Source organism: Engystomops pustulosus, unplaced genomic scaffold, assembly GCF_040894005.1.
Source record: "Engystomops pustulosus unplaced genomic scaffold, aEngPut4.maternal MAT_SCAFFOLD_243, whole genome shotgun sequence".
In the NCBI taxonomy this organism is placed as follows: Eukaryota; Metazoa; Chordata; class Amphibia; order Anura; family Leptodactylidae; genus Engystomops; species Engystomops pustulosus.
The window spans coordinates 80,550-152,638 of NW_027285122.1; the positions used below are offsets into that span (position 1 = coordinate 80,550).

The 72,089-nt window shown below is 54.3% G+C and overlaps 2 protein-coding genes across 3 annotated transcripts; both read right to left on the minus strand.

The window, feature by feature from the left end:
* Positions 1-15,150: 15,150 nt before the first annotated feature.
* On the minus strand, positions 15,151-34,878 carry LOC140110300 (zinc finger protein 513-like). Of its 2 annotated transcripts, XM_072132153.1 has the most exons (4): positions 34,623-34,877; positions 27,153-27,275; positions 21,591-22,280; positions 15,151-17,097 (listed from the first exon to the last, which is right to left on the minus strand). In XM_072132153.1, exons 1-4 carry the CDS (start codon positions 34,660-34,662, stop codon positions 16,328-16,330), a joined length of 1,623 nt encoding a protein of 540 aa, XP_071988254.1. In that variant the 5' UTR covers positions 34,663-34,877; the 3' UTR covers positions 15,151-16,327. The 2 variants fall into 2 exon arrangements, with proteins under 2 accessions (XP_071988254.1, XP_071988255.1); XM_072132154.1 differs by lacking the exon at positions 27,153-27,275 and having other exon boundaries at positions 34,623-34,878.
* Positions 34,879-37,673: 2,795 nt separating this feature from the next.
* On the minus strand, positions 37,674-46,899 carry PPM1G (protein phosphatase, Mg2+/Mn2+ dependent 1G). Its single transcript, XM_072132155.1, has 10 exons — positions 46,721-46,899; positions 46,514-46,583; positions 46,158-46,243; positions 40,889-41,021; positions 40,420-40,799; positions 40,114-40,242; positions 39,632-39,866; positions 39,428-39,557; positions 39,255-39,357; positions 37,674-38,193 (listed from the first exon to the last, which is right to left on the minus strand). Exons 1-10 carry the CDS (start codon positions 46,829-46,831, stop codon positions 38,017-38,019), a joined length of 1,554 nt encoding a protein of 517 aa, XP_071988256.1. The 5' UTR covers positions 46,832-46,899; the 3' UTR covers positions 37,674-38,016.
* Between the last annotated feature and the right edge of the window lie 25,190 nt (positions 46,900-72,089).

The window sequence follows — 72,089 nt, forward strand, 5'->3', positions numbered from 1 at the left end:
GTCTGGGCACATGGCGGACCACCCACATGTGGATGTAACCCGCTGTCTGGGCACATGGCGGACCCCCCACATGTGGATGTAACCCGCTGTCTGGGCACATGGCGGACCACCCACATGTGGATGTAACCCGCTGTCTGGGCACATGGCGGACCCCCCACATGTGGATGTAACCCGCTGTCTGGGCACATGGCGGACCCCCCACATGTGGATGTAACCCGCTGTCTGGGCACATGGCGGACGCCCCACATGTGGATGTAACCCGCTGTCTGGGCACATGGTGAACCCCCCACATGTGGATGTAACCCGCTGTCTGGGCACATGGCGGACCCCCCACATGTGGATGTAACCCGCTGTCTGGGCACATGGCGGACGCCCCACATGTGGATGTAACCCGCTGTCTGGGCACATGGCGGACCCCCCACATGTGGATGTAACCCGCTGTCAGAGCACATGGCGGACCCCCCACATGTGGATGTAACCTGCTGTCTGGGCACATGGCGGACCCCCCACATGTGGATGTAACCCGCTGTCTGGGCACATGGCGGACCCCCCACATGTGGATGTAACCTGCTGTCTGGGCACATGGTGGACCCCCCACATGTGGATGTAACCCGCTGTCTGGGCACATGGCGGACCCCCCACATGTGGATGTAACCCGCTGTCTGGGCACATGGCGGACGCCCCACATGTGGATGTAACCCGCTGTCTGGGCACATGGCGGACCCCCCACATGTGGATGTAACCTGCTGTCTGGGCACATGGCGGACCCCCCACATGGGATGTAACCCGCTGTCTGGGCACATGGTGCACCCCCCACATGTGGATGTAACCCGCTGTCTGGGCACATGGCGGACCCCCCACATGTGGATGTAACCTGCCGTCTGGGCACATGGCAGACCCCTCCACATGTGGATGTAACCTGCTGTCAGAGCACATGGCGGACCCCCCACATGTGGATGTAACCTGCTGTCTGGGCACATGGCGGACCCCCCACATGTGGATGTAACCTGCTGTCTGGGCACATGGCGGACGCCCCACATGTGGATGTAACCCGCTGTCTGGGCACATGGCGGACCCCCCACATGTGGATGTAACCCGCTGTCTGGGCACATGGCGGACGCCCCACATGTGGATGTAACCCGCTGTCTGGGCACATGGCGGACCCCCCACATGTGGATGTAACCTGCCGTCTGGGCACATGGCGGACCCCCCACATGTGGATGTAACCCGCTGTCTGGGCACATGGCGGACCCCCCACATGTGGATGTAACCCGCTGTCTGGGCACATGGCGGACGCCCCACATGTGGATGTAACCCGCTGTCTGGGCACATGGCGGACCCCCCACATGTGGATGTAACCTGCTGTCTGGGCACATGGTGGAACCCCCACATGTGGATGTAACCCGCTGTCTGGGCACATGGCGGACCCCCCACATGGGATGTAACCCGCTGTCTGGGCACATGGTGGACTCCCCACATGTGGATGTAACCCGCTGTCTGGGCACATGGCGGACCCCCCACATGGGATGTAACCCGCTGTCTGGGCACATGGTGGACCCCCCACATGTGGATGTAACATGCTGTCTGGGCACATGGCGGACCCCCCACATGTGGATGTAACCTGCCGTCTGGGCACATGGCGGACCCCCCACATGTGGATGTAACCTGCCGTCTGGGCACATGGCGGACCCCCCACATGTGGATGTAACCTGCTGTCTGGGCACATGGTGGACCCCCCACATGTGGATGTAACCCGCTGTCTGGGCACATGGCGGACGCCCCACATATGGATGTAACCCGCTGTCTGGGCACATGGCGGACCCCCCACATGTGGATGTAACCCGCTGTCTGGGCACATGGCGGACCCCCCACATGTGGATGTAACCCGCTGTCTGGGCACATGGCGGACGCCCCACATGTGGATGTAACCCGCTGTCTGGGCACATGGCGGACCACCCACATGTGGATGTAACCCGCTGTCTGGGCACATGGCGGACCCCCCACATGTGGATGTAACCCGCTGTCTGGGCACATGGCGGACCACCCACATGTGGATGTAACCCGCTGTCTGGGCACATGGCGGACCCCCCACATGTGGATGTAACCCGCTGTCTGGGCACATGGCGGACCCCCCACATGTGGATGTAACCCGCTGTCTGGGCACATGGCGGACGCCCCACATGTGGATGTAACCTGCTGTCTGGGCACATGGTGAACCCCCCACATGTGGATGTAACCCGCTGTCTGGGCACATGGCGGACCCCCCACATGTGGATGTAACCCGCTGTCTGGGCACATGGCGGACGCCCCACATGTGGATGTAACCCGCTGTCTGGGCACATGGCGGACCCCCCACATGTGGATGTAACCCGCTGTCAGAGCACATGGCGGACCCCCCACATGTGGATGTAACCTGCTGTCTGGGCACATGGCGGACCCCCCACATGTGGATGTAACCCGCTGTCTGGGCACATGGCGGACCCCCCACATGTGGATGTAACCTGCTGTCTGGGCACATGGTGGACCCCCCACATGTGGATGTAACCCGCTGTCTGGGCACATGGCGGACCCCCCACATGTGGATGTAACCCGCTGTCTGGGCACATGGCGGACGCCCCACATGTGGATGTAACCCGCTGTCTGGGCACATGGCGGACCCCCCACATGTGGATGTAACCTGCTGTCTGGGCACATGGCGGACCCCCCACATGGGATGTAACCCGCTGTCTGGGCACATGGTGGACCCCCCACATGTGGATGTAACCCGCTGTCTGGGCACATGGCGGACCCCCCACATGTGGATGTAACCTGCCGTCTGGGCACATGGCAGACCCCTCCACATGTGGATGTAACCTGCTGTCAGAGCACATGGCGGACCCCCCACATGTGGATGTAACCTGCTGTCTGGGCACATGGCGGACCCCCCACATGTGGATGTAACCTGCTGTCTGGGCACATGGCGGACGCCCCACATGTGGATGTAACCCGCTGTCTGGGCACATGGCGGACCCCCCACATGTGGATGTAACCCGCTGTCTGGGCACATGGCGGACGCCCCACATGTGGATGTAACCCGCTGTCTGGGCACATGGCGGACCCCCCACATGTGGATGTAACCTGCCGTCTGGGCACATGGCGGACCCCCCACATGTGGATGTAACCCGCTGTCTGGGCACATGGCGGACCCCCCACATGTGGATGTAACCCGCTGTCTGGGCACATGGCGGACGCCCCACATGTGGATGTAACCCGCTGTCTGGGCACATGGCGGACCCCCCACATGTGGATGTAACCTGCTGTCTGGGCACATGGTGGAACCCCCACATGTGGATGTAACCCGCTGTCTGGGCACATGGCGGACCCCCCACATGGGATGTAACCCGCTGTCTGGGCACATGGTGGACTCCCCACATGTGGATGTAACCCGCTGTCTGGGCACATGGCGGACCCCCCACATGGGATGTAACCCGCTGTCTGGGCACATGGTGGACCCCCCACATGTGGATGTAACCCGCTGTCTGGGCACATGGCGGACCCCCCACATGTGGATGTAACCTGCCGTCTGGGCACATGGCAGACCCCCCCACATGTGGATGTAACCCGCTGTCTGGGCACATGGCGGACCCCCCCACATGTGGATTTAACCTGCTGTCTGGGCACATGGCGGACCCCCCACATGTGGATGTAACCTGCTGTCAGAGCACATGGCGGACCCCCCACATGTGGATGTAACCTGCTGTCTGGGCACATGGCGGACCCCCCACATGTGGATGTAACCTGCTGTCTGGGCACATGGCGGACCCCCCACATGTGGATGTAACCCGCTGTCTGGGCACATGGCGGACGCCCCACATGTGGATGTAACCCGCTGTCTGGGCACATGGCGGACCCCCCACATGTGGATGTAACCTGCCGTCTGGGCACATGGCAGACCCCCCCACATGTGGATGTAACCCGCTGTCTGGGCACATGGTGGACCCCCCACATGTGGATGTAACCTGCCGTCTGGGCACATGGCGGACCCCCCACATGTGGATGTAACCCGCTGTCTGGGCACATGGCGGACGCCCCACATGTGGATGTAACCCGCTGTCTGGGCACATGGCGGACCCCCCACATGTGGATGTAACCTGCCGTCTGGGCACATGGCGGACCCCCCACATGTGGATGTAACCTGCTGTCTGGGCACATGGCGGACCCCCCACATGTGGATGTAACCCGCTGTCTGGGCACATGGCGGACGCCCCACATGTGGATGTAACCCGCTGTCTGGGCACATGGTGGACCCCCCACATGTGGATGTAACCCGCTGTCTGGGCACATGGCGGACCCCCCACATGTGGATGTAACCTGCTGTCTGGGCACATGGCGGACCCCCCACATGTGGATGTAACCCGCTGTCTGGGCACATGGCGGACCCCCCACATGTGGATGTAACCTGCCGTCTGGGCACATGGCAGACCCCCCCACATGTGGATGTAACCTGCTGTCAGAGCACATGGCGGACCCCCCACATGTGGATGTAACCTGCTGTCTGGGCACATGGCGGACCCCCCACATGTGGATGTAACCCGCTGTCTGGGCACATGGCGGACGCCCCACATGTGGATGTAACCCGCTGTCTGGGCACATGGCGGACCCCCCACATGTGGATGTAACCTGCCGTCTGGGCACATGGCGGACCCCCCACATGTGGATGTAACCCGCTGTCTGGGCACATGGCGGACGCCCCACATGTGGATGTAACCCGCTGTCTGGGCACATGGCGGACCCCCCACATGTGGATGTAACCCGCCGTCTGGGCACATGGCGGACCCCCCACATGTGGATGTAACCCGCTGTCTGGGCACATGGCGGACCCCCCACATGTGGATGTAACCCGCTGTCTGGGCACATGGCGGACCCCCCACATGTGGATGTAACCCGCTGTCTGGGCACATGGCGGACCCCCCACATGTGGATGTAACCTGCTGTCTGGGCACATGGCGGACCCCCCACATGTGGATGTAACCTGCTGTCTGGGCACATGGCGGACGCCCCACATGTGGATGTAACCCGCTGTCTGGGCACATGGCGGACCCCCCACATGTGGATGTAACCTGCTGTCTGGGCACATGGTGGACCCCCCACATGTGGATGTAACCCGCTGTCTGGGCACATGGCGGACCCCCCACATGGGATGTAACCCGCTGTCTGGGCACATGGTGGACTCCCCACATGTGGATGTAACCCGCTGTCTGGGCACATGGTGGACCCCCCACATGTGGATGTAACCCGCTGTCTGGGCACATGGCGGACCCCCCACATGTGGATGTAACCTGCCGTCTGGGCACATGGCGGACCCCCCACATGTGGATGTAACCTGCCGTCTGGGCACATGGCAGACCCCCCCACATGTGGATGTAACCTGCTGTCAGAGCACATGGCGGACCCCCCACATGTGGATGTAACCTGCTGTCTGGGCACATGGCGGACCCCCCACATGTGGATGTAACCCGCTGTCTGGGCACATGGCGGACGCCCCACATGTGGATGTAACCTGCCGTCTGGGCACATGGCGGACCCCCCACATGTGGATGTAACCTGCCGTCTGGGCACATGGCGGACCCCCCACATGTGGATGTAACCTGCCGTCTGGGCACATTGCGGACCCCCCACATGTGAATGTAACCTGCTGTCTGGGCACATGGCGGACCCCCCACATGTGGATGTAACCGCTGTCTGGGCACATGGCGGACCCCCCACATGGGATGTAACCCGCTGTCTGGGCACATGGCGGACCCCCCACATGTGGATGTAACCCGCTGTCTGGGCACATGGCGGACCCCCCACATGGGATGTAACCCGCTGTCTGGGCACATGGCGGACCCCCCACATGTGGATGTAACCTGCTGTCTGGGCACATGGTGGACCCCCCACATGTGGATGTAACCCGCTGTCTGGGCACATGGCGGACGCCCCACATGTGGATGTAACCCGCTGTCTGGGCACATGGCGGACGCCCCACATGTGGATGTAACCCGCTGTCTGGGCACATGGCGGACCCCCCACATGTGGATGTAACCTGCCGTCTGGGCACATGGCGGACCCCCCACATGTGGATGTAACCGCTGTCTGGGCACATGGCGGACCCCCCACATGGGATGTAACCCGCTGTCTGGGCACATGGCGGACCCCCCACATGTGGATGTAACCCGCCGTCTGGGCACATGGCGGACCCCCCACATGTGGATGTAACCCGCTGTCTGGGCACATGGCGGACGCCCCACATGTGGATGTAACCCGCTGTCTGGGCACATGGCGGACCCCCCACATGTGGATGTAACCTGCCGTCTGGGCACATGGCGGACCCCCCACATGTGGATGTAACCCGCTGTCTGGGCACATGGCGGACCCCCCACATGTGGATGTAACCCGCTGTCTGGGCACATGGCGGACGCCCCACATGTGGATGTAACCCGCTGTCTGGGCACATGGTGGACCCCCCACATGTGGATGTAACCTGCTGTCTGGGCACATGGCGGACCCCCCACATGTGGATGTAACCCGCTGTCTGGGCACATGGCGGACCCCCCACATGTGGATGTAACCTGCCGTCTGGGCACATGGCAGACCCCCCCACATGTGGATGTAACCTGCTGTCAGAGCACATGGCGGACCCCCCACATGTGGATGTAACCTGCTGTCTGGGCACATGGCGGACCCCCCCACATGTGGATGTAACCTGCTGTCAGAGCACATGGCGGACCCCCCACATGTGGATGTAACCTGCTGTCTGGGCACATGGCGGACCCCCCACATGTGGATGTAACCCGCTGTCTGGGCACATGGCACACCCCCACATGTGGATGTAACCCGCTGTCTGGGCACATGGCGGACCCCCCACATGTGGATGTAACCTGCCGTCTGGGCACATGGCGGACCCCCCACATGTGGATGTAACCCGCTGTCTGGGCACATGGCGGACGCCCCACATGTGGATGTAACCCGCTGTCTGGGCACATGGCGGACCCCCCACATGTGGATGTAACCCGCTGTCTGGGCACATGGCGGACCCCCCACATGTGGATGTAACCCGCTGTCTGGGCACATGGCGGACGCCCCACATGTGGATGTAACCCGCTGTCTGGGCACATGGCGGACCCCCCACATGTGGATGTAACCCGCTGTCTGGGCACATGGCGGACCCCCCACATGTGGATGTAACCTGCTGTCTGGGCACATGGCGGACCCCCCACATGTGGATGTAACCTGCTGTCTGGGCACATGGCGGACGCCCCACATGTGGATGTAACCCGCTGTCTGGGCACATGGCGGACCCCCCACATGTGGATGTAACCTGCTGTCTGGGCACATGGTGGACCCCCCACATGTGGATGTAACCCGCTGTCTGGGCACATGGCGGACCCCCCACATGGGATGTAACCCGCTGTCTGGGCACATGGTGGACTCCCCACATGTGGATGTAACCCGCTGTCTGGGCACATGGTGGACCCCCCACATGTGGATGTAACCCGCTGTCTGGGCACATGGCGGACCCCCCACATGTGGATGTAACCTGCCGTCTGGGCACATGGCAGACCCCCCCACATGTGGATGTAACCTGCTGTCAGAGCACATGGCGGACCCCCCACATGTGGATGTAACCTGCTGTCTGGGCACATGGCACACCCCCACATGTGGATGTAACCCGCTGTCTGGGCACATGGCGGACGCCCCACATGTGGATGTAACCTGCCGTCTGGGCACATGGCGGACCCCCCACATGTGGATGTAACCTGCCGTCTGGGCACATGGCGGACCCCCCACATGTGGATGTAACCTGCCGTCTGGGCACATGGCGGACCCCCCACATGTGAATGTAACCTGCTGTCTGGGCACATGGCGGACCCCCCACATGTGGATGTAACCGCTGTCTGGGCACATGGCGGACCCCCCACATGGGATGTAACCCGCTGTCTGGGCACATGGCGGACCCCCCACATGTGGATGTAACCCGCTGTCTGGGCACATGGCGGACCCCCCACATGGGATGTAACCCGCTGTCTGGGCACATGGCGGACCCCCCACATGTGGATGTAACCTGCTGTCTGGGCACATGGTGGACCCCCCACATGTGGATGTAACCCGCTGTCTGGGCACATGGCGGACGCCCCACATGTGGATGTAACCCGCTGTCTGGGCACATGGCGGACGCCCCACATGTGGATGTAACCCGCTGTCTGGGCACATGGCGGACCCCCCAAATGTGGATGTAACCGCTGTCTGGGCACATGGCGGACCCCCCACATGGGATGTAACCCGCTGTCTGGGCACATGGCGGACCCCCCACATGTGGATGTAACCTGCTGTCTGGGCACATGGTGGACCCCCCACATGTGGATGTAACCCGCTGTCTGGGCACATGGCGGACGCCCCACATGTGGATGTAACCTGCTGTCTGGGCACATGGCGGAACCCCCACATGTGGATGTAACCCGCTGTCTGGGCACATGGCGGACCCCCCACATGTGGATGTAACCCGCTGTCTGGGCACATGGCGGACCCCCCACATGTGGATGTAACCCGCTGTCTGGGCACATGGCGGACGCCCCACATGTGGATGTAACCCGCTGTCTGGGCACATGGCGGACCCCCCACATGTGGATGTAACCTGCTGTCTGGGCACATGGCGGACCCCCCACATGTGGATGTAACCGCTGTCTGGGCACATGGCGGACCCCCCACATGGGATGTAACCCGCTGTCTGGGCACATGGCGGACCCCCCACATGTGGATGTAACCCGCTGTCTGGGCACATGGCGGACGCCCCACATGTGGATGTAACCCGCTGTCTGGGCACATGGCGGACCCCCCACATGTGGATGTAACCCGCTGTCTGGGCACATGGCGGACCCCCCACATGTGGATGTAACCTGCTGTCTGGGCACATGGCGGACCCCCCACATGTGGATGTAACCCGCTGTCTGGGCACATGGCGGACCCCCCACATGTGGATGTAACCTGCTGTCTGGGCACATGGCGGACCCCCCACATGGGATGTAACCCGCTGTCTGGGCACATGGCGGACCCCCCACATGTGGATGTAACCTGCTGTCTGGGCACATGGTGGACCCCCCACATGTGGATGTAACCCGCTGTCTGGGCACATGGCGGACGCCCCACATGTGGATGTAACCCGCTGTCTGGGCACATGGCGGACCCCCCACATGTGGATGTAACCTGCCGTCTGGGCACATGGCGGACGCCCCACATGTGGATGTAACCCGCTGTCTGGGCACATGGCGGACGCCCCACATGTGGATGTAACCCGCTGTCTGGGCACATGGCGGACGCCCCACATGTGGATGTAACCTGCCGTCTGGGCACATGGCGGACCCCCCACATGTGGATGTAACCTGCCGTCTGGGCACATGGCGGACGCCCCACATGTGGATGTAACCTGCTGTCTGGGCACATCGCGGACCCCCCACATGGGATGTAACCCGCTGTCTGGGCACATGGTGGACCCCCCACATGTGGATGTAACCCGCTGTCTGGGCACACGGCGGACCCCCCACATGTGGATGTAACCCGCTGTCTGGGCACATGGCGGACGCCCCACATGTGGATGTAACCTGCTGTCTGGGCACATGGCGGACGCCCCACATGTGGATGTAACCTGCTGTCAGAGCACATGGCGGACCCCCCACATGTGGATGTAACCTGCTGTCTGGGCACATGGCGGACCCCCCACATGTGGATGTAACCCGCTGTCTGGGCACATGGTGGACTCCCCACATGTGGATGTAACCCGCTGTCTGGGCACATCGCGGACCCCCCACATGGGATGTAACCCGCTGTCTGGGCACATGGTGGACCCCCCACATGTGGATGTAACCCGCTGTCTGGGCACATGGTGGACCCCCCACATGTGGATGTAACCTGCCGTCTGGGCACATGGCGGACGCCCCACATGTGGATGTAACCCGCTGTCTGGGCACATGGCGGACGCCCCACATGTGGATGTAACCCGCTGTCTGGGCACATGGCGGACCCCCCACATGTGGATGTAACCTGCTGTCTGGGCACATGGCAGACCCCCCCACATGTGGATGTAACCTGCTGTCAGAGCACATGGCGGACCCCCCACATGTGGATGTAACCTGCTGTCTGGGCACATGGCACACCCCCACATGTGGATGTAACCCGCTGTCTGGGCACATGGCGGACGCCCCACATGTGGATGTAACCCGCTGTCTGGGCACATGGCGGACCCCCCACATGTGGATGTAACCCGCCGTCTGGGCACATGGCGGACCCCCCACATGTGGATGTAACCTGCTGTCTGGGCACATGGCGGACCCCCCACATGTGGATGTAACCTGCTGTCTGGGCACATGGCGGACCCCCCACATGTGGATGTAACCCGCTGTCTGGGCACATGGCGGACCCCCCACATGTGGATGTAACCTGCCGTCTGGGCACATGGCGGACCCCCCACATGTGGATGTAACCTGCTGTCTGGGCACATGACGGACGCCCCACATGTGGATGTAACCCGCTGTCTGGGCACACGGCGGACCCCCCACATGTGGATGTAACCCGCTGTCTGGGCACATGGCGGACGCCCCACATGTGGATGTAACCTGCTGTCTGGGCACATGGCGGACGCCCCACATGTGGATGTAACCTGCTGTCAGAGCACATGGCGGACCCCCCACATGTGGATGTAACCTGCTGTCTGGGCACATGGCGGACGCCCCACATGTGGATGTAACCCGCTGTCTGGGCACATGGCGGACGCCCCACATGTGGATGTAACCTGCCGTCTGGGCACATGGCGGACCCCCCACATGTGGATGTAACCTGCCGTCTGGGCACATGGCGGACGCCCCACATGTGGATGTAACCTGCTGTCTGGGCACATCGCGGACCCCCCACATGGGATGTAACCCGCTGTCTGGGCACATGGTGGACCCCCCACATGTGGATGTAACCCGCTGTCTGGGCACACGGCGGACCCCCCACATGTGGATGTAACCCGCTGTCTGGGCACATGGCGGACGCCCCACATGTGGATGTAACCTGCTGTCTGGGCACATGGCGGATGCCCCACATGTGGATGTAACCTGCTGTCAGAGCACATGGCGGACCCCCCACATGTGGATGTAACCTGCTGTCTGGGCACATGGTGGACCCCCCACATGTGGATGTAACCCGCTGTCTGGGCACATGGCGGACGCCCCACATGTGGATGTAACCTGCTGTCTGGGCACATGGCGGACCCCCCACATGTGGATGTAACCCGCTGTCTGGGCACATGGTGGACTCCCCACATGTGGATGTAACCCGCTGTCTGGGCACATCGCGGACCCCCCACATGGGATGTAACCCGCTGTCTGGGCACATGGTGGACCCCCCACATGTGGATGTAACCCGCTGTCTGGGCACATGGTGGACCCCCCACATGTGGATGTAACCTGCCGTCTGGGCACATGGCGGACGCCCCACATGTGGATGTAACCCGCTGTCTGGGCACATGGCGGACGCCCCACATGTGGATGTAACCCGCTGTCTGGGCACATGGCGGACCCCCCACATGTGGATGTAACCTGCTGTCTGGGCACATGGCAGACCCCCCCACATGTGGATGTAACCTGCTGTCAGAGCACATGGCGGACCCCCCACATGTGGATGTAACCTGCTGTCTGGGCACATGGCACACCCCCACATGTGGATGTAACCCGCTGTCTGGGCACATGGCGGACGCCCCACATGTGGATGTAACCCGCTGTCTGGGCACATGGCGGACCCCCCACATGTGGATGTAACCCGCCGTCTGGGCACATGGCGGACCCCCCACATGTGGATGTAACCTGCTGTCTGGGCACATGGCGGACCCCCCACATGTGGATGTAACCTGCTGTCTGGGCACATGGCGGACCCCCCACATGTGGATGTAACCCGCTGTCTGGGCACATGGCGGACCCCCCACATGTGGATGTAACCTGCCGTCTGGGCACATGGCGGACCCCCCACATGTGGATGTAACCTGCTGTCTGGGCACATGACGGACGCCCCACATGTGGATGTAACCCGCTGTCTGGGCACATGGCGGACGCCCCACATGTGGATGTAACCTGCTGTCAGAGCACATGGCGGACCCCCCACATGTGGATGTAACCTGCTGTCTGGGCACATGGCGGACGCCCCACATGTGGATGTAACCCGCTGTCTGGGCACATGGCGGACGCCCCACATGTGGATGTAACCTGCCGTCTGGGCACATGGCGGACCCCCCACATGTGGATGTAACCTGCCGTCTGGGCACATGGCGAACCCCCCACATGTGGATGTAACCTGCTGTCAGAGCACATGGCGGACCCCCCACATGTGGATGTAACCCGCTGTCTGGGCACATGGCGGACCCCCCACATGGGATGTAACCCGCTGTCTGGGCACATGGCGGACGCCCCACATGTGGATGTAACCCGCTGTCTGGGCACATGGCGGACCCCCCACATGTGGATGTAACCCGCTGTCTGGGCACATGGCGGACCCCCCACATGTGGATGTAACCCGCTGTCTGGGCACATGGCGGACCCCCCACATGGGATGTAACCCGCTGTCTGGGCACATGGCGGACCCCCCACATGGGATGTAACCCGCTGTCTGGGCACATGGCGGACCCCCCACATGTGGATGTAACCCGCTGTCTGGGCACATGGCGGACCCCCCACATGTGGATTTAACCTGCTGTCTGGGCACATGGCGGACCCCCCACATGTGGATGTAACCTGCTGTCAGAGCACATGGCGGACCCCCCACATGTGGATGTACCTGCTGTCTGGGCACATGGCGGACCCCCCACATGTGGATGTAACCCGCTGTCTGGGCACATGGCGGACCCCCCACATGTGGATGTAACCCGCTGTCAGAGCACATGGCGGACCCCCAACATGTGGATGTAACCCGCTGTCTGGGCACATGGCGGACCCCCCACATGTGGATGTAACCCGCTGTCTGGGCACATGGCGGACCCCCCACATGTGGATGTAACCTGCTGTCTGGGCACATGGCGGACCCCCCACATGTGGATGTAACCCGCTGTCTGGGCACATGGCGGACGCCCCACATGTGGATGTAACCCGCTGTCTGGGCACATGGTGGACCCCCCACATGTGGATGTAACCCGCTGTCTGGGCACATGGCGGACCCCCCACATGTGGATGTAACCCGCTGTCTGGGCACATGGCGGACCCCCCACATGTGGATGTAACCTGCTGTCTGGGCACATGGCGGACCCCCCACATGTGGATGTAACCCGCTGTCTGGGCACATGGCGGACCCCCCACATGTGGATGTAACCCGCTGTCTGGGCACATGGGCAATTCAGAATATTAACCTCTTGTGTATCGGGGGCATATAAACCGCTCGCCATTCATGGGCTTTTTCCAGAGCTGCGTGCGGCTTATTTTCTACGGAACAAATTGCACGTCCTAGTGACGGTATTTTAGATTCCATTCCTTGTGCGGTAAAATTGACAAGAAACCGCATCTTGTGGCTGTTTTTACGTCTCTCACGGTGCGCGCCGCAATATATTCTTTGGTTTGGGGCGATCTCAGGTTTATAAAGGTTTTATTACATTTAAAAACCATTAAATCCTTCGCACCAAAAATAAACATATTCATATTTCCACATTCTGACTCCAATAACTTGCCGAGCGCTCGGGATAATAGGATAGAAATAAATCTCAAAGTGAGACGATGACAAGTAATGGATTATCTCCCGGAACCAGATTTTACATTTATACTTGTACTGCACACAGATCTAGCAGTGTATATGTATATAATGCTGGGGGGCGGGTCACTGAGCATGTCTGAAGGGGCCACGCCCAGAAACGTCACATGATGCGCCTGGCGCCGCCCTGCTGGATGGAGTAGCTGTACGCCCGTGTTTCCGCACCGGAGCGATGGACGGCGTTTACGCTGCACAGGGGGAGTATATAGAATTGTCTGGAAATTATTTTATATCAAGATCTTTTTTGCAATTTTCCTCCATGTGTGAACAACGCTTGATTTTTGTGTGAAGTAATTGGGTTGGAGAGTTGTGAGCGCTGTGGGACTGGCCGGGCTTGTAGACGCCGTTTTCATTGATACCATTTTGGGGACTGTGAGACCTTTAGGTCACTTTTTATTACATTACTTTATGTGTTGCAAAACGGCAAAAAAAAGTGTCGATTCGGAGATTTGAGCGCATTGTTACAGATCCGGGGTTCACCACCGGGAATGACTGTTTTTATAGTTTTATGCATTGGGAATTTTGGGACGCGGTGATTCCTAATATGTTTTTTTTTTTTTTTACTTTTTTTTTCACTTTATTTACATTTATTTTTGTTTTATATGTGTTAGTGGCTCTTGGGACATTTTTAAAGAATTTTATTTTTGAATTTGAATTTAGTTTTTTTTTACAATACTATCATACGAACTAGTTATCATGTGATTACTAATGCACTGAAATAACCATGTCTTGTAGTGCGTTAGGAGTGTCGGCCTATGTATCTGCCTCAGTCACACACGGGGAGCTTCATTAGGTGTGAAGAGGGACACCCCACAATTTCATTGTGGATCGGAACTGATTCTTCTGTAGAACTTGGGCTAGGCCAACGGAGAAACCTGTATGAGTGCATTTAAGAAAATTTCAAATCCAGGCCTGCAATGGTTAACAAATTTGATCACCACTGATGATTTTTTTTGTGATTTTGTTGTCAGCACAGAAAACTAGTATTCAATGAGAATATTTCATTCATCCAGATCTAGGACGTGTCATGTGACTGTTCCCTGTTCTAGATCCAGCAACAGAAGCCGATGATTTGCGGTATATGAGGAGACACGGTATCTTCAGTGTCAGGACCTGGACCCTGAGACTTCTGTCGATAAATTCAGACAAATCTCTTGGAAACTCTCTCCACGACTGCTGATTGTGGCTTCTTGGCTCCTCCTACATGACCAATTGGAAACGATTATAGAGCTAAGAAAGAAGGTGGCACCCACATAGCACCGACTGATTCCAAACCCTACAAAATATCCAAAGCCTTCGGAGAATTCAACAACCTCCCCAGTCCAGGGACACCGCTACACCGACATGAAAAACAATGGAGGATCAACCTTCTCAGATATTTGGAGAGACCAGGATGGTCAGTATGATGACCAAGACACGAAATCCTGTGCTCAATGATAGATGAGACTAAGAGGAAGGACATAACACTCAGGACAGGTCGAGCAGCTTAACGACCTTATATTCATTCCATGGGAAGACCTTTATCCAACAGATACAGGAGCCTCTGCTTGACCGGAGTGACCCTGCATTAACCCCCCGTCTACCATCAGAAGACTGTTATGGAGGAAGCTTCACAAAACCAAAATGATCACTAATAGACTAGAATAAAGGGGAGCACCATGTACCAGCACAGGAACCACCGGTGCGAGGTCCCTGGCTGTAACGTCCAGCATCTATCGAAGAAGTGCTCCTACCACTGTAACAGCAGAAGGGTCTCACCTTCTCCAGGATACCTGGAACCTGAAGACCTAACCTGCCGGACCCAGCACAACTGGAGAACTCAACTCCTGGAAATTAAACAGGAAACTTGTGGCCGGTGCGTCCATCCTCAGATCTACGGCAAGAAAAAGATGCGCCAAATATTTACTGAATAAATATGTTAACACAAAGGGGGAACGTCCACATTCTGTACATTTCTGGTGGTCACATCCGACCATGAGGTCCAATTGTACAATTGGTGCTACCATGAAATAATAAAAAGGTTCTTCACTATAAAGCAATCCAGACAGAAGGGGAAGAGGCTCGGCCAGACCACATATTCACTTCGTATACGATCGGGCTACGACCCTCCCCATTCCATCTGCAGAACAAACGCAATCAAGACAAAATGTGTAAAGCAGCCGAAAGCTTTTGTTTTGGAGAATCTCATGATGGAGGCCGCCATGGGTGTCCAGTCCCAGGTCACAGCTGGACCGAATGTGTTGGTGTGGCAGGACCCAGCGATTGGCTGTCGCAGGTGTCGTGACCACTAGAACTTGCAGTCCAGCTTGGAGTACAAAGCGATGGGCACTGTAACACTACAACGGCTTCTTTTGTTGCCTCCAATGTGGTCAACAAAGAGTTTTTACAAAATTCCCCAAAAACCCTTTAATTGATTGTTTCTCCAGCACAGCAGAGGATGAGAGTTGTGATCCACAACATGGAATGTCTAGCACTAATCGGCACAGGCAAATGAGGCAGCCATGCAATGCACCATAACACAATTAGCATATTGGGGGACAAGCACTTAGGCTGCAATTTTGGAAGCAGCAGACAGGGTGGAGCTGAAGATGCTGGTGTTCAGGGCGTGGGACTCGCTCAGGCTCTCAGAGTGGCCGTGGGTCTTCTGGTGGCGCTTGTAGTTGTCCCAGTGTCCTGTAGTGTAGTGGCATTGGGCACATTGGAACGGTTTCTCCCCTGTGTGTCGCAGCATGTGCCGCTTGAGGTTCATACTCTGGTTGCAGCTATAATTACACAACCCACAGCGGAATGGTTTGTCACCCGAATGAATGCGCCCGTGTCTCTTCAGGTTGGCAAGGTTTCCACAGGCATAGTCACAGAGCGGGCACTTGTAGGGCTTCTCACCAGTGTGCACCCTTTGGTGCCGCTTTAGGTTGTCATAATGAGCTGAGGCGTAAGAACACAATTGGCACTTGTAAGGCTTTTCCCCGCTGTGGGTCTTCATGTGTCGGGACAAGTGGTTGGGGTAGTGGGTCACAAATGAACAGAGAACGCAGGAGAAACCCTTGCCAGGACTCCCAGCTGCTGGGGCAGCGTTACAGCTTGGGCAGAAGTGTCCTCCAGGCGCACTATCATCATCATCTTCCTCCTGGATACAACCTTCACTTAAGACCACCCCACATGAATGACAGGTGCATGGAAAGAGCAGTTCTGGCAGACCATCAGTGCGAGCCGGTGGACAAGGCGTGGCAGAACGACTCAGAAGAGCACAGGTCGGCAAAAAGAGATCAAGGTTACTGGTTGTCACAGGAAGAGACAGAACGGCAACAGAGACATCTGTAAGAAGAGCAAAGGATTAGAGGTGTGGGGTCGGAACTCTTCATGTCTACAGTATACGAGGGGTTTACATGCAGTGATCTATAGTCACATGAGTGTTTCATTATGTTATATAATATTCAGCTAATCTCAGTACAGCAGTAACAGAATCTGGAGGGAACCTGGACCCTGAAGACGCTGGTTCTGTAGCGAAACATGTCGTGAGGGCTTGTAGGCCTGGATCACATGATGCATCTACCATGTGTCAACAAGTATTATAAGCGCAATGGTGCACATTTACTTAGGACCCTCCACAGACCTCCCCAGGGTCTGTGGAGGAGGAAGGAGATAACACAGGGGATGTATCAGGGTCTGCGGAGGAGGAAGGAGATAAAACAGGGATGTATCAAGGTCTGCAGAGGAGGAAGGAGATAAAACAGGGATGTATCAGGGTCTGCGGAGGAGGAAGGAGATAACACAGGGTATGTATCAGGGTCTGCGGAGGAGGAAGGAGATAACACAGGGTATGTATCAGGGTCTGCGGAGGAGGAAGGAGATAAAACAGGGGATGTATCAGGGTCTGCGGAGGAGGAAGGAGATAAAACAGGGGATGTATCAGGGTCTGCGGAGGAGGAAGGAGATAACACCGGGGATGTATCAGGGTCTACGGAGGAGGAGGAAGGAGATAACACTGGGGATGTGTCAGGGTCTGTGGAGGAGGAAGGAGATAAAACAGGGGATGTATCAAGGTCTGCGGAGGAGGAAGGAGATAACACAGGGAATGTATCAGGGTCTGTGGAGGAGGAAGGAGATAAAACAGGGGATGTATCAAGGTCTGCGGAGGAGGAAGGACATAACACTGGGGATGTATCAAGGTCTGCAGAGGAGGAAGGAGATAACACAGGGGATGTATCAAGGTCTGCAGAGGAGGAAGGAGATAACACCGGGGATGTATCAGGGTCTACGGAGGAGGAAGGAGATAACACAGGGATGTATCTGGATCTGCGGAGGAGGAAGGAGATAACACCGGGGATGTATCAGGGTCTGCGGAGAAGGAAGGACATAACACAGGGGATGTATCAGGGACTGCGGAGGAGGAAGGACATAACACAGGGGATGTATCTGGATCTGCGGAGGAGGAAGGAGATAACACAGGGGATGTATCAGGGTCTGCGGAGGAGAAAGGAGATAACACAGGGGATGTATCAGGGTCTGCGGAGGAGGAAGGAGATAACACAGGGGATGTATCAGGTACTGCGGAGGAGGAAGGAGATAACACAGGGGATGTATCAGGGTCTGCGGAGGAGAAAGGAGATAACACTGGGGATGTATCAGGGTCTGCGGAGGAGGAAGGAGATAACACAGATGATGTATCAGGGTCTGCGGAGGAGGAAGGAGATAACACAGGGGATGTATCAAGGTCTGCGGAGGAGGAAGGAGATAACACTGGGGATGTATCAGGGTCTGCGGAGGAGGAAGGAGATAACACAGGGGATGTATCAGGGTCTACGGAGGAGGAAGGAGATAACACAGATGATGTATCGGGATCTGTGGAGGAGGAAGGAGATAACACAGGGGATGTATCAGGGACTCCGGAGGAGGAAGAAGATAACACAGGGAATGTGTCAAGGTCTGCGGAGGAGGGAGGAGGAGATAACACAGGGGATGTATCAGGGTCTGTGGAGGAGGAAGGAGATAACACAGGGGATGTATCAGGGTCTGCGGAGGAGGAAGGAGATAACACAGGGAATGTGTCAGGGTTTGCGGAGTAGGGAGGAGATAACACTGGGGATGTGTCAGGGTTTGCGGAGTAGGGAGGAGATAACACTGGGGATGTATCAGGGTCTACGCAGGAGGAAGGAGATAACACAGGGAATGTATCAGGGTCTGTGGAGGAGAAAGGAGATAACACAGGGATGTATCAGGGTCTGCGGAGGAGGAAGGACATAACACTGGGGATGTATCAGGGTCTGCGGAGGAGAAAGGAGATAACACAGGGATGTATCAGGGTCTGTGGAGGAGGAAGGAGATAACAAGGGGGTTGTATCGGGGTCTGCGGAGGAGGAAGGAGATAACACAGGGGATGTATCAGGGTCTGCGGAGGAGGAAGGAGATAACGCAGGGGATGTATCAGGGTCTGCGGAGGAGGAAGGAGATAACACAGGGATGTATCAGGGTCTGCGGAGGAGGAAGGACATAACACTGGGGATGTATCAGGGTCTGCGGAGGAGAAAGGAGATAACACAGGGATGTATCAGGGTCTGTGGAGGAGGAAGGAGATAACAAGGGGGTTGTATCGGGGTCTGCGGAGGAGGAAGGAGATAACACAGGGGATGTATCAGGGTCTGCGGAGGAGGAAGGAGATAACGCAGGGGATGTATCAGGGTCTGCGGAGGAGGAAGGAGATAACGCAGGGGATGTATCAGGGTCTGCGGAGGAGAAAGGAGATAACACAGGGTATGTATCAGGGTCTGCGGAGGAGGAAGGAGATAACACAGGGATGTATCAGGGTCTGCGGAGGAGGAAGGAGATAACACAGGGTATGTATCAGGGTCTGCGGAGGAGGAAGGAGATAACACTGGGGATGTATCAGGGTCTACGAAGGAGGAAGGAGATAACACTGGGGTTGTATCAGGGTCTACGGAGGAGGAAGGAGATAACACAGGGGATGTATCAGGTACTGTGGAGGAGGAAGGAGATAACACAGGGGATGTATCAGGTACTGTGGAGGAGGAAGGAGATAACACAGCGGATGTATCAGGGTCTGCGGAGGAGGAAGGAGATAACACAGGGATGTATCAGGGTCTGCGGAGGAGGAAGGAGATAACACAGGGATGTATCAGGGTCTGCGGAGGAGGAAGGAGATAACACAGGGGATGTATCAGGGTCTGCGGAGGAGAAAGGAGATAACACAGGGTATGTATCAGGGTTTGCGGAGGAGGAAGGAGATAACACAGGGGATGTATCAGGGTCTGCGGAGGAGGAAGGAGATAACACAGGGATGTATCGGGATCTGTGGAGGAGGAAGGAGATAACACAGATGATGTATCGGGATCTGTGGAGGAGGAAGGAGATAACACAGGGGATGTATCAGGGACTGTGGAGGAGGAAGAAGATAACACAGGGAATGTGTCAAGGTCTGCGGAGGAGGGAGGAGGAGATAACACAGGGGATGTATCAGGGTCTGTGGAGGAGGAAGGAGATAACACAGGGGATGTATCAGGGTCTGTGGAGGAGGAAGGAGATAACACAGGGAATGTGTCAGGGTTTGCGGAGTAGGGAGGAGATAACACTGGGGATGTATCAGGGTCTACGCAGGAGGAAGGAGATAACACAGGGGATGTATCAGGGTCTGCGGAGGAGAAAGGAGATAACACAGGGATGTATCAGGGTCTGCGGAGGAGGAAGGACATAACACTGGGGATGTATCAGGGTCTGCGGAGGAGAAAGGAGATAACACAGGGATGTATCAGGGTCTGTGGAGGAGGAAGGAGATAACAAGGGGGTTGTATCAGGGTCTGTGGAGGAGGAAGGAGATAACACAGGGAATGTGTCAGGGTTTGCGGAGTAGGGAGGAGATAACACTGGGGATGTATCAGGGTCTACGCAGGAGGAAGGAGATAACACAGGGGATGTATCAGGGTCTGCGGAGGAGAAAGGAGATAACACAGGGGATGTATCAGGTACTGTGGAGGAGGAAGGAGATAACACAGGGATGTATCAGGGTCTGCGGAGGAGGAAGGACATAACACTGGGGATGTATCAGGGTCTGCGGAGGAGAAAGGAGATAACACAGGGATGTATCAGGGTCTGTGGAGGAGGAAGGAGATAACACAGGGATGCATCAGGGTCTGCGGAGGAGAAAGGACATCTAAACTCTTAAACATGGGGAGGCCACAATCTCAATACAGCCCAGGGCCCAAGATAGTTTAAGGGCTAATTCACATGTGGTCAGTCTGTAAATGAAGATGGCCCCCATCTACCTCCATATTACATGTCTCTTCTCACCACCTCAATCCCTGGTCTACAATGGGGACTCCCCCCCCTCATTATACTGGTATATAAGCATCTACCTCCATATTACATGTCTTATCACCTCCATCCCTGGTCTACACTGAGGACCTCCCCTCATTATACTGGTATATAAGCATCCACCTCCATATTACATGTCTTATCACCTCCATCCCTGGTCTACACTGAGGACCTCCCCCTCATTATACTTGTATATAAGCATCTACCTCCATATTACATGTCTTATCACCTCCATCCCTGGTCTACACTGAGGACCCCTCCTCATTATACTGGTATATAAGCATCTACCTCCATATTACATGTCTTATCACCTCCATCCCTGGTCTACACTGAGGACCCCTCCTCTCTGTATTACTGCTATCGCCATGGTGTAGGTCACCTCTCATCGGCACCTTGACTACTGGAAGGGAATGTTTCAGGTGTGGCTCATGAATTAAGCATTTTTCTTCATGCAGGAATGGTTGGTGCATGTGGAAACTGACCATTGGGGGCGCTGCTGCTGCCTTTCTCTTCCTCATCACCTTCATCTTCCTCCTGCTTTACACCCTGGTGCTGCCTTTCTAGTCCTCTCCTACGATGCGCCAGAAGGTGGCGTTTAAGGTTGCGGCGCTGGTTGCAGCGGTAAGGGCACAGGTTGCAGATGTATGGTTTCTCCTGGGTATGGACCCGCTGGTGCCGCTTCAGGTTCCCTGGGCTGCTGCAGGAGAAGGTGCAGTGCTCACAGCAGAAGGGCTTCTCTCCTGTGTGCGTTCGTAAATGGCGCTTTAGATTAACCAGCTGTGCAGATGCGTAAAGGCAGTGGGGGCAGCGGAAGGGCTTCTCGCCATTGTGAGTCTTCATGTGGCGCTTCAGGTGGCTGGAGTAATGAGTGGAGAAGGGGCACAGACGGCAAGGGAAGAGCAGCCTATCCTTAGGTGTCTCCGTAACCAGGGATGGATGATTTATCTGGAGAGGTGGCGGATCTTCCTCCACAGAAGATGACGAGGAACAGGGCAAAGACTTGTGTGAGAGGAACACACAGCGGCTACGGGGGTCACACGGTGCACAGGGGGATGGGGTGGACACCATTGCTGCCTCCTCCAGATCACTGTCTTCACTGAGAGCCCGATAACCCGAATACTCATCCTCACTCAAGGAGTAACATGGAATCTCCATCTTGTCACCCACACAATCTGCATAGACAAGACAGGATAGTGCGTTACTAAACATGACACACAACATGTGGACCATCAACTAGAAGACATTTCATCATGAGCAGCCCCTCCACACCTGTAAGACACCAAGACACAGAAAGTGAAAGGTCCTGCAAATCCAGGAGCAGCAGGTGATACCAGCTCCGATCTGTGACATGTTCACAACCACCTGAAACCTGAAATATGACCGATGCCTCCTGTGCATCAGAGGACAACAGAATCCTGGAAATCAGGGACCTTGATTGTACCAGTAATAGGGGACAACGAGGATCTGGAATAACAGTGCACAGGAGCCGCTGCATGGACAGATCGTCAGATTAGGTGGCCCAGTGATCGATCCAGAAATATCAATGATGTCACATGGCAGATCCACAAACCAGCAGAAACCTGTCTCCTGCAGAACGTCAGCTCTTATGGTCAGCAAGGTTCTTCTCTGGTGTAAATAGTTATACAGTTAGGTCCATAAATATTTGGCCAGACACATTTTTCTTGTTTTGCTTCTGTCCATCACCACAAGGATCTCAGACCAAGTTGAAGACTTTCAGCTTTAATTCTGTGGGTTGTACAAAATGATTGCACAAAATTGTGAGGAACTAAAGTTGTTATACACAAAAGTAATGGGAGAAATGAAATAATTGGGTGACTGAGTCCTGAGCTCATGGACATCACCAGACATCGCTGTCTCCCACTTTAGTTGCTGTTTGTTTCTGCCTGAACTTTCGTTTTAAATAAGTTAAATGCAGGATTTGGCTGGATGTGAGCACAGGACGCCTAGGATTCGCTCAGAATTCATCCATCTGCCTCTGTATCACATCATCAACAACCACTAGTGACCAGAGCCCCTGGAAGCCATTACTCCAATTCTGCCGTGCCTGCCCCGGCCATCAAACCTCCTCTGCTGTGCTTGTCCCAACCTCACACCACGTCTGTCCCTGCCCTCACACCAACTCTGCCGTGCTTGACGCCGCCCTCACACCACCTCCGCCGTGCTTGACGCCGCCCTCACACCACCTCCGCCGTGCTTGACGCCGCCCTCACACCACCTCCGCCGTGCTTGACGCCGCCCTCACACCACCTCCGCCGTGCTTGACGCCGCCCTCACACCACCTCCGCCGTGCTTGACGCCGCCCTCACACCACATCCGCCGTGCTTGACCCCGCCCCCACACCACCTCCGCCGTGCTTGACCCCGCCCCCACACCACCTCCGCCGTGCTTGACCCCGCCCTCACACCACCTCCGCCGTGCCTGAACCATCCATCACACCACCTCCACCGTGCTTGACCCCGCCCTCACACCACCTCCGCCTTGCTTGATCCCGCCCTCACACCACCTCCGCCGTGCTTGACCCGCCCTCACACCACCTCCACCGTGCTTGACCCCGCCCTCACACCACCTCCACCGTGCTTGACCCCGCCCTCACACCACCTCCACCGTGCTTGACCCCGCCCTCACACCACCTCCACAGTGCTTGACCCCGCCCTCACACCAGCTTTGCCGTGCCTGAACCATCCATCACACCACCTCCGCCGCGCCTGCCCCAGCCATCACACGACCTTTGTTGTGCCTGCACCCAGCCTCGCACCACCTCCGCCGTGCCTCCACCCAGCCTCCGCCGTGCCAGCACCCACCTTCGCACCACTACCGCCGATCCTGCCCCTGCCATCATACCACCTCCACCGTGCCTGCTCCTGCCATCACAGCAGCTCCGCCGCGTCTGCTCCTGCCATCACACCGCCTCCGCCGCGCCTGCCATCACACCGCCTCCGCCGCGCCTGCCATCACACCGCCTCCGCCGCGCCTGCCATCACACCGCCTCCGCCGCGCCTGCCATCACACCGCCTCCGCCGCGCCTGCCATCACACCGCCTCCGCCGCGCCTGCCATCACACCGCCTCCGCCGCGCCTGCCATCACACCGCCTCCGCCGCGCCTGCCATCACACCACCTCCGCCGCGCTTGCCCAACACACCACCTCCGCCGCGCCTGCCCAACACACCACCTCCGCCGCGCCTGCCCAACACACCACCTCCGCCGCGCCTGCCCAACACACCACCTCCGCCGCGCCTGCCCAACACACCACCTCCGCCGCACCTGCCCCAGCCATCACACCACCTCCGCTGCGCCTGCCATCACACCACCTCCCCCGTGCCTGCTCCTGCCATCACAGCAGCTCCGCCGCGCCTGCCCCAGCCATCACACCACCTCCGCCCCGCCTGCCCCTGCCATCACACCACCTCCGCCCCGCCTGCCCCTGCCATCACACCACCTTCGCCGCGCCTGCCCCAGCCATCACACCACCTCTGCCGCGCCTGCCCAGCCATCACACCACCTCCGCCGCGCCTGCCCCTGCCATCACACCACCTCCGTCGCGCCTGCCCCTGCCATCACATCACCTCCGCCGCGCCTGCCCCTGCCATCACACCATCTCCGCTGTGCTTGCTATGCTTCTAGAATAAAGGGCTGGACTGTGCCTTCACTAGATATTGTTCTTTCCATCATTATGGTATAGGTTGATCTTGGTTTCAACTGTCCAAAGAATGTTCTTCCAGAACGGTGCAGCTTTTTTAAGATGTTTTTAGCCTTTTTCATCTTGAGGTTTGTTTCACCTTGATCAGGGCTGGCTCTAGGATTTAGTATGCCCTTGGGTGAGAGAGTCTCAGTGGGCCCCTTTGCAGTACACTCACGTAGCACTATGATTTAATTATATACAGCCCAGACCCCCTGACCGCTAATGGATTAATTATATGCAGCGCCCCTGCCCCACATGGATTATATGCATTCTTCACCCCAAAATGCATTATATACAGCCTCACCTCTTCCCCCATGCATTATATGCAGCTTCCCTTTCCCCATGCATTATATGCAGCCCAAACTCACCCCCCCCATGCATTATATGCAGCTCCCCTCCTCCACATGGATTATATGCATCCTTCACTAACCCAATTGATATGGAGCCGTACCTTCACCCCCCCCCCCATGCATTATATGCAGCCTCACCTCTTCCCCCATGCATTATATAAGCCCCTCCTCACCCTCATGCATTGTATGCAGCTTCTCTTCCCCAATGCATTATATGCAGCCCCACCTCACCCCCCCCCATGTACTAGCAACTGTGATCATTAAAGTTGAAAAAAAAAAAAAGTAATACTCCCCTTAGTCCTCCGCTTAGCATAAACTCTGCCTTCTTCATCATCCTGTGCAGAGACACTTTGCTGGCGACCTGGCACGCACGGAGATGCACTTTACGGCGCAGGCACAGCCACTGGGTCCCACCACTTGCTGTGGTAAGACAGGTGCTAGTGCCGGCCCTGACCTTTATGGAGAGCTCCTTTGACCAAGATTTCTTCACAGCAAAAACTTTCAAACGTGAGCACCATACCTCAACTCTACACCAGGCCTTTTATATGCTTAAAGGAGAATGACAAAGAATTGCCCAAACCGGCCCATGAAAAGAGTCAATTATCATGGAACTTTTGGTCCCTGTAAAAAAAAAAAAACAGGGCGGCACATGATAAGGAGCAGAAACCCCTAAACCTTTCATCCAACTCTTTATACGGATCCCCTAAAATGAAAGCTGAAAGTCTGGATTTATGTCCATTATATAACTAGCATTCAAATAGGTTTCAGTAAACGGGTTAAAAAAACCCACTAAATTTGTGTCAAAGTTCAAATATTTATAGACGTGATGGTATCTTCTGGTCAGGGAACATCAGCTTTTTCCACAGATTTGCCTTGTTCCACCATGGCTGGCAGTTGTGTCTTGGATCACGGCTGGCATGGTCAGTCTTCGAGAAGCAGAGCAGTTGTGTCTTGGATCACGGCTGGCATGGTCAGTCTTCGAGAAGCAGAGCAGTTGTGTCTTGGATCACGGCTGGCATGGTCAGTCTTCGAGAAGCAGAGCAGTTGTGTCTTGGATCATGGCTGGCATGGTCAGTCTTCGAGAAGCAGAGCAGTTGTGTCTTGGATCATGGCTGGCATGGTCAGTCTTCGAGAAGCAGAGCAGTTGTGTCTTGGATCACGGCTGGCATGGCCAGTCTTCGAGAAGCAGAGCAGTTGTGTCTTGGATCACGGCTGGCATGGTCAGTCTTCGAGAAGCAGAGCAGTTGTGTCTTGGATCACGGCTGGCATGGTCAGTCTTCGAGAAGCAGAGCAGTTGTGTCTTGGATCATGGCTGGCATGGTCAGTCTTCGAGAAGCAGAGCAGTTGTGTCTTGGATCACGGCTGGCATGGCCAGTCTTCGAGAAGCAGAGCAGTTGTGTCTTGGATCACGGCTGGCATGGTCAGTCTTCGAGAAGCAGAGCAGTTGTGTCTTGGATCACGGCTGGCATGGCCAGTCTTCGAGAAGCAGAGCAGTTGTGTCTTGGATCACGGCTGGCATGGTCAGTCTTCGAGAAGCAGAGCAGTTGTGTCTTGGATCACGGCTGGTATGGTCAGTCTTCGAGAAGCAGAGCAGTTGCGTTTTGGATCACGGCTGGCACTGTAGTCTACAAGAAGCAGAGCAGTTGTGTTTTGGATCATGGCTGTCACTGTAGTCTACGAGAAGCAGAGCAGTTGTAACTCCGATCATGGCTGTCACTGTAGTCTACGAGAAGCAGAGCAGTTGTAACTCCGATCATGGCTGTCACTGTAGTCTTCGAGAAGCAGAGCAGTTGTGTCACCGATCACGGCTGGTACGGTTGGTCTACCTGTGGTGGAGCAGTAATGTCTTGCACCATGTGCAGCCCTTTTAATCCTCTCTGTCATTTCATGAAGACAACATGTCTTCCACAATGGACAGAATAGCATATCACTCATAGGTATAAAGTGCTACAAGGAAACCCTTAGATCTGATCGAAACAACAGCTGCACTCACCTTCAGTGTCTTTGGAGAGGGAGAGGAGCCGCTCAGTGCCGTCTAAGAGTTCCAGCTCATCGACAAGTAACAGATCGGACTCCAGGACAAGACTGCTGGGATCCAGAGTCTCCTGACTTCCCCCTGACACAGAGACAGCCCATTACCTCCCAGGTAATATGACATGACATACTTCTCCAAGGGCAATGGTTGTGGCACAAGATGTACAGCAGGGCTCTTACTATGGTCATGCAAGCAGGAGAATGGACTGCTGGGCTGAGCTGTATGTGAGGTACATAGGAGAAAGGTATGAGATGTAGATGAAACTGGGCTGTAAATCAGCAGGACAGGGGATGTAAAGGAAGAGCTATATTAGACTAGAAATTCTAGGATTCAACTAATAAGATGAAATCTTTATTTGTAAATACATTGAAATGAATTAGCACCACTGGGGAATTTTCAATATTGAATGATCGGCTAATTGCAGCATAGAGGTGACGGGACATACAAGGGCACATTTACTAAAAACAGTGCAGTGTGTACTATGTGCCGTTTGCCTGTGTAGTGTTCAGGGGGCGTCAGATTCATGAACCTGGCTCCCTTGGCACTGCGTACAACATAATTCCTGCGCAAGCGGGATCGCGTTGAGAGAATGCACAAGAGGGAAGCATATCCAGACAGAGCATGCAAGCCGAAGGCGCATCGAGAGAGAGCACAAAAGTGGGAGGCAGATCAGGAGAGAGAGAGCGCGCAAGCCGGAGGCGCATAGAGAAAGAGAGCGCGCAAAGAGAAGTCGCAACAAGAGAAAGCGTGCAAGAGGGAGGCGCATTGAGTGAGAGCGTGCAAGCAGGAGAATACCTTAAGTACTCACTCCATGCAGCTCCAATATTTGCCCGATATGATAGACGACGCTGAAAACAGGGGAAGGAGAAACAATATTCGAGTACAGGAATCCCCAAATCGGTGGGGCCCAAGCAGCTGGACACCATCCTCCAACACGTGTTCAATGACACCTTGGAAGTGGCCGCAGACTGCCCCCTGGAGCTAGATCGTGCTCATAGATCTCTGGGTCCCAAACCACCTGACTCAGGCCCACCACCAGCTTAAGGATGCCATAATGCGCAGAGTAAGGGAAAGGGGCTTAGTACCGCTTCAGGGAGGCTTCCTTCTGCTCCTTCCAGATGTATACATGCGTACCCTCCAGAAGCGGAGAGACATCTGTCCACTCTTGGAGCTTCTACAACAGCGCAACATCCCATACACCTGGGGCTTTCCCTTCCACCTCAAAAACTGACAGGCCGGGACACTTCACCTTGTGTGGCATCCTGGAGAGGTCCTGACTGACACTCGAGCATAGGAGCTACTACCTGTAGGGATCCCAGAATGGCAGTCTGTCGCAGTTGCCATGCCCGATATGCAGTGGAGAGAAACACCTTGTCCCCAGAGAGGCCCTCACAGCCGTTACAGGAACAGAGAGCGCCAGAGACCAGCGAGGGCCCCCCAGCCAGGAGATCACCTTAGTTTCCTCTGGATACGGTGACTGTATCTTATGTTGTCCCCTAAAAGGGACTTCTTATCTTCTACCCCTGAGTATACACGACTCTCTATAGCCTGGGGTCTCCTCCAGTAAAGTTAATAGGGAACCCTTGGTTCACCCGCAGAACATGATTGAGCCCCGCTGCCCTAATTGTAGGCTGGCTCATGAGATGCTGGGCACAAAAATTAATCCGGAAGGGCGGTATGTCTTTGTTAAACAGAGTGTAGGGACACCTGATCACCTTAGCTTCACATGGGCTTTATATGCTCAACAGGGGACAAATCTAGGCCTGCCGTAAGGTCCTGTTGGAGCTATGGAGCTTCTCCGGAGGTGTGGTTGTTTTGGGGGGGGGTGACTAATTTTCCTATGGACCCTACCGTTGACCCCGAGACGCCCCTTCCCCCTCACTGAAGAGCTCCCTACGTGACTCACAGCTGGTGGACGTTTGGCGAATACTTAATCCATAGGGTAGAGACTACACCTACTATTCCCCAGCCCATCAATCTTATGGATATAGCCGCATAGACATGGTTTGGGTAAGTCACCATGCACCATCTTGGCAATCGTCAGCATCTATTGCTCTCACTGTATGGTCAGACCATGCACCAATATCCCTCCCCCTGGAGACTACCTGGAATTGGCGCCTCAAAGACAATCTCCTCAAAGACTCCGTTTATAGGGGATTCTATCTCAAAACACGCCATCGCCCTCACTGTTCTTTGGGAAGGCATGAAATGTATGATCCGAGATCCGAGTGCAGAGACCCCCCACATGTGGCCGTTACTTCTCCCGAGTACAGAGACCCCCCACATGTGGCCGTTACTTCTCCCGAGTACAGAGACCCCCCACATGTGGCCGTTACTTCTCCCGAGTGCAGAGACCCCCCACATGTGGCCGTTACTTCTCCCGAATGCAGAGACCCCCCACATGTGGCCGTTACTTCTCCCGAGTGCAGAGACCCCCCACATGTGGCCGTTACTTCTCCCGAATGCAGAGACCCCCCACATGTGGCCGTTACTTATCCCGAGTACAGAGACCCCCCACATGTGGCCGTTACTTCTCCCGAGTGCAGAGACCCCCCACATGTGGCCGTTACTTCTCCTGAGTGCAGAGACCCCCCCCCCCACATGTGGCCGTTACTTCTCCCGAGTGCAGAGACCCCCCACATGTGGCCGTTACTTCTCCCGAGTGCAGAGACCCTCCACATGTGGCCGTTACTTCTCCCGAGTACAGAGACCCCCCCACATGTGGCCGTTACTTCTCCCGAGTGCAGAGACCCTCCACATGTGGCCATTACTTCTCCCGAGTACAGAGACCCCCCACATGTGGCCATTACTTCTCCCGAGTGCAGAGACCCCACATGTGGCCGTTACTTCTCCCGAGTACAGAGACCCCCCACATGTGGCCGTTACTTCTCCCGAGTGCAGAGACCCCCCACGTGTGGCCATTACTTCTCCCGAGTGCAGAGACCCCCCACATGTGGCCGTTACTTCTCCCGAGTGCAGAGACCCCCCCCACATGTGGCCGTTACTTCTCCCGAGTACAGAGACCCCCCACATGTGGCCGTTACTTCTCCCGAGTGCAGAGACCCCACATGTGGCCGTTACTTCTCCCGAGTGCAGAGACCCCACATGTGGCCGTTACTTCTCCCGAGTACAGAGCCCCCCCCCCATATGGCCGTTACTTCTCCCGAGTACAGAGACCCCCCACATGTGGCCGTTACTTCTCCCGAGTGCAGAGACCCCCCGACATGTGGCCGTTACTTCTCCCGAGTACAGAGACCCCCCACAAGTGGCCGTTACTTCTCCCGAGTACAGAGACCCCCCACATGTGGCCGTTACTTCTCCCGAGTACAGAGACCCCCCACATGTGGCCGTTACTTCTCCCGAGTGCAGAGACCCCCCACATGTGGCCGTTACTTCTCCCGAGTGCAGAGACCCCCCACATGTGGCCGTTACTTCTCCCGAGTGCAGAGACCCCCCACATGTGGCCGTTACTTCTCCCGAGTGCAGAGACCCCCCACCTGTGGCCGTTACTTCTCCCGAGTACAGAGACCCCCCACATGTGGCCGTTACTTCTCCCGAGTGCAGAGACCCCCCACCTGTGGCCGTTACTTCTCCCGAGTGCAGAGACCCCCCATATGTGGCCGTTACTTCTCCCGAGTGCAGAGACCCCCCACATGTGGCCGTTACTTCTCCCGAGTACAGAGACCCCCCACATGTGGCCGTTACTTCTCCCGAGTGCAGAGACCCTCCACATGTGGCCATTACTTCTCCCGAGTACAGAGACCCCCCACATGTGGCCGTTACTTCTCCCGAGTGCAGAGACCCCACATGTGGCCGTTACTTCTCCCGAGTACAGAGACCCCCCCACATGTGGCCGTTACTTCTCACGAGTGCAGACACCCCCCACATTTGGCCGTTACTTCTCCCCAGTGCAGAGACCCCCCACATGTGGCCGTTACTTCTCCCGAGTGCAGAACCCCCCACATGTGGCCGTTACTTCTCCCGAGTGCAGAGACCCCCCACATGTGGCCGTTACTTCTCCCGAGTGCAGAGACATCCCACATGTGGCCGTTACTTCTCCCGAGTGCAGAAACCCCCCACATGTGGCCGTTACTTCTCCCGAGTGCAGAGACCCCCCCCACATGTGGCCGTTACTTCTCCCGAGTGCAGAGACCCCCCACATGTGGACGTTACTTCTCCCGAGTGCAGAAACCCCCCACATGTGGCCGTTACTTCTCCCGAGTACAGAGATCCCCCACATGTGGCCGTTACTTCTCCCGAGTGCATAGACCCCCCCACATGTGGCCGTTACTTCTCCTGAGTGTAGAGACCCCCACATGTGGCCGTTACTTCTCCCGAGTGCAGAGACCCCCCACATATGGCCGTTACTTCTCCCGAGTGTAGAGACCCCCACATGTGGCCGTTACTTCTCCCGAGTACAGAGACCCTCCACATGTGGCCATTACTTCTCCCGAGTACAGAGACCCCCCACATGTGGCCGTTACTTCCCCCGAGTACAGAGATCCCCCACATGTGGCCGTTACTTCTCCCGAGTGCAGAGACCCCCCACATGTGGCCGTTACTTCTCCCGAGTGCAGAGACCCCCCCCCCCCACATGTGGCCGTTACTTCTCCCAAGTACAGAGACCCCCCCCCACATGTGGCCGTTACTTCTCCCGAGTACAGAGACCCCCCACCTGTCGTGGTTTGGGCGTATGAGCGTGTGATGCCCCGCCTCTAACTGTACTAGATCCCCCCAATCCGTCGCCCTTTTTTGTAGCCATCTGAGTAGCTATTATAAAGTTTATTTGGTTAGGCAAACACTTCAGGATCAGCTTCTCCACCCTGTCATGCCTTAAAAGCCGCAGAGGGGCGGGCCTGCCAGACCCTAAAATATACCACATCACAGCCCAAATACAACTACTACTAGATTGGCACTATCCCGCCTGAACAAAAAAGCTAGAAATTGACCTAGTCCACCCCTCTTTAAGCTCCATACCATGGCTCCTACTGGCCCACAGACCCCCCACACTCACTGTTCTCCTCATACCTCTTCCAAGCTCGGGATACATTAGTCTCTAGGGGAACATTGGCAAGTCTGCAGGGACCCCTCACACCATTATTTAACAACCCAGCCTTTCCCCCAGGGAAAGACACAGATTCCTTGGTTGAGGCTACCAATGACGTTAGGATGGGCCGGATAGTTGTTTCTGCACAGATCCCATCTTGAGACTCGCTAAGGGCCTCAAACCCCAGCATGACTCAGTACTGGATAGAGAACCAGCAATTGGCCTCCTTTGTAGGATCCGACCAGTTTGGCTACTCCCTCACGGAGTACGAGGGCCTCCCGTCCCCACTGGAGCATGCTCTCTCTAGACTGTATAGCATCCTACTGGAAGACTTGTCCCGGGTAATCCAGGGTTCGTGGGAGCATGGGAATCCGACCTGTCCATTACTCTGATGGATGACGATTGGGAATAGTCCCCATGCCCTGCCTTGTAGTGCACAAGAAAAATATTACAAACTGCTGTCCCGCTGGAACATGTGTCCCCTCATGCTCAATGGGATATATCCAGAGTACATACCCGGCTCTGGGGGGGACGGGGGAGTACATACCCGGCCCTGGGGGGGACGGGGGAGTACATACCCGGCTCTGGGGGGGACGGGGGAGTACATACCCGGCTCTGGGGGGGACGGGGGAGTACATACCCGGCTCTGGGGGGGACGGGGGAGTACATACCCGGCCCTGGGGGGGACGGGGAAGTACATACCCGGCTCTGGGGGGGACGGGGGATTACATACCCGGCCCTGGGGGGGACGGGGGATTACATACCCAGCCCTGGGGGGGACGGGGGATTACATACCCAGCCCTGGGGGGGACGGGGGATTACATACCCGGCCCTGGGGGGGACGGGGGAGGACATACCCGGCTCTGGGGGGGGGATGGGGGAGTGTATACACGGCTCTGGGGGGATGGGGGAGTGTATACACAGCTCTGGGGGGATGGGGGAGTGTATACACAGCTCTGGGGGGATGGGGGAGTGTATACACAGCTCTGGGGGGGGATGGGGGAGTGTATACACAGCTCTGGGGGGGGATGGGGGAGTGTATACACAGCTCTGGGGGGATGGGGGAGTGTATACACAGCTCTGGGGGGGATGGGGGAGTGTATACACAGCTCTGGGGGGGGATAGGGGAGTGTATACACGGCTCTGGGGGGGCGGGGGGAGTGTATACACGGCTGTGGGGGGGCGGGGGGAGTGTATACACGGCTCTGGGGGGGGCGGGGGGAGTGTATACACGGCTCTGGGGGGGGCGGGGGGAGTGTATACACGGCTCTGGGGGGGGCGGGGGGAGTGTATACACGGCTCTGGGGGGGGCGGGGGGAGTGTATACACGGCTCTGGGGGGGGCGGGGGGAGTGTATACACGGCTCTGGGGGGGGCGGGGGGAGTGTATACACGGCTCTGGGGGGGGCGGGGGGAGTGTATACACGGCTCTGGGGGGGGCGGGGGGAGTGTATACACGGCTCTGGGGGGGGCGGGGGGAGTGTATACACGGCTCTGGGGGGGGCGGGGGGAGTGTATACACGGCTCTGGGGGGTAGTGGGGAGTGTATACACGGCTCTGGGGGGATGGGGGAGTGTATACACAGCTCTGGGGGGATGGGGGAGTGTATACACAGCTCTGGGGGGGCGGGGGGAGTGTATACACAGCTCTGGGGGGGCGGGGGGAGTGTATACACAGCTCTGGGGGGAGTGGGGAGTGTATACACAGCTCTGGGGGGACGGGGGAGTGTATACACAGCTCTGGGGGGATGGGGGAGTGTATACACAGCTCTGGGGGGTAGTGGGGAGTGTATACACAGCTCTGGGGGGATGGGGGAGTGTATACACAGCTCTGGGGAGGATGGGGGAGTGTATACACGGCTCTGGGGGGGCGGGGGGAGTGTATACACAGCTCTGGGGGGATGGGGGAGTGTATACACGGCTCTGGGGGGGCGGGGGGAGTGTATACACAGCTCTGGGGGGGATGGGGGAGTGTATACACGGCTCTGGGGGGATGGGGGAGTGTATACACAGCTCTGGGGGGATGGGGGAGTGTATACACAGCTCTGGGGGGATGGGGGAGTGTATACACAGCTCTGGGGGGGGACTGGGGAGTGTATACACAGCTCTGGGGGGATGGGGGAGTGTATACACGGCTCTGGGGGGATGGGGGAGTGTATACACAGCTCTGGGGGGGGACTGGGGAGTGTATACACAGCTCTGGGGGGATGGGGGAGTGTATACACGGCTCTGGGGGGATGGGGGAGTGTATACACAGCTCTGGGGGGGGACTGGGGAGTGTATACACAGCTCTGGGGGGATGGGGGAGTGTATACACAGCTCTGGGGGGGCTGAAGTGTATAAATGTATGTATATGGGGTCTCACACACAGACACCCGCTCACATTTCACCGGCTGGGGGTTGGACTGCTTCCTCCGCGGCATAGCTCCTCCCTTCACGGTACTTCCGGTCCCACTATCGGTATTTCCGGTGTGTAGGGCTCCTCAGCTCCGCTCCATCATGTGTTTCCGGCCGGATAGCAGAGCGTACGTCACACTTCCGTCTGCAGAGCGCTCACTTCCGGCGGAGTCGCGGGGAATGCCGGGAGATGTAGTTTCTCTGCAGGCGGCTTCCCGCGTCCTGTCCGGAGCAGCTGCCATAGCAACCGCCAGTGACCTGCAGAGCCGCTGTGATTGGCTGCTTTATCCTGACATCTTTCATTACGTCATAGTGATAGCCACGCCTTATTAACCCCTTATGCCCGGTTTCCTCTCTTCTATCGTTCGTGCACTGATTTTCCTTCTTCCGGATTGTGCTGTGTAATATTCCGGACATGTCACGCGGCGGCACGACGGCCAAAATAACAAGTAACACTCAGGGTCCTCAATACTGGAGTCATAATGTCTGTAGCTGGAAACAAATTCACTAAACCTACGAATAGCGGATATATATATATACAGAGACTGGATTATTGGCAGACATACGACACACGCGCCGCGTCCCGGTGCCTCCCGGTGCCTGTGATATCAGTCCTGGATCCTTGGATGTTGTGATCTTGTCATTGTCCTTCCCCTGGTTTCCCCATAGACCCGGTAGATTACACGTTACCCTGTACTGACATGTTCCTGCGCCGCCTCCATGGTTTACATCACCTCCCAGTATCCGCCGTCTCCTCCCTTATACAATACGCCATTTCATGCTTTTATTGTGTATCTTTGTACAATGTCTTTATAATTGACCACATAAAACTTTGTCATGTGTATATCTGGTATTCGCTTTTCAGTAGGTTTAGGTTATTACACGATGCCCCCCCAGTACCCCCACCCCCACCGCCTGGCGCCGGGGTCCGGGAATGTCAGATACTCCAGCGGCCTTTCACTTTCTCAGCCGGACGGCAGCCGACATTTGCAGCAAAGTGACAGGGGCCGAGGGAGGTCAGGACTCGGCCTAATAAGGGTCTTCTTGCCCGTTTCCAGAAGCTTCTGGGCCTTGGGGGTTGCCCTAGTTGTACACCGGGGGTAAGTGATCTCCTGCAATTTTGCACTTGTTTAATAAACTTGCAAAAAAATTTACATAAAACTAAAATTTCCCCGGGTCATAAGGATTCAGCTCCTTTCCTGTAACTCACATTCTGTCCAATTCCTTCTGATCCTCCTTGAGATGGCTCTACTCCTTCATTGAAGTCCAGTTTTGGCAATTTATCTGATTGACCTTGATTCATAATGGCCACACCTGTGTAGATAAGACCTCACAGCTCACAGTGCAGGTCACAGAACATGAGAATCATGAGGTCTAAGGAACTGCCCAAGGAGCTCCAAGAAAGAATTGTGGCTCAGCCCAGATCTGGCCAAGAATACAAAAGAATTTCAGCAGCACTCAAGGTTCTTAAGAGCACAGTGGCCTCCATAATCCTTACATGTAAGAAGTATGGGGCGACAACAACTCTTCCTCGAGCTGCCCGTCAAAACTAAACTAAGTAATGATGGGAGAAGTGCAATGGTAGTCCTCGTGGCTGAGCCACAGAGATGCAGCAGAGGGAGATGGGAGTCACCTATCACTGCAGCCTCCAGCAGTTGGCGCTTTATGGCAGAGTCTGGAAGCTTCTCCTCAGGGTAAGACACATGAAAGCTGCATACAGTGTGCAGAACACATGGAGGACCCGGACTACGAGGAATAAGATTCTCTGCTCTGATGAGATGGAGATTAGACTTTCTGGAAATAATTCTAAGCGGTGGAGAAAACCTGGCGCCGCTCATCACCTTCCAAATCCAATCCCAGCAGTGACACATTGGGGGCAGCATCATGTTATGGGGGGACATGACCACTAGGGGTAATGGAAGGAAAGATGAATGCGGCCAAATACAGAAAGATCCTGGAGGGGAACCTCTTCCAGATGCTCTGGACCTCAGACTGGACCGAACCTTCCAACAAGACTGACCCAAAGCACAAACTACAATAACACAGCAGAGGCTTCAGAACATCTGCGACCTTTCCTGACCCAGAACCTAAACCCAATGCAGCATCTCTGAACATTCCTGCATCTTCCCAGGTCGACTCGCGGCTGCACCAGCGCCAAAGCTTCTTCCCCTGAGGGTGCAGGCACACGTTGCAGGCACAGTTAGTTTTGAGGGGGTTTTTAGGTGCAATTTCTTATTTTAGCAAGTGAAAAATAATAACCGGACAGGTGAGAGGCGCTTGCCGGACAGGTGAGAGGCGCTTGCCGGACAGGTGAGAGGCGCTTGCCGGACAGGTGAGAGGCGCTTGCCGGACAGGTGAGAGGCGCTTGCCGGACAGGTGAGAGGCGCTTGCCGGACAGGTGAGAGGCGCTTGCCGGACAGGTGAGAGGCGCTTGCCGGACAGGTGAGAGGCGCTTGCCGGACAGGTGAGAGGCGCTTGCCGGACAGGTGAGAGGCGCTTGCCGGACAGGTGAGAGGCGCTTGCCGGACAGGTGAGAGGCGCTTGCCGGACAGGTTGTTTCTTCCGTTCATGTCTTTCATCTGTGAAACAAAACTGCACCTAAAATCCCCTCAAACGAAATGTAACAGCAATGTGTGACCGCGACCTGAGCCAAGGGGCCAAGTGCTCATCCCCGGGGGCCAGACCAGGTTTTCTTACATCATCAGGATTAATAAATTATATTTCTGTCAGGATGGGGGTAGAGGGTCCAATAATTAGGGGCGGGGGGTGAAGAGGGGTGTTAGCTATTTATGATCTTACTAATTGGCTACAATGAAACAAAGTGAAAAATGTTACTGGAGTCCGAATACTTTGCATCTCCCCCGGTATCACTGTCAGACACACATTCTGGATATGATCCTAAACTTGTGAACAAGGTCCAATACTGTGCACAGATCCAGAGCCATGAGGCTTCTTACGCTGGAGGAGACTCCCAAGGTCCGATTTTAGGTTGCAGCCCCTGAAGTGTAAAGGTTATGAAAGGTTGTAAACACACAGGTCTCATTAACCATTTAATAACTGCTACAGTGGTCCCGGGCTCCCCATGATGAGGTGGACAGTATCTAGTGCAATGCTCCCGTGCTCCTCCACCAGTGAGCCAGGCCACACACTCATTTATAAAAAGCCTTGTTAAAATTCGTCCACAGGTTCCAGGGGCCAAAAGGGAACAGGGGTCATGGAATGATTACAAAATTATACACAAGTGATCGCTCGCTCCCGCACCGGCCGCCGGATACAACAGGTTTGTACATCGGTCATCAATTAAAAAAAAAAAAAATTGACAATACTTGTAAAAGTCTGAAGACCTGCAGGGTCAAAGTCCAACATGAGCGGCTCCAGCACTAATCCGTCTTTGCCTTCTTGCTGCAGTCGCTGCAGTTCTCCGTCACATCCAGTTTCCGCTTATTGGCCTCAGCGCTGCTGTGCTGCGACGGATGAAAGCGAACGATGATGCAGGTCATGTTGTCACATCCCGTCCCGTCCCCAGACGTGTCCGGAGCCAAGCACTGGTCCAGGAGCTGCCAGGAATCAACAGTGAGTGATCTACACAGAACCACAGCCCAAACGGTACCAACTGGGGACGACCCCTCCACTGCTCAGGGCACAGGGCCACCAGAGCCCAACCTCTACCCAATCCAGCCAAGCCCACCTACAGGAGGGCCACAGAGACCACCCCCACCTACAGGAGGGCCACAGAGACCACCCCCACAGCGTGTAAAACACAGCCCAACCTCTACCCCAAACCATTCATCCTGCCAAGCCCACCTACAGAGAGGAACACAGAGACCACCCCCACAGCCCAACCTCTACCCAATCCAGCCAAGCCCACCTACAGAGGAGGGCCACAGGGACCACCCCCACCTACAGAGGAGGGCCACCCCCACCTACAGAGGAGGGCCACAGGGACCACCCCCACCTACAGAGGAGGGCCACAGGGACCACCCCCACCTACAGAGGAGGGCCACCCCCACCTACAGAGGAGGGCCACCGGGACCACCCCCACCTACAGAGGAGGGCCACCGGGACCACCCCCACCTACAGAGGAGGGCCACAGGGACCACCCCCACCTACAGAGGAGGGCCACAGGGACCACCCCCACCTACAGAGGAGGGCCACAGGGACCACCCCCACCTACAGAGGAGGGCCACAGGGACCACCCCCACCTACAGAGGAGGGCCACAGGGACCACCCCCACCTACAGAGGAGGGCCACAGGGACCACCCCCACCTACAGAGGAGGGCCACAGGGACCACCCCCACCTACAGAGGAGGGCCACAGGGACCACCCCCACCTACAGAGGAGGGCCACAGGGACCACCCCCACCTACAGAGGAGGGCCACAGGGACCACCCCCACCTACAGAGGAGGGCCACAGGGACCACCCCCACCTACAGAGGAGGGCCACAGGGACCACCCCCACAGCGTGTAACCCACAGCCCAACCTCTACCCCAAAACATTCATCCAGCCAAGCCCACCTACAAAGGGCCACAGAGACCACCCCCGCATATTTAAACCTCCACCCCCACAGATCCATCCATCAGCCCCACAACACATCCCCTGAGCACAAGTATGTCCTCACCTCCTCCACTATAGAAGAGAGACTGACAGGTTCCCCGCTGTCATCCGGCTGATTGATCCTCTCTTGGATGAAGTCCACAACTTCCTGGCTACTCATAACATTCCTGAAATAAGGACAACACATTAGTTGGGGTTAAGGTCTGCCAGAACAAGTCCCACAGTCTCTGCACCTACCAGATGCCATCACAGGCGATGACCATGAACTCGTGCTCTTCATTCAGGGTCAGCACCTTGATGTCTGGCAGAGCGGAGATCATCTGCTCCTCTGGGGGAAGGTTCCGGTTCCTCTTGTAGAAATGATCGCCTAGAAGAGACCAGAGTCCATATTACTGCTGGCGAAGGCGAATCCCACCACAGGCTGCTGTGCAATGATCCTACCGATCGCCCGGGACAGGTTCAGGCCGCCATTCACTCTGCCATCCATGGTGACCTTGCCGCCTGCGTTCTTGATCCTCGCCAGCTCCAGCTCATCCTCCGGTTTGTGGTCGTAGGACATGTCCACAGCTTTACCTCCCTCTGATAACACGCATCGGGAATCACCAGCATTGGCCACAATCAGCTGCTTCCCTCTGATGAGCGCAACAACAGCCGTGGTGCCGCTGTCAGATCCAGGCTGTGGAGAGAGGGCAAGTAGCACGTGTGACCACCATGTGAGCCAGACCCAACTGCTCCACCAGCCCCTGGTCCCTGCACACTGAGCTGCCCCTTTAAGAGCTATGGTGATGACAGCTTATTGTCTACACAGGTCAGCAGGGATGGGCAGCCTGCGGTGGAGGCTCCAGGTCAGCTCTGGCACACAAGACCGAACCTAGAGGCTACTGAGTGCACTACATCCATCACCAAAAAAAAATGAGACTGACCTCCTCCTTCCCGTCCATGCCAGGCATCATCTCTTCATCTTCCTCCTCCTCTTCCTCCTCTGCTTCATCGCTGTCCTCTTCATCCTCATTCTCTGCGTCCTCGCTGCTGTACTCCTCCTCGCTGCATTCCTGAAGGACAAGGTAGGTAAGAGCAAAGGACTAGGGGGCGCACAACGCAGGAAGAGGGTGGGCTGAATAAGGGTGGCCTCCCCCTCACCAGTCACATTTCCTGGTGACGGGATGACCTGCCCAGGAAGAGCCCCACCCATGAGGAACACATATGCAGCAGACATGGCGATAACTCACCTCGCTGTCATCCTCCTCATCTTCAGGCTCAGACTCTTCACTGTCCTCAAAGAACTTGGACTTGTCTGTGGCCGGCTGCTGTGTGGGGCAGGATGAGCAGGACGGGCCGGCCTCTCCAGTGGAGGAGGACACTGCTGCACTGGAGGAAGAGCTTCCTGAACCTCCCTCATCTGAGGAGGCCGCCGCTGCAGGTTCTTTCTGGCCGTTCTTACACTGGGTGTCCGGCTCCAGCTCCCCGTTCACATTGGACGCCTTGTCCGCGGTGTGAGAGCAGGACTTGCTGCGGAGGCCCTTCCCACAGTTCTGGCCATAGCGTGTGAGCAGCTCCTCAATGGTCATGGTGGCCTCTTCATGCAGCAGCACCGCCTCCTCATTATCCACTGCAATACAGGACAGAATGTCAGGAGAATCCCCCATCATGAGACCTACAAGCCACCGGACTATACTGGAGATGAGCCACACTACTCACCATCATCCTCGTCAGCCACTTTATTCTTGTCCTCGTGGTCACCGATCGGCCGTCCGGCCATCTGTGACAGCTCCTTTATGATATGCTCCTGCGTCAGCTTCTCATCAATGGCCAGGAAGGCGTCCTCCAGGGCCTGTGGGAACGGGACACAGTGATACATTGCTGCCATCTACATAACCCAATGGAGGCGGCACGGAGGGGGCCCCAGGGTGTGACCTCAACAGCAGCAGGGAGGGGGCCCCAGGGCAATTCCATCAACATAGGGAGGGGCTAACCTTTGAGATCCACTTCCTGGCTATGATAATTGTCAGTTCAGCAGTAATGACACAGAGCACCCTGGGGTCACGGCAGGCAACGGGACAGAGGCTACGAAGGTCCCTGCACAAAACCGGTGGAGACAGATGTACCTTAGGCCTCACTGAGCACAACACAAGAAAAAAATTACCCAGACCACACGACTGAAAACATCCTGGGGCCTAAGAGCGTCTGAATGGACAGGTGTCTAGGCAGTGCCCAAATGCTAAGCCTCCTGGCACACAGCACAGAAGCCCAGGAGGAGCGGTGTATGCCGTGCCTTGTACTGCCCCCCCTGGCACACAGCACAGGAGCCCAGGAGGAGCGGTGTATGCCATGCCTTGTACGGCTAGCCCTGGCACACAGCACAGGAGCCCAGGAGGAGGGGTGTATGCCGTGCCTTGTACCGCTCCCCTTGGCACACAGCACAGGAGCCCAGGAGGAGGGGTGTATGCCGTGCCTTGTACCGCTCCCCCTGGCACACAGCACAGGAGCCCAGGAGGAGGGGTGTATGCCGTGCCTTGTACTGCTCCCCCTGGCACACAGCACAGGAGCCCAGGAGGAGCGGTGTATGCCGTGCCTTGTACTGCTCCCCCTGGCACACAGCACAGGAGCCCAGGAGGAGGGGTGTATGCCGTGCCTTGTACTGCTCCCCCTGGCACACAGCAGAGGAGCCCAGGAGGAGCGGTGTATGCCGTGCCTTGTACTGCTCCCCCTGGCACACAGCACAGGAGCCCAGGAGGAGCGGTGTATGCCATGCCTTGTACCGCTCCCCCTGGCACACAGCACAGGAGCCCAGGAGGAGGGGTGTATGCCATGCCTTGTACGGCTAGCCCTGGCACACAGCACAGGAGCCCAGGAGGAGGGGTGTATGCCGTGCCTTGTACGGCTAGCCCTGGCACACAGCAGAGGAGCCCAGGAGGAGCGGTGTATGCCATGCCTTGTACGGCTAGCCCTGGCACACAGCACAGGAGCCCAGGAGGAGCGGTGTATGCCGTGCCTTGTACTGCTCCCCCTGGCACACAGCACAGGAGCCCAGGAGGAGGGGTGTATGCCGTGCCTTGTACTGCTCCCCCTGGCACACAGCACAGGAGCCCAGGAGGAGGGGTGTATCCCGTGCCTTGTACTGCTCCCCCTGGCACACAGCACAGGAGGAGGGGTGTATGCCGTGCCTTGTACTGCTCCACCTGGCACACAGCACAGGAGCCCAGGAGGAGGGGTGTATGCCGTGCCTTGTACTGCTCCCCCGGGCACACAGCACAGGAGCCCAGGAGGAGGGGTGTATAAAGTGCCTTGTACTGCTCCCCCGGGCACACAGCACAGGAGCCCAGGAGGAGGGGTGTATGCCGTGCCTTGTACCGCTCCCCCTGGCACACAGCACAGGAGCCCAGGAGGAGGGGTGTATGCCGTGCCTTGTACCGCTCCCCCTGGCACACAGCACAGGAGCCAAGGAGGAGGGGTGTATGCCGTGCCTTGTACCGCTCCCCCTGGCACACAGCACAGGAGCCCAGGAGGAGGGGTGTATGCAGTGCCTTGTACCGCTCCCCCTGGCACACAGCACAGGAGCCCAGGAGGAGGGGTGTATTATGCCGTGCCTTGTACTGCTCCCCCTGGCACACAGCACAGGAGCCCAGGAGGAGGGGTGTATCCCGTGCCTTGTACTGCTCCCCCTGGCACACAGCACAGGAGCCCAGGAGGAGCGGTGTATCCCGTGCCTTGTACTGCTCCCCCTGGCACACAGCCCAGGAGGAGGGGTGTATGCCGTGCCTTGTACTGCTCCCCCTGGCACACAGCACAGGAGCCCAGGAGAAGGGGTGTATGCCGTGCCTTGTACTGCTCCCCCTGGCACACAGCACAGGAGCCCAGGAGGAGGGGTGTATCCCGTGCCTTGTACTGCTCCCCCTGGCACACAGCACAGGAGCCCAGGAGGAGGGGTGTATGCCGTGCCTTGTTCTGCTCCCCCTGGCACACAGCACAGGAGCCCAGGAGGAGGGGTGTATGCCATGCCTTGTACCGCTCCCCCTGGCACACAGCACAGGAGCCCAGGAGGAGGGGTGTATGCAGTGCCTTGTACCGCTCCCCCTGGCACACAGCACAGGAGCCCAGGAGGAGGGGTGTATGCCGTGCCTTGTACGGCTAGCCCTGGCACACAGCACAGGAGCCCAGGAGGAGGGGTGTATCCCGTGCCTTGTACCTCTCCCCCTGGCACACAGCACAGGAGCCCAGGAGGAGGGGTGTATGCCGTGCCTTGTACCGCTCCCCCTGGCACACAGCACAGGAGCCCAGGAGGAGGGGTGTATGCCGTGCCTTGTACGGCTAGCCCTGGCACACAGCACGGGAGCCCAGGAGGAGGAGTGTATACCGTGCCTTGTACGGCTAGCCCTGGCACACAGCACAGGAGCACAGGAGGAGGGGTGTATGCCGTGCCTTGTTCTGCTCCCCCTGGCACACAGCACAGGAGGAGGGGTGTATGCCGTGCCTTGTACCGCTCCCCCTGGCACACAGCACAGGAGCCCAGGAGGAGGGGTGTATCCCGTGCCTTGTACTGCTCCCCCTGGCACACAGCACAGGAGCCCAGGAGGAGGGGTGTATGCCGTGCCTTGTACTGCTCCCCCTGGCACACAGCACAGGAGCCCAGGAGGAGGGGTGTATGCCGTGCCTTGTACCGCTCCCCCTGGCACACAGCACAGGAGCCCAGGAGGAGGGGTGTATGCCGTGCCTTGTACTGCTCCCCCTGGCACACAGCACAGGAGCCCAGGAGGAGGGGTGTATCCCGTGCCTTGTACTGCTCCCCCTGGCACACAGCACAGGAGCCCAGGAGGAGGGGTGTATGCCGTGCCTTGTACCGCTCCCCCTGGCACACAGCACAGGAGCCCAGGAGGAGGGGTGTATCCCGTGACTTGTACGGCTAGCCCTGGCACACAGCCCAGGAGGAGGGGTGTATGCCGTGCCTTGTACCGCTCCCCCTGGCACACAGCACAGGAGCCCAGGAGGAGGGGTGTATGCAGTGCCTTGTACTGCTCCCCCTGGCACACAGCACAGGAGCCCAGGAGGAGGGGTGTATCCCGTGCCTTGTACCGCTCCCCCTGGCACACAGCACAGGAGCCCAGGAGGAGGGGTGTATGCCGTGCCTTGTACCGCTCCCCCTGGCACACAGCACAGGAGCCCAGGAGGAGGGGTGTATGCCGTGCCTTGTACCGCTCCCCCTGGCACACAGCACAGGAGCCCAGGAGGAGCGGTGTATGCCGTGCCTTGTACCGCTCCCCCTGGCACACAGCACAGGAGCCCAGGAGGAGGGGTGTATGCAGTGCCTTGTACTGCTCCCCCTGGCACACAGCACAGGAGCCCAGGAGGAGGGGTGTATGCCGTGCCTTGTACTGCTCCCCCTGGCACACAGCACAGGAGCCCAGGAGGAGGAGTGTATCCCGTGCCTTGTACTGCTCCCCCTGGCACACAGCACAGGAGCCCAGGAGGAGGGGTGTATCCCGTGCCTTGTTCTGCTCCCCCTGGCACACAGCACAGGAGCCCAGGAGGAGGGGTGTATCCCGTGCCTTGTACTGCTCCCCCTGGCACACAGCACAGGAGCCCAGGAGGAGGGGTGTATCCCGTGCCTTGTACTGCTCCCCCTGGCACACAGCACAGGAGCCCAGGAGGAGGGGTGTATCCCGTGCCTTGTACTGCCCCCCCTGGCACACAGCACAGGAGCCCAGGAGGAGGGGTATATCCCGTGCCTTGTTCTGCTCCCCCTGGCACACAGCACAGGAGGAGGGGTGTATGCCGTGCCTTGTACTGCTCCCCCTGGCACACAGCACGGGAGCCCAGGAGGAGGGGTGTATGCCGTGCCTTGTACTGCTCCACCTGGCACACAGCACGGGAGCCCAGGAGGAGGGGTGTATGCCGTGCCTTGTACTGCTCCCCCTGGCACACAGCACAGGAGCCCAGGAGGAGGGGTGTATGCCGTGCCTTGTACTGCTCCCCCTGGCACACAGCACAGGAGCCCAGGAGGAGCGGTGTATGCCGTGCCTTGTACTGCTCCCCCTGGCACACAGCACAGGAGCCCAGGAGGAGGGGTGTATCCCGTGCCTTGTACTGCTCCCCCTGGCACACAGCACAGGAGCCCAGGAGGAGGGGTGTATCCCGTGCCTTGTACGGCTAGCCCTGGCACACAGCACAGGAGCCCAGGAGGAGGGGTGTATGCCGTGCCTTGTACTGCTCCCCCTGGCACACAGCACAGGAGCCCAGGAGGAGCGGTGTATGCTGTGCCTTGTACGGCTAGCCCTGGCACACAGCACAGGAGCCCAGGAGGAGGGGTGTATGCCGTGCCTTGTACCGCTCCCCCTGGCACACAGCACAGGAGCCCAGGAGGAGCGGTGTATGCCGTGCCTTGTACTGCTCCCCCTGGCACACAGCACAGGAGCCCAGGAGGAGGGGTGTATGCCGTGCCTTGTACCGCTCCCCCTGGCACACAGCACAGGAGCCCAGGAGGAGCGGTGTATGCCGTGCCTTGTACTGCTCCCCCTGGCACACAGCACAGGAGCCCAGGAGGAGGGGTGTATGCCGTGCCTTGTACCGCTCCCCCTGGCACACAGCACAGGAGCCCAGGAGGAGCGGTGTATGCCGTGCCTTGTACCGCTCCCCCTGGCACACAGCACAGGAGCCCAGGAGGAGGGGTGTATGCCGTGCCTTGTACTGCTCCCCCTGGCACACAGCACAGGAGCCCAGGAGGAGGGGTGTATGCCGTGCCTTGTACCGCTCCCCCGGGCACACAGCACAGGAGCCAAGGAGGAGGGGTGTATGCCGTGCCTTGTACCGCTCCCCCTGGCACACAGCACAGGAGCCCAGGAGGAGGGGTGTATGCCGTGCCTTGTACTGCTCCCCCTGGCACACAGCACAGGAGCCCAGGAGGAGCGGTGTATGCCGTGCCTTGTACTGCGGGGTGTATAAAGTGCCTTGGCAGCAGGTTTGCCTGTCTCACCTTCTGCAGCTTGCCCTCCCTGTACGCCTTCTGCTCTTTTATAATCTCCGGGAGATACTTGGAGCAGTACAACGCCACTTCTTCACCTGAAACACAAGGAGATATGCAAGTAAGCACCAGCGGTCCAGACACAAGAGAACAGCAACAGGGGCAGCACTGGCCGGAGCCCCTACACTGGGGAAACCAGCGTCACATGGTCATACATCCACAGGGGCATCACCAGAGGAGCACTGACATTTACCTACCTCCCCTCACTGAAAACAACTCAGCCCCCTCCCCCTGACTACAGACAGCTCCTTGTAGTCACCCGCCTCAAAGAAATGTGCAAGAGGACCCTACATTGCGCTGTCACTCACCCCCGTGACCGTCGTACACAGAGAACATGGCCGTCTCACTGTCCAGCTCCGGGATACAGTTGTGGGCATCCTAAAAAATAGAATATACAATTACTAGTATCAGTATAACCAATGCGGGGCGCAGGAAGACACCGCAGGACATAAGCATAGGGCAGGTTACATGTTGCTCTCCCTCCTCCTCCCCCGTGTGTCGGGTCGGGTATTCACCTCCATGGACACCCTCCAGCCCTGCATGGCGGAGTAGCCGTAGCTGAGGCTCCCGCTGCCGCCCCCGCCGGAGCTCTTGCTGGTGTTGGGCTGGGACAGGTAGGCTCCCATCTCCGGACACGTGCGGCCTCTCTGCGGCTCCGGAGAATACAGCGGAGCGGAAGCGGAAGTGGCGGCGGAGACAAGAGAAGCCGGAGCGTCATGTGACCGGAAGTGAAGAGGTGGCCGCCATATTGGCTGTGGGTAAGAGTATAGAGCGGGAATCCCTGTACCCGAGCCATCCCGGGACCTGCCGCGGCCTCTCACCACAGGGCTGCCCCTACATGACTCTCTGAGGGCGGCCTCAATCCCGGGACAGGCCCGGTCACCCGAAACATCCCTGTCACCCAAAGCAAGATGGCGGAAACAGGCACAAAGGGAGGTCACGTGACATCACCGTCACTTCCCTGGAAACGTCGCCCCTAGAGACCGCGTTCTGTCATCTCATAGAGGAGCACAAAGGCGACAAATGAGCCCAGAGGCCTAAGTGTACGGAATATAAGAGCCTGTCCCTATATTATACTGTAACATCCCATAATATACTGACTGTAATATCCCTATAATATACTGACTGTAACATTCCATAATATACTGACTGTAATATCCCTATAATATACTGACTGTAATATCCCTATAATATACTGACTGTAACATTCCATAATACCCCCTATAATATACTGACTGTAACATTCCGTAATACCCCCTATAATATACTGACTGTAACATTCCATAATACCCCCTATAATATACTGACTGTAACATTCCGTAATATACTGACTGTAATATCCCTATAATATACTGACTGTAACATTCCGTAATACCCCCTATATTTAATATACTGACTGTAACATCCCATAATATCACCTATAATATACTGACCTCACATCAAAATTTTACTTTTCCCGCAATTCCAAACAGCCAATTAAGTGTCACTTTAAAATAGCATTGAGAGCAGCATCTCTTAAGTTGCCTGGGACTGCAGAAAGGTTTGATGGATTTGGTGAACTCTGTCCTGGGCTAATGGTCTGAGTGCCCACAGAAATGGTTCCGAGTGCCACTTCTGGCACCCGTGCCATAGGTTCGCCACTACTGCCCTATAATATACTGACTGTAACATCCATAATACTCCCTATAGCAGTGATGGCGAACCTTTTAAAGACTGAGTGCCCAAACTACAACCGAAATCCACTTATTTACCCTGAAGTGCCAACATGAAATTTTGAGCAGTAACTTATTTCTACCTGCTACCTTGTATTGGCGGTCTGAGGCCACTAGTTAAAAGAAGGAGGGCAATTTCAGATTATCATTGTAGCTTAATCAGGGTCTCTCTGTAAAGGAACTATGGTCGGGTCCAGCAGGATGACCTCCAAATAATGCAGTTCTGTCAAAACCTCACTTTTCCCACAGTTCCAAACAACCACGAAGTGTTGGATAGCACTGAGAGCAGTATCCCTTAATTTGCCTGGGACTGCAGGAAGATCCAGTATCCTGGGATGATGGCCTGAGTGCCCATAGAAAGAGCTCTGAGTGCCACCTCTGGCACCCGTGCCATAGGTTCGCCACCACTGCCCTATAATATACTGACTGTAACATTCCATAATACCTCTATAATATACCTACTGTAACATCCCATAATACCCCCTATAATATACTGACTGTAACATTCCATAATACCTCTATAATATACTGACTGTAACATTCCATAATACCTCTATAATATACTTGTCAGGACCGGTGCTGGCGGACCCACTGAACCACCATGGACGTAAGCCCACACCTGGCACTGGAGTCTAAGTGGCTCCCGGTTTTCACCAGAGCCCACCGCAAAGTGGGTTGGTCTTGCTGTGTGGTACCACCAGGTCGTTACACAGACGCAACTTTGGTCGTGGTGATGGTCAAGGTGAGGTGCAGAGTCATAGAGCAGAAACGTGGTCGGGGACAGGCAGGAGGTCAGGATAGGCAGCACAGGATCCAGGTCAACAACAAAGCAGAAGGTCGGGGCTGGCAGCAGAAGAGCGAACGGAACCGGGGTCACAGCGGACATTCACAATATAAGCTTAGGGAGTAAGGAGCGAACCTTCTCTAGGGCTCGAGGCACAAAGATCCAGCCGGGCAGGAAGAGGCAATGGAGAAAGCTAGAGAACAACTCGGTCCAAGATTTTGTCTTCGGGTTCCTAGGATCTTTCTTCTGCCCAAACCCCTTCCAGTCAATAAGGCAGAACTGCTTGCCCCTAACCATCTTCATATCCAGGGCTTCATTTACCTCAAAGACATTGGTGGATTCAGGAGCAGGAGGTGCGGTTCAGGATGACATGGAAGGGTGAGACATGGAAGGAGTTCGGGATGCGCATGGTGGGAGGAAGACAAAGCTTCCTGGACCCAGGAAACGAGGAACAAGTTTGTAGCTGTGAATCTTCAACCGGATAAATCTAGAAGATAGCTACACTATCACTGGGGAGAAGACTGGAGCAGCCCTGCCTTTCTTGTCAGAAAGGACGGACGCCTGCCCGAAGTAGAGATTGCTGTGCTGTAGATAGCAGCCCAGAGGCCCGCTAGACTGCAGATGATAAGTCAAGGAGAAGTCCAACTTAATTTGCAGTTGGCTGCACAATGAATGCCAGAACTTGGAAACAAACCGAATTTGAAGCAGGAGAAGAGGGACCAACGAGACTGTCAAGGATTGCGATGCTGCGCAGTCTGGAGATATAGGCGATTCTTGTGATTTGTGTAGATACAGAACGGATGATGAGCTCCTTTGAAAAGATAACGCCATTCTTCCAAGGCTAGCTTTATGGCTAGAAGCTCCCGATCACCTATGGAATAATTCCTCTCTGCGGCTGACAAGTTCTTAGAGAAGAAGCCACAGGTGATTGTTCGACCTTTGGGCCCTTTCTCGGTGAGAACAGCTCCAGCACCAACTGATGAGGTATCAACTTCTAGCAGGACAGTCTTTCAGTATCAGGCCTGGTGAGAACGGAAGCAGAGGCAAAGGGAGACTTCAGCTTGCAGAAAGCTTCATCCGCTAGAGGCCAGAGTTTTGGATCAGCATTTTCCAAAGCCAGCGCCACAATGGGAGACACGAGAGAGTAAAAATGCGGTATGAACTAGCACAAAATCCTACTGGGCGAGGCCAGTGTACCATATTTTTCAGACTGTAAGGGGCACCGGATCATAAGGTGCACCTTCAATAAATACCTGCTAAAATGTTTAGGTTCATATATTAGGTGCACCTGATTATACGGTGCACCTGATTACAAGAATGAATGATCAGTAGGTGGCAGACCTGTGCACAGTACAAGGCAGCTGTTGTCTGTAAGTGCGGTTCATATATAAGGCGCACTGGATTATAAGGCGCACCTTTGAGTTCTGATTAAATCAAAGGATTTTTGGTGCGCCTTATAGGCTGAAAAATAAGGAAGCAGAGGCAAAGGCAGACTTCAGCTTGCAGAAAGATTCATCCGCCCGAGGCCAGAGTTTTGGATCAGCATTTTCCTAAGCCAGCGCCACAATGAGAGACACGAGAGAGGGAAAATGCGGTATGAACTGCCAGTAGTAGTTACCGAAGCCCAGGAATCTCTGGATAGCACAAAATCCTACTGGGCGAGGCCAGTGTACCGTATTTTTCAGACTGGTTCATATATAGGGCGCACCTTTGATTTCTGAGAGAATCAAAGGATTTTTTGTGCGCCTTATAGTCCAATAAATACGGTAGTACCACAGACAACTTGGCAGGATCCATCTGTAGTCCCTTATCAGAGATAATGTATCCGAAAAAAAGGAAGATTTTTTTTGGTGAAATAGGCACTTCTCGAGCTTGCCATATAGGCGATGGGCCCTTAGGCGCCTGAGAACTCTCTGTACATGGGCCCGATGGGACTCTAGGTCTACGGAGAGCACCAGGATATCGTCTGGATAGACCCCACACAAGTGTAAAGTAAGTGTCTGAAAATGTCATTGACAAACTCCTGGAACACTGCTGGTTCATTACAGAGTCCAAAGGGCGTAACAATGTACTCAAAGCGCCCATCTTGTGTATTGAAGGCGTCTCCATGCATCGCCTTCACGAATTCAGATGAGATTATAGGTAATTAGAGGTAGTGGTTCTTCACTGTAACTTTATTAAGACCGCGGTAGTCAATGCATGGATGGAGAGAGCCACCCTTCTTAGCCACGAAGAAGAATCTGGCACCGTCAGGGGAGGAGGACTTGTGTATAAACCCCTTCTGTAGATTCCCGTTCACATAGGCCAACATAGCCGCAGTTTCCGGTACCAATAGTGGATACACCTGACCCCGTGGCGGACACGTGCCCGGCATCAAGTCTATAGGGCTGGTGATGAGGCAGAGTCTCTGCTTGCTTCTCTGAGAAGACGTCTGTAAAGTCCATGTATGAAGCAGGGAGACCCACCAGCGGCTTGGTGGATACAGGATGTTGTGCCATCAAACAGGAAGGCGTGGAGAGACTCAGTCTAGGTTCTGCAGAAGCTAGATAAACCAGTGTAGCAGGAGGTGCAGCAGGAACTTGATGCTGCTGCTGAGTACCCAACAATTGCTGCAACATGGCGGTGACCTGTCCGTGTTGCTGGCCCTGCACGGCAATCTGCTGGGCCACAATGGTGGTAAGATGACGTAAGCCAACACCTGGGAGTGGAGTTTAAGTGGCACCCATTTTTCACCGAAGCCCGCCGCAAAGCAGTTTGGTCTTGGTGCGGTGGGATACCACCAGGTCGCTCCACAGGCACGGCTTTGCTCGCAGTGGTGGACAAGGTGTAGTACAGAGTCGTAGAGCAGAATCGAGGTTGGGAACAGGCAGGAGGTCAGGATAGGCAGCACAGGATCGAAGTCAATGGCAAAGCAGAAGGTCAGGGCTGGCAGCAGAGGAGCACACTCAGGAACGGAACCAGGATCACAACAGGAATTCACACTATAAGAGTAGGGCGTAAGGAGCAAGACTTCTCTAGGGCACAAGGCACAAAGAGCTGGCTGTTTATAAATAGGAGGGATGACCAGCCCCTATCAGCAGTGTTCTGGCTTCTAAAAATCGCATGAAGCTGGCATGCGCGCGCCCCGCCTCCTAGGATTGCGGGAGACAACGCTGTCAGTATAATATACTGACTGTAACATATTGTCAAGCACTGGGGTGCGGGAAGAGTCTCTGAGGCTAAAGTCTGTTGGCTCCCTGGACCACCGCAGGGGATAACGATACTAGCCGCAACCCGGGAGCAGAGTCTGCCGCAAAGCGGGATGGTCTTGCTGCGGCGGGGAGCCACCAGGTCGCTCCACAGGTGGGACTAGGCCCGTGGTGGAAGCCAAGGTAGGGACACAGGTAAGGCAGGACCATGGGAGGACCTCGGAAGACCACTGAGATACCAGACCGCCACAGGATTACAGGACCACCACAGGTTTACAGGAACACGGGAACATCACAGGAACCCGAAGGCGTCTAGAAACGCTCAGGAAAATCGGAGGCACCTGGAAGCGCTCAGGAAACTTGGAGGCGTCTGGAAACGCTGAGGAGGCTTTCTCTTCAGCAGAATGACCTGAAGGTCCAGCAGGGGATGCTGGGAGCCGGAGCCACTGTGCTATATTGCAGAGCGGGGGATGCCAGCGCCAATTAGGAGGACGCTGGCCCTTTAAATTCTTAGAGAGTCGGCACGCGCGCACCCTAGCAGCGGAAACGTGTGGCCTAGTCAGGAAGCAGACCTGCAGCCTGGACAGGACCGCGACAAAGCCATCATGATTTGGCAAGGGTAAGTACCTACCTAGCGAGGGGCAGCAGCAGGCACGCGGCGAAGCACGGGTTTGCCCGTCATCCGCATCTGGAGCGACTCTTGGGAAGCCACAGGCTGGAGCGACTCTTTGGAAGCTGCAGGCGAGATTGACTCTTGGGAAGTCACAGGCTGGAGCGACTCTTCGGAAGCCGCAGGCTGGAGCGACTCTTCGGAAGCCGCAGGCTGGAGCGACTCTTCGGAAGCCGCAGGCTGGAGCGACTCTTGGGCAGTACCGGGAAGCTGCTGAGGCACTGAAGTGGCTTGCGAGAAAGCTGGAGCAGCTTCGGGAAGCTGCGGAGACACTGGAGCACCTTGCAGGAAAGCCAGAGCAGCTCTGGGAAACTGCGGAGACTCTGACAGCTCTTGGCACACCGGAGACTGGAGCGGCTCTTGGCACACCGGAGCGGCCTGTTGGATGGCCGGTGGAGACTCTGGAGCGGCCTGTGGGAAGGCCTGTGGAGACTCTGGAGTGGCCTAAGGGAAGGCCAGTGGAGACTCTGGAGCGGCCTGTGGGAAGGCTGGTGGAGACTCTGGATCGGCCTGTGGGAAGGCCAGTGGAGACTCTGGAGCGGCCTGTGGGAAGGCCGGTGGAGACTCTGGAGCGGCCTGTGGGAAGGCCGGTGGAGATTCTGGAGCGGCCTGTGAGAAGGCCGGTGGAGACTCTGGAGCGGCCTGTGGGAAGGCCAGTGGAGACTCTGGAGCGGCCTGTGGGAAGGCCGGTGGAGACTCTGGAGCGGCCTGTGGGAAGGCCGGTGGAGATTCTGGAGCGGCCTGTGGGAAGGCCGGTGGAGACTCTGGAGCGGCCTGTGGGAAGGCCGGAGCAGCTCTGGGAAGCTGTGGAGACACCTGAGCGGGCTGTGGGATGGCCGGAGCAACTCTGGGAGGCTGTGGAGACACTTGGGACACCGGGACCAAGCAGGAACGGCGAGGTAGCCAAACTTGAGGTGGTTCAAACCATTAACCAATTGGTAACCATGTCCGGGTCACCACTATCCGACAGAGGAGTAGCCCAGGCCAGGGCCTCTCCAGAGAGCAAACAGTAGACAAACACCACCTTAGAGCGTTCAGTGGGGAACTGGGAGGACATCAGTTCAATGTGCTGCAAGCACTGGGAAACAAATCTCTTGCACAATTTGGGGTTGCCATTAAATTTGTCAGGCAAAAAAATTTCGGGTCCAGACTCGACTACTGCCGGAAAACATAGCAGGGTGACTGGAGCAACAGGTGGTAGAGTCGCAAGAGCCTGCTGCTGGGAGGCAATCATCCAGCGAAGGGTGGCAGCGAGTTTGTCCAGGAGTTCTTTTTGGGTAGCAATCTCTTGAGACGGCTGAGAAGGTCACTCAGTAGCTGGCATGGGTCCTTGGCACAGTCCAGGGCTTTAGCAAAATACAAGGCCATGGCCGGATCTTACTGTCAAGCACTGGGGTGCAGGAAGGTCTCTGAGGCTAAAGTCTGTGGGCTCCCTGGACCACCGCAGGGGATAACGATACTAGCCGCAACCCGGGAGCGGAGTCTAAGTGGACTCCTGGTCTTCGCCAGAGGCCGCCGGAAAGCGGAATGGTCTTGCAACGGGGAGCCACCAGATCCACACGGTGGCAGCCAACGTAGGGACACGGGGAAGGCGGGACCATGGGAAGGCAGAACCACGGAAGGGCGGCTGGCAGGACCTCGGAAAACCACTGGGATACCAGACCGCCACAGGATTACAGGACCGCCACGGGAACACGGAGGTGTCTAGAAACGCTCAGGAAACTCAGAGGCATGATAATGTACAAGCAGAGGCCTTGTGTGGTGACACCTGAATTTATGAGGAGGTACAATGTACAAGCAGAGGCCTTGTGTGGTGACACCTGAACATACGTAGAGATACAATGACCAAGCAGAGGCCTTGTGTGGTGACACCTGAATATACATGGAGGTACAATGTACACGCAGAGACCTTGTTTGGTGACACCTGAATATACAAGGAGGTACAATGTACAAGCAGAGGCCTTGTGAGGTGACACCTGAATATACGTGGAGATACAATGACCAAGCAGAGGCGTTGTGTGGTGACACCTGAATATACGTGGAGGTACAATGACCAAGCAGAGGCCTTGTGATGTGACACCTGAATATACGTGGAGGTACAATGTAGAAGCAGAGGCCTTGTGTGGTGACACCTGAATATAGGTGGAGGTACAATGTACAAGCAGAGGCCTTGTGTGGTGACACCTGAATATAGGTGGAGGTACAATGTACAAGCAAAGGCCTTGTGTTGTGACACCTGAATATACGTGAAGGTACAATGTACAAGCAGAGACTTTGTGTGGTGACACCTGAATATACCTGGAGGTACAATGTACAAGCAGAGGCCTTGTGTGGTGACACCTGAATATACATGGAGGTACAATGTACAAGCAGAGGCCTTGTGTGGTGACACCTGAATATACATGGAGGTACAATGTACAAGCAGAGGCCTTGTGTGGTGACACCTGAATATAGGTGGAGGTACAATGTACACGCAGAGACCTTGTTTGGTGACACCTGAATATACGTGGAGGTACAAAGTACAAGCAGAGGCCTTGTGTGGTGACACCTGAATATACGTGGAGGTACAAAGTACAAGCAGATGCCTTGTGTGGTGACACCTGAATATACGTGGAGGTACAATGTACAAGCAGAGGCCTTGTGTGGTGACACCTGAATATACATGGAGGTACAATGTACAAGCAGAGGCCTTGTGTGGTGACACCTGAATATACATGGAGGTACAATGTACAAGCAGAGGCCTTGTGTGGTGACACCTGAATATACGAGGAGGTACAATGTACAAGCAGAGGCCTTGTGTGGTGACACCTGAATATACGTGGAGATACAATGTACAAGCAGAGGCCTTGTGTGGTGACACCTGAATATACGTGGAGGTACAATGTACAAGCAGAGGCCTTGTGTGGTGACACCTGAATATACGTGGAGGTACAATGTACAAGCAGAGGCCTTGTGTGGTGACACCTGAATATACGTGGAGGTACAATGTACAAGCAGAGGCCTTGTGTGGTAACACCTGAATATACGAGGAGGTACAATGTACAAGCACAGGCCTTGTGTGGTGACACCTGAATATACGAGGAGGTGCAATGTACAAGCACAGGCCTTGTGTGGTGACACCTGAATATACGTGGAGGTACAATGTACAAGCAGAGGCCTTGTGTGGTGACATCTGAATATAGGTGGAGGTACAATGTACAAGCAGAGGCATTGTGTGGTGACACCTGAATATAGGTGGAGGTACAATGTACAAGCAGAGGCATTGTGTGGTGACACCTGAATATACGTGGAGGTACAATGTACAAGCAGAGGCCTTGTGTGGTGACACCTGAATATAGGTGGAGGTACAATGTACAAGCAGAGACCTTGTGTGGTGACACCTGAATATACGTGGAGATACAATGTACAAGCAGAGGCCTTGTGTGGTGACACCTGAATATAAGTGGAGGTACAATGTAGAAGCAGAGGCCTTGTGTGGTGACACCTGAATATAGGTGGAGGTACAATGTACAAGCAGAGGCCTTGTGTGGTGACACCTGAATATACATGGAGGTACAATGTACAAGCAGAGGCCTTGTGTGGTGACACCTGAATATACATGGAGGTACAATGTACAAGCAGAGGCCTTGTGTGGTGACACCTGAATATACGAGGAGGTACAATGTACAAGCAGAGGCCTTGTGTGGTGACACCTGAATATAGGTGGAGGTACAATGTACAAGCAGAGACCTTGTGAGGTGACACCTGAATATAGGTGGAGGTACAATGTACAAGCAGAGGCCTTGTGTGGTGACACCTGAATATACGTGGAGGTACAATGTACAAGCAGAGGCCTTGTGTGGTAACACCTGAATATAGGTGGAGGTACAATGTACAAGCAGAGGCCTCGTGTGGTGACACCTGAATTTATGAGGAGGTACAATGTACAAGCATAGGCCTTGTGTGGTGACACCTGAATATACATGGAGGTACAATGTACACGCAGAGACCTTGTTTGGTGACACCTGAATATACAAGGAGGTACAATGTACAAGCAGAGGCCTTGTGAGGTGACACCTGAATATACGTGGAGATACAATGACCAAGCAGAGGCGTTGTGTGGTGACACCTGAATATACGTGGAGGTACAATGTACAAGCAGAGGCCTTGTGTGGTGACACCTGAATATAGGTGGAGGTACAATGTACAAGCAGAGGCCTTGTGTGGTGACACCTGAATATAGGTGGAGGTACAATGTACAAGCAAAGGCCTTGTGTGGTGACACCTGAATATACGTGGAGATACAATGTACAAGAAGAGGCCTTGTGTGGTGACACCTGAATATACGTGAAGGTACAATGTACAAGCAGAGACTTTGTGTGGTGACACCTGAATATACCTGGATGTACAATGTACAAGCAGAGGCCTTGTGTTGTGACACCTGAATATACGTGAAGGTACAATGTACAAGCAGAGACTTTGTGTGGTGACACCTGAATATACCTGGATGTACAATGTACAAGCAGAGGCCTTGTGTGGTGACACCTGAATATACGTGGAGGTACAATGTACAAGCAGAGGCCTTGTGTGGTGACACCTGAATATACATGGAGGTACAATGTACAAGCAGAGGCATTGTGTGGTGACACCTGAATATACGAGGAGGTACAATGTACAAGCAGAGGCCTTGTGTGGTGACACCTGAATATACGTGGAGATTCAATGTACAAGCAGAGGCCTTGTGTGGTGACACCTGAATATACGTGGAGGTACAATGTACAAGCAGAGGCCTTGTGTGGTGACACCTGAATATACGTGGAGGTACAATGTACAAGCAGAGACCTTGTGTGCTGACAACTGAATACAGGTGGAGGTACAATGTACAAGCAGAGACTTTGTGTGGTGACACCTTAATATAGGTGGAGGTACAATGTACAAGGATTACAGGACCGCCACAGGAACACGGGAACACGGAGGTGTCTAGAAACGCTCAGGAAACTCAGAGGCATGATAATGTACAAGCAGAGGCCTTGTGTGGTGACACCTGAATTTATGAGGAGGTACAATGTACAAGCAGAGGCCTTGTGTGGTGACACCTGAATATACATGGAGGTACAATGTACACGCAGAGACCTTGTTTGGTGACACCTGAATATACAAGGAGGTACAATGTACAAGCAGAGGCCTTGTGTGGTGACACCTGAATATACGTGGAGATACAATGACCAAGCAGAGGCGTTGTGTGGTGGAGGTACAATGTACAAGCAGAGGCCTTGTGAGGTGACACCTGAATATACGTGGAGATACAATGACCAAGCAGAGGCGTTGTGTGGTGGAGGTACAATGTACAAGCAGAGGCCTTGTGTGGTGACACCTGAATATACATGGAGGTACAATGTACAAGCAGAGGCCTTGTGTGGTGACACCTGAATATACGTGAAGGTACAATGTACAAGCAGAGACCTTGTGTGGTGACACCTGAATATACGTGGAGGTACAATGTACAAGCAGAGGCCTTGTGTGGTGACACCTGAATATACATGGAGGTACAATGTACAAGCAGAGGCCTTGTGTGGTGACACCTGAATATACGTGAAGGTACAATGTACAAGCAGAGACCTTGGGGCAGATTTATAAAGCAGTCTGAAAGTCAGAATATTTCCAGTTGCCCATGGCAACCAATCACAGCTCAGCTTTCATTTCACCAGTGCTCATGAATATTTTAAAGGGGAGCTGTGATTGGTTGCCATGGGCAACTGGAAATATTCTGACTTTCAGACAGCTTGATAAATCTGCCCCCTTGTGTGGTGACACCTGAATATACGTGGAGGTACAATGTACAAGCAGAGGCCTTGTGTGGTGACACCTGAATATAGGTGGAGGTACAATGTACAAGCAGAGGCCTTGTGTGGTGACACCTGAATATACGTGGAGGTACAATGTACAAGCAGAGGCCTTGTGTGGTAACACCTGAATATACGAGGAGGTACAATGTACAAGCAGAGGCCTTGTGTGGTGACACCTGAATATACGAGGAGGTGCAATGTACAAGCAGAGGACTTGTGTGGTGACACCTCTATATATACGTGGAGGTACAATGTACAAGCAGAGGCCTTGTGTGGTGACACCTGAATATAGGTGGAGGTACAATGTACAAGCAGAGACCTTGTGTGGTGACACCTGAATATGCATGGAGGTACAATGTACAAGCAGAGGCCTTGTGTGGTGACACCTGAATATTCATGGAGGTACAATGTACAAGCAGAGGCCTTGTGTCGTGACACCTGAATATACATGGAGGTACAATGTACAAGCAGAGGCCTTGTGTGGTGACACCTGAATATAGGTGGAGGTACAATGTACAAGCAGAGGCCTTGTGTGGTGATACCTGAATATAGGTGGAGGTACAATGTACAAGCAGAGGCCTTGTGTGGTGACACCTGAATATACGTGGAGGTACAAAGTACAAGCAGAGGCCTTGTGTGGTGACACCTGAATATACGTGGAGGTACAATGTACAAGCAGAGGCCTTGTGTGGTGACACCTGAATATACATGGAGGTACAACGTACAAGCAGAGGCCTTGTGTGGTGACACCTGAATATTCATGGAGGTACAATGTACAAGCAGAGGCCTTGTGTCGTGACACCTGAATATACATGGAGGTACAATGTACAAGCAGAGGCCTTGTGTGGTGACACCTGAATATACATGGAGGTACAATGTACAAGCAGAGGCCTTGTGTGGTGACACCTGAATATACGTGGAGGTACAATGTACACGCAGAGGCCTTGTGTGGTGACACCTGAATATACATGGAGGTACAATGTACAAGCAGAGGCCTTGTGAGGTGACACCTGAATATACGTGGAGATACAATGACCAAGCAGAGGCCTTGTGTGGTGACACCTGAATATAGGTGGAGGTACAATGTACAAGCAGAGGCCTTGTGTGGTGACACCTGAATATAGGTGGAGGTACAATGTACAAGCAGAGGCCTTGTGTGGTGACACCTGAATATACATGGAGGTACAATGTACAAGCAGAGGCCTTGTGTGGTGACACCTGAATATACGTGGAGGTACAATGTACACGCAGAGGCCTTGTGTGGTGACACCTGAATATAGGTGGAGGTACAATGTACAAGCAGAGACCTTGTGTGGTGACACCTGAATATAGGTGGAGGTACAATGTACACGCAGAGGCCTTGTGTGGTGACACCTGAATATAGGTGGAGGTACAATGTACAAGCAGAGGCCTTGTGTGGTGACACCTGAATATAGGTGGAGGTACATTGTACAAGCAGAGGCCTTGTGTGGTAACACCTGAATATACGAGGAGGTACAATGTACAAGCAGAGGCCTTGTGTGGTGACACCTGAATATAGGTGGAGGTACAATGTACAAGCAGAGGCCTTGTGTGGTGACACCTGAATATACCTGGAGTTACAATGTACAAGCAGAGGCCTTGTGTGGTGACACCTGAATATACGCGGAGGTACAATGTACAAGCAGAGGCCTTGTGTGGTGACACCTGAATATAGGTGGAGGTAGAATGTACAAGCAGAGGCCTTGTGTGGTGACACCTGAATATACGAGGAGGTACAATGTACAAGCAGAGGCCTTGTGTGGTGACACCTGAATATACGAGGAGGTACAATGTACAAGCAGAGGCCTTGTGTGGTGACACCTGAATATACGTGGAGATACAATGTACAAGCAGAGGCCTTGTGTGGTGACACCTGAATATAGGTGGAGGTACAATGTACAAGCAGAGGCCTTGTGTGGTGACACCTGAATATACGAGGAGGTACAATGTACAAGCAGAGGCCTTGTGTGGTGACACCTGAATATACGTGGAGATACAATGTACAAGCAGAGGCCTTGTGTGGTGACACCTGAATATAGGTGGAGGTACAATGTACAAGCAGAGGCCTTGTGTGGTGACACCTGAATATACGAGGAGGTACAATGTACAAGCAGAGGCCTTGTGTGGTGACACCTGAATATACGAGGAGGTACAATGTACAAGCAGAGACCTTGTGTGGTGACACCTCAATATACGTGGAGGTACAATGTACAAGCAGAGGCATTGTGTGGTGACACCTGAATATACGTGGAGGTACAATGTACAAGCAGAGGCCTTGTGTGGTGACACCTGAATATAGGTGGATGTACAATGTACAAGCAGAGGACTTGTGTGGTGACACCTGAATATAGGTGGAGGTACAATGTACAAGCAGAGGCCTTGTGTGGTAACACCTGAATATAGGTGGAGGTACAATGTACAAGCAGAGGCCTTGTGTGGTGACACCTGAATATAGGTGGAGGTACAATGTACAAGCAGAGGCCTTGTGTGGTGACACCTGAATATACGTGGAGGTACAATGTACAAACAGAGGCCTTGTGTGGTGACACCTGAATATAGGTGGAGGTGCAATGTACAAGCAGAGGCCTTGTGTGGTGACACCTGAATATACGTGGAGGTACAATGTACAAGCAGAGGCCTTGTGTGGTGACACCTGAATATACGTGGAGATACAATGACCAAGCAGAGGCGTTGTGTGGTGGAGGTACAATGTACAAGCAGAGACCTTGTGTGGTGACACCTGAATATAGGTGGAGGTACAATGTACAAGCAGAGGCCTTGTGTGGTGACACCTGAATATACGTGGAGGTACAATGTACAAGCAGAGGCCTTGTGTGGTGACACCTGAATATACGTGGAGATACAATGACCAAGCAGAGGCGTTGTGTGGTGGAGGTACAATGTACAAGCAGAGACCTTGTGTGGTGACACCTGAATATAGGTGGAGGTACAATGTACAAGCAGAGGCCTTGTGTGGTGACACCTGAATATACGTGGAGGTACAAGCAGAGGCCTTGTGTGGTGACACCTGAATATACGTGGAGGTACAATCATCATAGTATATAAGGCTGGAAGGAGACGCAAGTCCATCAAGTCCAACCTTCAAGAATTAAATAAATGTTTTATCCCCATAACCCGTGATATTTTTTCTCTCCAGAAAGTCATCCAGGCCTCTCTTGAACATGTACATAGAGTCGGCCATAACAACCTCCTGCGGCAGAGAGTTCCATAGTCTCACTGCTCTTACAGTAAAGAACCTTTGTCTATGGTGATGGTAGAATCGCCTCTCCTCTAGGCGTAGAGGATGCCCCCTTGTCCTGGTCACAGGCCGAGGTATAAAAAGATCTTTGGAGAGATCCTTGTACTGTCCGTTCAGGTATTTGTACATTGTAATGAGGTCTCCCCTCAGTCGTCTTTTTTCTAAACTGAATAATCCCAAATTTTGTAATCTGTCAGTGTATTCTAATCCCCCCATTCCCCTAATAATCCTGGTTGCTCTCCTCTGCACCCGTTCCAGCTCTATTATATCCTTTTTATACACTGGTGCCCAAAACTGTACACAATATTCCATGTGTGGTCTGACCAGGGATTTGTATAAGGGCAGAACTATGTCTTTATCATGAGAATCTATTCCTCTCTTGATACATCCCATTATTTTATTTGCTTTAGCAGCAGCCGCCTGGCTCTGGTCACTAAAATTAAGTTTACCATCCACCAATACCCCCAAGTCCTTTTCAGCTTCAGTTTTACTAAGTAATTGACCGTTTAGAACATAATTATACTTTTTGTTTCCATGGCCCAAGTGCATAACTTTACATTTATCTACATTAAACCTCATCAACCATTTCTCTGCCCATCCCTCAAGCTTCCACAAATCCCTCTGTAATGCTAAACTATCGACCTCAGTATTTATTACTTTACACAGCTTAGTATCATCTGCAAATATTGAAACTTGACTGTGTAAACCCACTACAAGGTCATTAATAAAAATATTAAAAAGAAGTGGCCCCAATACTGACCCCTGTGGCACTCCACTGGTAACATCAACCCAATCTGAGAATGTGCCATTAATGACCACCCTCTGTTTTCTATCACTAAGCCAATTACTTACCCAAATACACAGATTTTCTCCTAGTCCCAGCAGTCTCATTTTATATACCAACCTTTTATGTGGCACGGTGTCAAATGCCTTTGAGAAGTCCAGATATACAACATCCACAGCGTCCCCCAGATCCAGTCTTGAACTTACCTCCTCGTAGAAACCAATCAGATTAGTCTGACAGGACCGATCTCTCATAAACCCATGCTGACGCTGGGTTATAAGGTTGTGCACAGTGAGATACTCCAGGATAGCATCTCTAATAAACCCCTCAAAAATTTTCCCCACCACAGCAGTTAGACTTACGGGTCTGTAGTTTCCATGATCGCTATTTGATCCTTTTTTGTATATTGGTACCACATTTGCTATGCGCCAGTCCTGTGGAACATAACCAGTCCTCAGTGAATCTTCAAATATTAAAAATAACGGTCTGTCTATCACGGTACATAGTTCATGCAGAACCCGGGGGTGTATGCCATCTGGCCCCGGTGATTTATCTATCTTAGTGGTTGCGAGGCGGCGCCGTACCTCTTCCTGGGTTAAACTGTTGACATTATAAAAAGAATTAACATTATTTCTCATTGTGTCTTCCACCAGGGGATTTTCCTGGGTAAAGACAGTTGTGAAGGCGACATTCAGTAGATTGGCCCTTTCCTCATCTCCTTCCACCATGACCCCCATGTTATTTCTAAGGGGACCCACACTCTCTGTTTTTAGTTTCTTATCATTTATATACTTGAAAAATAATTTGGGATTATTTTTGCTCTCCCTGGCAATATTTCTCTCAGTCTCTATTTTTGCGGCCTTTATCTGCTTTTTACAGGATTTATTTTTCTCTCTATAATCCTGTAATGCCTCATCGCTACCTTCACGTTTTAGCACCTTAAACGCTTTATCTTTCTCGCTTATTGCTTTCCTTACAAGACTAGTTAGCCACATAGGGTTTTTCTTGTTCCTCTTATGCTTTTTCCCATAAGGTATGTATTTCTCACAGGACTTTTTCAGAATATATGAGAAAAAGTCCCATTTTTGGGGGGGGCTTTTGTCCTTGAGAGCATTATCCCAGTCTATGCCTTTAAGGTCTTCCCTTAGTTGCTGAAAATTTGCCCTTCTGAAGTTTAGAGTGTTGGTTGCCCCTTCACTAACGCTCTTAGTAAAGCGTAATACAAAATCAATGATATTATGATCACTATTCCCCAGGTTCCCCCCAACCTGTAGTTTTGATATCCTATCAGGTCTGTTGGTAAGGATAAGGTCCAGCAGTGCCCCCCCTCTTGTTGGCTCCAGGACTAGTTGCGACAGGTAATTGTCTTTTGTTGTTGACAAGAACCTGCTACCTTTGAAGGACCTGCAGGTTTCTGCCCCCCAGTCAATATCTGGGTAATTGAAGTCCCCCATGATAAGTACTTCACCATGCTTTGAAGCCGCATCCATTTCACTTATCAGCATTTCCTCTGCTGCCTCCATTATATTTGGAGCCTTATAACAAACCCCTAGTAATATGTTATTATTCTTTTTCCCTCCTCTTATCTCCACCCATAGGGACTCCACATTTGCGTTACTGATGTCATCTCGCAGGACGGGCTTGAGGCAAGAATTCACATATAAACAAACCCCTCCCCCTTTTTTATTTATACGATCCTTTCTAAAAAGACTATAACCATCTATAGTAACAGCCCAGTCATAGCTACTGTCCAGCCATGTCTCGCTGATACCCACTATATCAGATTTCCGTTCCAACATCAAGAGTTCCAGTTCCTCCATTTTGTTTGTGAGGCTTCTGGCATTTGTGTACATACACTTTATATGGTTTTCCCTGTCCGTATTCCTTTTGTCCTTATTCCCCAATCTCATTCCAGCCCCCCTTCCTCCCCCATGGACTATGGCTCTTCCCAGCTCTCTATGTACACCGTCTATTTGCCCTGCACAAGTGTAATTGCCCTCCCCCCAGGTCTCTAGTTTAAACACTCCTCCAACCTTCTAGCCATTTTTCCCCCTCCCCATTGAGGTGCAGCCCATCCCTACTGTAGAGCCTGTAGCCCACAGAAAAGTCATCCCAGTTCTCCATGAACCCAAACCCCTCCTTCCTACACCAACTTTTGAGCCACTTATTTACCTCCCTGATCTCCCGCTGCCTTTCTGGTGTGGCACGTGGTACAGGCAGTATTTCGGAGAAAATTACCTTTGAGGTCCTTGCCCTGAGCTTATGGCCTAAATCTCTGAAATCATTTTTAAGGACCTTCCACCTACCTGTTACTTTGTCATTAGTGCCAATGTGGACCATGACCGCTGGTTCCTCACCAGCCCCTCCCAGTAATCCGTCAACCCGATCCGCAACATGCCGAACCCGAGCACCCGGCAAACAACACACTGTTCGGTATGCACGGTCTTTGTGACAGATTGCCCTGTGTGTTCCCCTAATAATGGAATCTCCCACTACCAGCACCTGTCTGACCTTGCCTGTGCTCCCATTACCCTTCTTACCGGAGCAGACAGTCCCCTGGTTGCTAGCGGCCATGTCTTTCTGCAGCATTGCTACCCCAGAGCTGATATCCCCCTCATCCACCAGCCTGGCAAACTTATTGGGGTGCACCAGATCAGGACTAGACTCTCTACAACTCTTCCCTCTACCCCGCCTTCTACATGTTACCCAACTAGCTGCCCCCTCATTCTGCACCTCCATACTTCCCTCCCCACAACCATCTTCCCCAGAGAGTTTGCGCTCCAGGAGCAGCAAACTTCGTTCCATATTATCAATTGCTCGCAGCCTTGAAACTTGCTCATTTAGATCCAGAATCTGGGCTTCCAGATGAGCAATTTTCACACACCCCACACAGCAGTATATACCCCCTCACACACCCCACACAGCAGTATATACCCCTCACACACCCCACACAGCAGTATATACCCCTCACACACCCCACACAGCAGTATTCCCCCTCGAACGGCTGTTCAAGGAAAGCATACATGGCACAGGATGTACACCGTGTAGCAATGCCACTTATGGAGTCCATTATTCTAATGGGGATTACAATAGAAATATGCACAGAAAGAATTTACAGTCAAAGTAACACAAAATACAGAAGTTACCTGCTAAAGCCCCTCAAACTTAAGTCCCTTAAACCTAAGTCACACTTATGACACTGCACACACTTGGGATCAGTGCACACTCGCTGCCAAGCTCACACACTCGCTTTGCTAATGCTTTTTTTTAAAGTTATCGGCCACAAAAAATCTGCAGAGCTCACTGCACAAGATCTGGCTGCAAAAACCAATGGCTGTACAATGTACAAGCAGAGGCATTGTGTGGTGACACCTGAATATACGAGGAGGTACAATGTACAAGCAGAGGCCTTGTGTGGTGACACCTGAATATACGTGGAGATACAATGTACAAGCAGAGGCGTTGTGTGGTGGAGGTACAATGTACAAGCAGAGACCTTGTGTGGTGACACCTGAATATACGTGGAGGTACAATGTACAAGCAGAGGCCTTGTGTGGTGATACCTGAATATACGTGGAGATACAATGTACAAGCAGAGGCGTTGTGTGGTGGAGGTACAATGTACAAGCAGAGGCCTTGTGTGGTGACACCTGAATATACGTGGAGGTACAATGTACAAGTAGAGGCCTTGTGTGGTGACACCTGAATATACATGGAGGTACAATGTACAAGAAACCGCTCCTCACTGGCCCTTCCCATGTGACACTGCAGTGTCATCTAACTTTTCTTTTTAATGGAAAAATCCAGTTTTATTATAAAACAATTTGGCAGTGTGCGCACTGTTCTCTATGGGGTTACAGGGAGCCAGAAAAAGGGCTTCTTATCACAAGTTTATATGGGGATGGGGGGGGTCGTGGCCAGTTAAAAGCCGAACTCAGCAGAGCTTCAGCGGCAGCGCGGGGAGCTGGGAGGGAACCCCGAGGTAGATTGTAAATGTTTATTATGTTATGCAGCCCCCTCCCAGCCACATTTTTTTTTAACATCTTGGACAACCCCTTTAACCCTCTTCTGTAAATGAGGATTGAGCCATGTCCATGTTATGGGTTCAAATATGATTTTCTTTTGTGTTTTAAGTTAGGAAAAAAAGCAGATAAACTTTTTCCTCCCTTGAACATCGTGCACAGGAGAAGGGCCTGGAAGAGGTGTCACTACTCACTCCCTGTACACACAGGCACCTACAGGGGTAAAGCTTTCCTTCCAGAGATTCTGTCTGCGCTCTAAATGGGGTTGCCCAACTGTTTTAACCCCTTAACAACCTGGCCCTTTTTTGTTTTTTCATTTCCATTTTTCACTCTCCGCCTTCAAAAATCTATAACTATTTTTTATTTTCACATGTAAAGAGCTCTGTGACAGCTTGTTTTCTGCATAACAAGTTGCAGTTCATAGTGATGGTATTGAATATTCCATGCCATGTACTGGGAAGTGGGAAAACAATTCCAATATTAGTCAAAATGGTTTGCGCCATTTTCGTGGATGCTGCTCTGTTCTCCCTGTGGTTCGTCTGGAGAAGCCCCTGGTCATCTTGTCCGTCAGTGGGGTGATCCTTTTTGACCCAGTCCAGTATCACACCGAACCGCTATGCCTGCAAGTTGCCTTGCATAAAGAGAGACTGTCTTTCTATGTGCTTATCTGCTCCACATCTTCCGTTCTATTGGGACTTCCGTGGTGACAGCAACACGCTCCTGACCTCAACTGGCAGTCTGGGGAGGTTCTTCGCTGGGGTCCTGAGTGCCAGTCTCGCTGCCTTGTGGCTTTCCAAGTCTCTGCCAGGTCTTCTTCCGAGTCGTCCAAGCTGTTGGTAGGTCTTCCTGCTGTTTATATGGACCTTGCTGATGTCTTCTCAAAAAAACAATCAGAGACTCTGCCTCTGGACGTCTCTGCGACTGTCCTATAGAGCTGCTATCGGGCACATCTCCTCCACGGGGTTGGGTATACCCACTCTCCGTACCCATGACTGCGGCTATGTCAGCCTATATCAAAGAGAATCTGCAGAAGGGGTTTATCCGCATGTCCTCTTCTCCTGACGGTGTTGGATTCTTCTTTGTGGCCAAGAAGGATAGCTCCCTCCGTCCGTGTATCGACTACCTCGGCCTCACGGTGAAAACCCGCTACCCCTGATCACTGAACTTTTTGACCATTTGCGTGGTGCCAAGGTATTCACCAATCTGGATCTGCGGGGGACATATAACCTCATCTGTGAAGGTGATGAGTGGAAGACCACCTTCAATACTCGTGACGGGCACTTCCAATACCTGGTCATGCCGTTTGGACTGTGCAATGCGCCATCAGTTTTTCAGGATTTTCATAGACCTGCTCTACACCTGTGTCGTAGTCTACCTGGACAATATCTTGGTGTTCTTTTCTGACTTGGAGTCTCATCAAGTCAACGTACAACAAGTTCTTAGGCACCTAAGGGCCAATCATCTCTATGCCAAACTGGAGAAGTGGCAGTTCCAACAGAAGAGTCTTCCGTTTCTCGGATACATCATCTCCAACGAGTGTCTTCAGATGGATCCAAACAAGTTATCTTGTTACTTCAGTGGCCTCACCCAGTAGGACGTCGTGCCATACAGAGATTCCTGGGTTCTCCAATTACTACCAGCAGTTTATACTACATTTTTCCTCTCTAGTGTTTCCAATTGTGGCATTAACAAAAAAGAACACTGATCCTAAACTCTGGCCTCCGGCGGCTGAAGAAGCATTTTCCAAGCTTAAAGGGCACCTACCACCACGAATCTACCTATAAAGGTAGATCGGGTGGTAGGTGGATGTAAGGGACGTGAGGATAGCCCTTTTTAGAGCTAATCCTCACGTCCCCGCTAGCCTAGCATAAACTTTATTGACCGAATATGTTAATTTAATTAAGCGGCTACCGGGGCGTGGAGTAGCCGGACACGAGGCTACACGGCGCGGCTACTCCACGCCCCAGTAGCTGCTTTCCCCGCCTACCCTGTGATCTTCGGCGCGCAGCTCCTGGCAGCTGCGCGCCCTCGTCCGAGAAGCCGGAGTTCTGCGCATGCGCAGTAACTCTGGCCTCGTTCCCGAGATCGCGCATCTTGGCCGGAGTTACTGCGCATGCGCAGAACTCCGGCTTCTCGGACGAGGGCGCGCAGCTGCCAGGAGCTGCGCGCCGAAGATCACAGGGTAGGCGGGGAAAGCAGCTACTGGGGCGTGGAGTAGCCGCGCCGTGTAGCCTCGTGTCCGGCTACTCCACGCCCCGGTAGCCGCTTAATTAAATTAACATATTCGGTCAATAAAGTTTATGCTAGGCTAGCGGGGACGTGAGGATTAGCTCTAAAAAGGGCTATCCTCACGTCCCATACATCCACCTACCACCCGATCTACCTTTATAGGTAGATTCGTGGTGGTAGGTTCCCTTTAAGTCTGCCTTTGCTTCTGGCCCTGTCCTTACACGGACTGAAACTGAGAAACCAACTTGAAGTGGACGCTTTCTCTGTAGATGCTGGAGTTGTTCTCACCCAGAAAAGGCCCAAAGGCCAAATGCTCACTTGCCCGCTGCCAAGAGGAATTACTCCATTGGAAACTGTGAACTTCTGGCTATTAAACTTGCCTTGGAAGTATTGCGCTATCTTTAAGAAGGAGCTCGTCATCTGGTCTGTGCATATACGGACAACAAGACTCTCCTGTACCTCCAAACTGCCCAGCGCCTCACGACCGGCTCGCTGGTCCCTTTTCTTTTCACGCTTCAATTTCCTGACCCACTTCCGCCCTGCTGAGAAGAATGTCAAGGCCGATGCTCTCTCTCCTGCCTCTGATATTGTCGGGGAAGAACCGGCTCTGCGGCATGTTATCCCTCCTGAAAGACTGATTCTTGCTGCTCCAGTAGATCTATTGCAGCTCCCTCCTGGCAAGACTTATGTCCGGCCTGCTCTACAGAAAAAGATATTGATCGGAGCCTATATTTCAACCCCTAAACAAGAAGGGGTGAACAAAACCAACATAAACAGCCTAAAAACGTTAATGGTAGTACAAAATATAAATTTTATTGGGTCAAATGACAACAACAGTGGTTAAAAGTGAACCCACAGAGAGGGGACACAAGCAAGAGTTGCATCACAGGCAACTGACCATAACACCTAAATGAGTGGTATGTAAAAGCAACAATGGCCAAATGGGGGTGTAAAGATAGTCATAATGGGAAGCGTTAAAAATAGAGAGTTAATAGCCTAATAGACAATACATAAGAACCTTGTGACAAGCTTACCCATATTGTGATCGTTGCCCGGGATAGCAGCAACCCCGACGCGCGTTTCGGCTGATGGAACAGCCTTCGTCTGGGGGTGTTGACTTGGGGACATTGCTCTCGAGTGATTGGGCATCCTGGAATTTGTGGTTTCCTGCACCTCCAGTGCTCGTAACAAGCCATCTCGCCTAAATCCTGCTGGTCTCCTGTTACCGTTACACAGCTGCTTGTGGCCTCGCGTGGCCATGGACTTTATTACAGATTTACCATCTTTCTCTGGGAATTCCATCATCTGGGTGGTAAGTGACCGTTTCTCCAACATGTCTCATTTTGTTCCGCTGGCAGGTCTGCCGTCAGCTCCTCGTCTGGCCAGTCTGTTCTTCCTCCATGTCTTCCGGCCACATGGACTCCCTCTGCACATTGTCTCAGACCGTGGGGTCCAGTTTGTTTACAGATTCTGGCATTTCCTCTGCAACAACTGCAGGTCAAGCTGGACTTCTCCCCTCTACCATCCTCAGATTAACGGGCAAGTAGAGAGATTCAACCAAACTCTCGGATGTTATCTTCGTCATTTTGTCTCTGCCGGTCAGGACGACTGGTCCACTCTGTTACCGTGGGCAGAGATCTCCTACAACTTCTTGGATTCTGCTGGTGCTGGCCCTTTCTTTATGGTTTTTGGCCGAATTCCACGCTCACCTCTTCCTCCGACCGTTCCCGCAGATGTTCCTGCAGTGGAAGAATTGGTGCAGGACCTCAAATCGATATGTGAACAGACACATCTGTCTCTGCTTCAGGCGTCGATCCACACCAAGACCCAAGCTGATAAGACGCACAGGTCTCAGGTCTCCTCCAGGTTCTCTCCGGGTGACAAGGTGTGGTTATCATCCAGATATGTCCGGCTGAAGATTCCCAGCTACAAGCTTGGTCCACGTTTTCTGGGGCCATTCGAGGTGGTGAAGCGCATAAATCCTGTGGCTTATAAACTCCGCCTTCCTCCCACTATCCCAAACTCCTTCCATGTCTCCCTCCTGAAACCTGTCACCTTGACCCGCTTCTCTCAGAAACCTCCTCCTCCTGAGACTAAGGATAACATTCTGGACCGTGGTCTTCTACAAAGGTTCCTCCAGACTAAGAAGAGGGGGAGGCCGAAGGGGAGGATACTGTCACGGGTGCTCCTGCGACCCACATCCCGGGTGCACCCGTGCCCCTCTCCGGCCCTCAGCTCGGTTGTCTTACAGTCTGTTCCTGACTCTGTTCCGCCTGTCCTTTGCTGTGTTTCTGACATTATAGAAATATTAATGAGACCAAACGCTAATGTATAATTTCACCTCGTATAAAGAGAATTGGGGTGGTGAATAAGTAAAATATAACTTTTAATGTACATCCTTCTCTCCGTGGGTTTCCCTCTGGTCCTCCGGTTTCCTCCCACACGCATTACATACTGGTAGATTGATGTGACTGTGCAGCGCTGCGGTATCTGTGTGCAATATATAAAGAAAGGGATTATTAGAAAAAGTTATTGTTAGAATTTGCCAATTAAAAATATTGTATCAGCCCCTAGGAAGGTCGCAGCTGCTGGGGGCTCCCTCTAGTGTCCTGCTCCGGTACTGCAATGCTCTCTAAGGGGGCGGGGAATGAGAGCTCCTCTATTACGCAGACACGCCCGGAACCGGAGACTAGACTCCTCCCTCCGGTGCGCAGCTTCCAATTATAGGACCCGCCGCATTAAGTCCCGCCCCCGCTACTGCTATTGCATTTTACAGAAAGTCAGATTGTCCCATTGCGGTAACCGTACAGCTACTCTGGTCACATGACCTCCTGCACAGACTCCGTGAGTACCGTGCCCAGGACCGAGGAGCCCCGCCCACCGCTGCCGGCCTGAATGTGACGTACCGAGCGTCTGACGTCACCAGACGGTGCTGAGGATTCCGCTGACGCAGATTATCTCCACTCATCACCGACCCCGGAGCCTGCGACACCCGAGGGTAACCGGAGACCACACCCCCATCTATATGTACCCCCTGTATATACTGCCCCTCCCCTGTATATACTGCTCCTGTATATACTGCCCCTCCCCTGTATATACTGCTCCTGTATATACTGCCCCTCCCCTGTATATACTGCTCCTGTATATACTGCCCCTCCCCTGTATATACTGCTCCTGTATATACTGCCCCTCCCCTGTATATACTGCTCCTGTATATACTGCCCCTCCCCTGTATATACTGCTCCTGTATATACTGCCCCTCCCCTGTATATACTGCTCCTGTATACTGCCCCTCCCCTGTATATACTGCTCCTGTATATACTGCCCCTCCCCTGTATATACTGCTCCTGTATATACTGCCCCTCCCCTGTATATACTGCTCCTGTATAT

What these genes read in the sequence shown, in the direction of transcription:
- PPM1G (XM_072132155.1), bottom strand. Translation starts at nt 46,831, where the DNA reads ATGGGAGCCTACCTGTCCCAGCCCAACACCAGCAAGAGCTCCGGCGGG. An exon ending in ATGAGGAGGATGACAGCGAG is followed by an intron (nt 40,243 to 40,419) that starts GTGAGTTATCGC and finishes CTTGTCCTTCAG; the next exon opens with GAATGCAGCGAGGAGGAGTA. An exon ending in TCTCTTCTATAGTGGAGGAG is followed by an intron (nt 38,194 to 39,254) that starts GTGAGGACATAC and finishes GATTCCTGGCAG; the next exon opens with CTCCTGGACCAGTGCTTGGC.
- LOC140110300 (XM_072132153.1), bottom strand. Translation starts at nt 34,662, where the DNA reads ATGCCGCGGAGGAAGCAGTCCAACCCCCAGCCGGTGAAAT. An exon ending in CAACCCCCAGCCGGTGAAAT is followed by an intron (nt 27,276 to 34,622) that starts GTGAGCGGGTGT and finishes TCTCTGTGTCAG; the next exon opens with GGGGAAGTCAGGAGACTCTG. An exon ending in CAGCAGCAGCGCCCCCAATG is followed by an intron (nt 17,098 to 21,590) that starts GTCAGTTTCCAC and finishes CTCTTCTTACAG; the next exon opens with ATGTCTCTGTTGCCGTTCTG.